Source organism: Muscardinus avellanarius (genome assembly GCF_963383645.1).
Source record: "Muscardinus avellanarius genome assembly, chromosome: X".
NCBI classification, from domain to species: domain Eukaryota; kingdom Metazoa; phylum Chordata; class Mammalia; order Rodentia; family Gliridae; genus Muscardinus; species Muscardinus avellanarius.
In genome coordinates this window covers 55,665,291-55,737,379 of record NC_137792.1, presented here as the reverse complement: position 1 = coordinate 55,737,379, position 72,089 = coordinate 55,665,291, and the positions used below count along the sequence as shown (strand labels likewise).

At 39.9% G+C, this 72,089-nt stretch overlaps 1 protein-coding gene across 3 annotated transcripts; it reads right to left on the bottom strand.

Annotated features, from left to right (window-relative positions):
• Positions 1-36,117: 36,117 nt before the first annotated feature.
• On the bottom strand, positions 36,118-62,232 carry IDS (iduronate 2-sulfatase; the record flags this gene model as incomplete). 3 transcript variants are annotated; one of them, XM_080719203.1, is made up of 9 exons in its annotated part: positions 36,118-36,590; positions 39,817-39,990; positions 47,439-47,642; positions 51,882-52,071; positions 53,477-53,677; positions 57,277-57,365; positions 60,390-60,567; positions 61,217-61,353; positions 62,124-62,232. In XM_080719203.1, 9 exons carry the CDS (start codon positions 62,230-62,232, stop codon positions 36,118-36,120), a joined length of 1,755 nt encoding a protein of 584 aa, XP_080575329.1. The 3 variants fall into 3 exon arrangements, with proteins under 3 accessions (XP_080575329.1, XP_080575330.1, XP_080575331.1); XM_080719204.1 differs by having other exon boundaries at positions 47,439-47,565; positions 51,901-52,071; XM_080719205.1 differs by having other exon boundaries at positions 47,439-47,565; positions 51,901-52,071; positions 53,477-53,668.
• Between the last annotated feature and the right edge of the window lie 9,857 nt (positions 62,233-72,089).

Genomic DNA, 72,089 nt, shown 5'->3' with positions numbered 1-72,089 from the left:
CAAATAATGTAATATCTAAACCATTCCAATGGTTTTTAAAGATTATTAGGAAATATTTTGCTGCTTCCCTCAGTTCTTCATCAAAAATTATGGCCATCCTCAAAATCAAATAATTCTCTTTTAGCAGCTATATTCAATTCCTTATTCCACAGCTAAGTTTACATTTTTGTACTGCTAGGTCTTAGTGTAATTGACTCATCTTTCAGGAACTAAAAGATCTGGTGGAAAGCTCAACAAAAAATGTTTGGATTTTCTTTACTATATGATATATTAAGACTAAAAAAGTTATATTACTCTCATAATAATTAAAAAATTGATTGCTAATTAGAAGAACAGGACAATGTCTGAACTTGCAAGGTACACAGATGTCCTCTCAGACAAAGAAAGCTTTTCTGGAAAGTCAAATGGACTGATAATAACATCATATATTTATCATGGTGGTAGATGCAGGCAAAATCTCAAAGAGAAAGCCTTCCTCTTGGCTTCAGCCTTGGCTGCTATCCAATCTTCACAGTCTGTAAACAATGAAAACCTTTCCATGAAGAAAAGTTAGGGAGAGAACTCACTCGGGGTCCCCAACTTTCTAAGGAAGTGCTCAAGCCATAAGTCAAAGTAACATTTTTATCAGCCCAAGGTGGCAGGCAGGATAAACGACCTGACCATGAATGTACCCGTTGAGAGGGGGCTTTGAAAGAGGCCCTCAGGAAATACCTGTGGAATGCTGACTCCTATCCCAACAGGCCTGACTGGAAAGGAAGGCCCCATTGAAGGTGTTACTGGGGAGTGAGAAGCTAAGCTTCTCCTACCCTGACTCACTCCACTGAAATACAACGGCTTCTTTGTTGACTTTCTGTTGAAACAAGTTTCTGGTTTTACCAGCTGCCTAATTTGAGGTACATGCTGATTGGCCCTTTATGTTGTATAAAGCTCAGAAGGCTGAAGATGGCCCAAGCCAGTCTATAGCTATAAAGCCTATGCTAGCCTAAGCCAGGAGATTCCAATTTTCTCTGTGATTACTGCTGCTCCAGGTGAGCAGACATCCACATATTTTATACCATATTTTTTGAGGTGTTGACATTCTCAGGCTTTTGAAGATATAAATTTGTTATGTGTAAACTGAAAAGTACAGTACCATCTTCTTTGAAACTGTCAAAGAAGAAAAGCCATTAAAATATTTTTCCCTCGAGGTCACTGGGTTGAATCCATATTGGGCTGATTATTACCAAAACACATTACTAAGACTTAATTGTTAAATATCAAAGTTTCAAGAATTTAGAGAAGAGGGAAGAAAGTAGTGCTGAGAGAAGACTAGGAGAAGAATGGTTTAGCCAGAACTCTCAGCAGCTGGCCCAGTTGGGGTACAAGCCCCAAAAGAGGATCCATTATTTCCAGAGGGATCAGAAATAATCTCAAATCCACTAGGAATGCATGAGAATTAACCCTCCTTATATTGCAAGCTATAGAATATTGTTTGGGGGTACAGAATGGGAATGAATTTTCTCCCATTGTGAATAAATGTCACCATACCATTAACAAGAGCCTTTACAGGACTCTTGTCCTTATGGCCAAACAAGGGAGGGAAGAATTGGAGGTAATGATAGGAACCTAGTTTCCCACAATGCATGAAACCATAAAGTTGTGGTTCAAAACAGACTGCAACATATAGATCACCCTACAAAAGGAAGTATTGTTTGTAAATTTCATGGGCATTTTTATTTTAGTAAGAAGGACTGAACTCAGGAGCATCCTACCTCTGAGCTATGTCCCAACATTTTTTTATTTTTAATTTGAAACAAGATTTGAAAAAAGTCTTGCCATGTCTCTGAAGCTGGTCTCCAACCTTAGCCTCACAAGTACTGGTATTATAGGCATGTGTCACCATGCCCAGCTTGTACTTTGGGATCTTTAAGGCAAGGTATTGTGTGTGTGTGTGTGTGTGTATGTGTGTGTGTGTGTGTGTGTGTGTGTGTGTGTGTTTGCAAGCAATGATAGGTGGAAATGAACATAATCATGTAGACCTATAGATGCTGAGTACTAAGCCAGACATTTTCTAACATATCAGCCTCCCAGTACCACCACCATAGCTATAAATGACTAACTACATGTTATGAAATAATCACTGAAATCACATATTAAATAAATATATGTGTAAAGGCCAAAGGTCTACTGAATATGTTAAGTAGCTGACACAGTTTAGGGAGTCAACACATGGTGGATATTGCTATTTTCACATAGTTATTTGAAACAGTGACTAAGTTCTACTGGGCCAACCTCCCTGAAAGTGGGGACATCTTGGTGTATCTCACTGTGTGAAGTTCAGTTCCCAAAATATAGCATCAATATGGTCAATATTCAATAAATGTTTTTCAATGGGAAGATGAAAAACACATGAAAAAGGAATGAAATTAAAAGCAAGCATAAAATGAAAAGAACTTTCTTTCACCCCTCACATTGACTCAGTACTGTTCATTTTACCATCTGAAAATGTAAAAGCCTTTCCTCCATTTTCTCTATCACAATTGCCAGTACCCTGTAATCAGGACTAGCCTGGATCATGCAAAAGTTTTCTAACCTGTTTCTCTTCCACACATCTCAATTTCCTTCTGAATTTATGTTCCACTTAGTAGCCAAAAAGGGTTATTTAAAATTCATATCTGATTCTCATACCAACCTCTTTCTTTTTTTTTCTTTTGTTCAGTTCTGGAGATGAAACACATGGGTGCTCTACTACTGAGCTACATCCACAAGCATTTTAATTTTAATTTTTACTTTGAGACAAGATTTCATTGAGTTATTCCAATGACCTCAAACTTGTAATCCTCCTTCCTCAGCATCCTGAGTCACTGAGATTATAGGTGTGTACTACCATGTCTCTTTCCTCTTGAAACACCACAGTTGATCCATTTCATTTGGGATTAAAAACCAAATTGCTTAATATGTGTGTCCATTTAAATATGAATGGAAATTCTTTGCTATCCCTCCCCTCCCCTTTTCTTATTGAAAGGTGGGAACTATTTTCCCTCCTCTTAAAACTGGGCTGGGCTTTTTGACTTGCTGAACTAATAGGGTGTGGCAGATGTGATGTTCTGGTACTTCCAAGGCTAAGTCACCTTTTGCTCAGCTTTCTTAGAGAGCTCACTCTGGGGACCACCAGCTGTCATATAAAAAGCCAATACCCTGAGATAAACGTACTGAGAGATGAAATGCCATGTGGAGAGATAAGTGAAAACACTGAAGCTTCAGACATGTGAGTAAAGAAGCCAATTAGAAAGTAGATACTCCAGTCGAAACACCACAACCCTTACCACCAAGGTGATAACATAGGGCTCAGAAGCAAACTACCAAGTCATCCTTTTCAGATTCCTGATCTACAGAATTCTGATTTAAATAAAATGGCTGTTTTAACCTTTTTAACCTGCTACATTTTTTAGTAGTTTATCAGGCAGTGATAGATAACTGGAACTCATGGCCTACAAGATCATACATAAACCAGCCCCACCTTGCCCCTTTCTCCAATCTCTCAAACTCTCTCTCTCTCTCTCTCTCTCTCTCTCTCTCTCTCTCTCTCTCTCTCTCTCTCTCTCTCTTCTCTTTCTCTCTCTCTCTCTCTCTTCTTACATTTCTTTCTTCCTTTTTCAGTACTCATATGGAATATAGGAACACTCTACCTCTGAGCTACACCTCTAGCCTTTCTTTATTTTGAAACAGGGTGTTTGCTAAGTTAATGAGGATTTTACTATGTTGCTGAGGCTGTCCTCAAACTTGTGATCCTCCTATCTTAGCTTTCCAAGTACTGGGATTACAGATATGAACCACCATATGTAACTTTAAACAATTTTCTTTTCTGGATCTAGCCACCATAACCATACAAGAAGTCTTTTGTCAGAGGATTTGCACACACATTGTCTCACCACCACAAAACCACTGTCAGCCTCCTCCATTAGTCTGACTCTATTCTCCAGGTCCTAAAGTAATGACATCTCATAAAAGTCTCTATAAAGCTTCACACTATGTCAAATCACATTCTATTTTCCATATAAACAACACATAGTACACTACCTTGTTGTATTTTGTGGGACTAACTTGCTCTCTGTGCTGAAAGTTTTTCCAGGACAAAATTGTGTTGTTCCTCAACCCACAATTCAGTATATAACTTAAAATATGTAGATGCTCAAAAATATTGGATGCTTAGTTGATTTGTTGAATGAATGTCTAGGTGCATGATGCTATCCCTAGGAACAAAATAACAAACACCAGGAGCAGGAATATAATCTGACCTCAGTGACCCCTTTTCATGGATCTATAAAAATAATATTTTTATATGCACAGCATTTTAATATTTATAAGTCACTATCTCATCCATTATTCCATTTCCCTTGACATAGCCTCTTAGGATTTCTCATCTCCAAAGTGGAAATATTACTTAAAACTTACCTAAGATGGGATTGTTACACAGCTGATATGATAATAAAGTTAATTATTAAATGTAGCATGATTTCTCTTACAAATAGAATATTTTGTAATGAACTGTGGAATATCACTGTCAATATTTCCCATGGGCACCACAAATTCAATGTACCTAAAACATCATCTTCCACCTAAATTTGTTCTTTCAGTTCCCTCTCCCTCAGTGATTGGCCCTACAATGTACCCAGTTGCCTAAAACAAAAAGATAGGCATAACTCTAGAATCATATCACCACTTCTCAGGTTGGGAAAAAAATCAGTCAACTTCATTCCTAACTGTAAACTTGGGACTGGGGATGTAGCTCAGTGCTAAAACACCAGCGCTATACACACAAAAATATAACTGCAAATTCTACCAGATATCTCCACATGAGAAACTCTGTATTAAAGACACATCATTTAAGGCTGATACCTTTGTTGTATTTGACTCACAAGGAAAATTAACTTTGAAGATCTGTCTATTTTAATATCCTCCAAACCAAGCAGAATTTGGGACATTTCCATGAATAAATTCTGGTTAACAAGGGATCCTTACTAAAATATCAGACTCACCAATCCCCTGAGGCTAGGGCTGCAGAGACTTTCCAAGATTAGCCAATGTAGCCTCTCCTCACTTTAACATATGGGGAACTAGATACAGGCATGTGGAGTGACTTATTTAGGATCCTCCCATAAGTCAATGATTCTTGATCCATTAACCTTCTTCAAACTGCACTAAAACAGAAACTATGGCAATAAAGTTATCACTTTAATCACTTAAAATAGGGTCAAGCCAAACAAAAGGCAAATATGTAATTAAAAAACAGTATACAAAAAGCCTACTGAAGATAATTTTATTATTTCTTTGACCACAAAAGAGGACTAGCTGGCCATCTGTCCTGAAGAGTCTCCCACCTGAACTCAGAGCCTCATTTAATGAGTACCACTGCCCCATATAGCTCTATGATTTTGATGAAGGCCATCAATTCCAACTCTCACCTTTCTCAAAAAGTGAATTGACCAATGTTTGATAATGCAATATAATTCCAGATCTATTTATGAGCTTCTGTTTCTGTGACTGTTCATCTGGTTTCCTATTGGAAAAAAGTAAGTGACCAATGACAGGGCAGAGAATCATCCTCTTCAAAACATACATGTGTTAATCAATGTACAAAGAGCACATGGAGCCTTGGTTCTTCTTTGAGGCACTGGCTATTCATATTTAAAGTATTTAAAATACTAATCTCCAATTGGAAAGGAAGGAAGTGTCCTTTGTATATCAAAAACTGGCAGGGAGGCTCGAGGAGGGGTATGGGAAGGTATTGGTGACCAAAGTACAGTCCATTTACATAAATTTACAGGAAGTCCTTGATTACATGTTTGACTATTCAAGAGCTTCACATTCATGCATCATTATACACTGATATCCCATACTTCTTTGTGTCTGCTGAATTTTCACTTTCTCTCAACTGCTGATAAATGAATATTTCAAGCTGTTGCTTGCCAGTGCTGCCAGCCAGCCATTTTTGGAAACACCACCTTCTTTGTCTCACTATCTTTATACAGTTATTTTAATATTTTATTGTCTTATGCCACTATTATTTTATAAAATAAATGAAAAACTTAAAAATTAAAGTGCTGATTCAAGTGATAAGATTCATAAGCCTCAAAATCTTAGTACAATTAAAATATAGATGGAACTCATTAGGTACTGAAAGCAACAAATGTGTAGACTATACACTGTGTTCAATTATAAAGGTAAAGAGTAACATTTTTTTCTACATATCTTCATTTTTCTCTTTTTTCTTTTGGTTTTCATTATTTATTTATTTATTTATTGGTAGTGCTGGGGATGGAACCCAGAGGCTTTATACCTCTGGGCTATACTCCCAGACATATTTTATATTTTATTTGGAAACAGGGTCTCACTAGGTAGTTGAGGCTGGCTTCAAACCCATGTGATCCTCCTGTCTCAGCCTCCCAAAAGCGGGGAATACAAGCATGTGCCACCACACCTATATCCATTTTTTTCTTTTTAAAGATATTTTCAGGGTGACCCTCTTTCCACCTGGAAGGACCCTGTGGTCCAGGCCTCTGGCCCCGAAGCTGGGCGGGTGGGCAGGCACTGGTGGGGCACCCCTAGGTGACCCCCTCTCCACCTGGAAGGACCCTGTGGTCCGGGCCTCTGGCCCCGACCCTGGGCGGGTGGGCAGGCACTGGCGGGGCACCCCTAGGCGAACCCCTTTCCACCCGGAAGGACCCTGTGGTCTGGGCCTCTGACCCCAATGCTGGGCGGGTAGGCAGGCGCTGGCGGGGCACCCTTCAGCGACCCCCCTTCCACCCAGAAGGACCCTGTGGTCTGGACCTCTGGCCCCAACCCTGGGCGGGTGGGCAGGCACTGGTGGGGCACCCCTAGGCAACCCCCTCTCCACCTGGAAGGACCCTGTGGTCCGGGCCTCTGGCCCCGACCCTGGGCAGGTGGGCAGGCGCTGGTGGGGCACCCCTAGGCGACCCCCTTTCCACCCGGAAGGACCCTGTAAAAAAGGAAAAGAAAAAGAAAAAAGGAAAATATCGGAGAGGGTCAAGGAGGCCATGGCAGATGCCAGGATACTGGAGATGCAGACAAAACTTATCCAAATGAACTGGAATTATTGGAAAAATTTCCCGTTAAGGAGGACTGCTTCTTCTCCACATTGTTAAGAATCTTGGACATCACCTGTAAGGAGAGAGACTTTAGAGGAGACCAAAGAGAAATGGGGTGCTGAAAGCAGTCTCCGCATTGGCGGTGGAGACTTGTACCCAAGAGAAGCAGAAATCGGAGCCTACCAACCTTATTTTTTTTTGTGGAGAAATTACACCAAAGGTCAAATGCTACCGTCATGCATGCTTATGAACACTGGACAACATTCAGAGTGGAAAAAGAGCTTGGGAAAGATTTGAAATGGTGGAGACAGTGGCAATGGCAGTGGCCAGTACTCAGGGGAGGCAGAGATCTGATGCATTACACCTGGAACCTTTGAAGTAATGACACCAGAGGCAGAATGCTACTACCACGCACCCTCAAGAACGTGGGACAAATGGTTAGGTGAAGAGGGTGCTCGGATTAGAGCCTGCCGAGGGGTGAGGCCAGCGACGGACACAGCAAAGCTGGGATTGGAGCCTGTCATGAGGCAAGGCCGGTGCTGGAGCCTCTGAGGCCGGGATCAGAGCCTGCTGAGTGGTTAGGCTGGTGCTGGGGCCAGTGAAGCCGGGATCAGATCATGCCATGAGGCAAGGCCCGTGCTGGGGCCTTCAAGGCCGGGATTGGAGCCTGCTGATGGGTTAGGCTGGTGCAGGGGCCAACAAGGTCGGGATTGGAGCCTCCCATGAGGCAAGGCCAGTGCTGGAGCCTTAGAGGCCAGGATCGGAGCCTGTTGAGGGGTTAGGCCAGTGCTGGGGCCAGCAAGGCCAGGATCAGAGCTTACAGTGAGGCAAGGCCGATGCTGGGGCCTCCGAGGCTGGAATCGGAGCCTGCCGAAGGCTGCTGCTTGAGCCAGCAAGGTCTGAATCAGTCCACCAGGTAGCCAAGCTACAACTGGGGCCATCAAGAGTGGGATTGGTATTTTCAACGTGGCATGCACAGAGAAATATCGCAGAAAATTAAAACCAGATGCCTCCCCTAATCAGCAATAACTATGAGGAAGGGGCAACAGAAAGTGGTCGAGCTATAAAAAGGGTCCTATATTGAATCAATTAAGGTGACCAATCAGAGTATATGGGATAGGGGAGGATGGAGCTTCTTTAAAAAGCAGGGGGTACATAAACATATGTATCAAAGTTAATCACCAAACAAGCATGGGATCGAGGGAGGGGAAGGGACTGGGATGAGGACTAGATGAGGGCTAATTGGATGATGTGTGCTTGTATATCCTCTCAAGCCTTGAATTCCAATGTGATATATGATTACAATGCACCAATAAAAATGAATTTTAAAAAAATAATAAAAATAAAAATATTTTCAATCTGGGCATAGTGGTGCACACTTGTACTCCTAGCATTCGGGAGGCTGAGACAGGAGACTCACAGTTCAAGGACAGCCTCAGCTACTTAGTAAGGCCCTTTTCAACTCAGTGAGACCCTGTTTCAAAAAAAAGAATAAAAAACAGGGCGGGGAGTTTAGCTCGTAGGTAGAAGGCCCCTGGGTTCCATTCCCAGTACTGCAAAAATTCATACTTTATTGGTACATTGCAATTACACATCTTAGTGAGATTTCATGTATTTAAAACATACAGGCACACAGTTCTTTATATATTTTTTCATACTCTATCCCACTAACCCTTTCTCCCTCCCATATTAAGTTATTGAGATTGGCAATAATGCATTCACATATTTTCACAGTATCTTTTAAACTGTTTCCTTCCTCAATCCTTCTTCTTCCCCTGCTTAACTCTCACCCCAATTTCCTTCAACTACTAGACCAATTTAACTATGATATTTAACATTATATTTTCTATTTCTTCTCCAGCTTCCCCAAGTGAAAGAAAATATACCACCCTTGACTTTCTTTCTCTTCTTCCTTACTTACTCCCTTCCTTCCTTCCTTCATTCATTCCTTTCTTTATTTTTTAGTAGGGAATAGAACTCAGAGGCATTCTATGTCTGAGCTATACACCCAGCCCTATTTTATTTTTTATTTAGAAACAAGTTCTAAGTTACTGAGGGTCTCAGTAAGTTACAGAGACTATCCACAAACCTGAGATTCTCCTGTCTCAGCCTCCCAAAGACTGTGATTACAGGTGTGCCAGCATGCCTGATTCTCAAACTTGACTTTCTGAAAATGACTAATTTTACTTAGCATAATATTCTCCAGTTCCATCATTTTTTCTCAAAATGACATAATTTTGATTTTATGGCTGAGTAAAACTCCATTGTGTCTCTGTACCATCGTGTGTGTGTGTGCCTGTGTGTGTGTGTGTGTGTGTGTGTGTGTGTGTGTGTGTGTGTGGTATTGGGGATTGAACCCAGATGTATTTTACCTCTGAGCTATACTCCCATACATTATTTTTATTTTTAAAGAGGGTCTAAGTTACTGCATTCCGTGCTAAGTTGCTGAGTGCCTTGCTAAGTTGCTGAGTTCCTTGCTAAGTTGCTGAGGCTAACTTTGAACCAGAGATCCTCCTGTCTCAGCCTCCCTGGTAAGGATTACAAGTGCTGGTGAGGAAGACACTTATATTTTCCAGTTAAGAGAAAGTGACTTTTCAAACTAAGATCATGGTAAAAGAAATGGATGGATATAAAAGAAACTAAAAGGTCAAATTATCAGGACTCAGAAAATAATTGGATACTGTGGAGAAGAATTAGGAGACATCAATAGAACCCAAGTTTCTGGCTAGGATGTCTGTTAGATGCTGGTATCATTCATTAAAATAAAGGAGAAGTGTTCATTTATGTTGTGACAAAGTCATTGGGTGTGGAGTGCTGTGGTGGCAGCCTGTGGCAAAAGTCTGAATATACCATTGAGTCCAAGATCTGAGGTACAAGAAGAGATGAATTCAACTCCTGAAGAATAGCATCCACTTCAAGAGAAGACAGCCAGATGGCAGCTACTAAAAAAAAAAAAAAAAAAAAAAAAAAAAAAAAACTGGCTTTACTCTAAATTCCAGAAGTCCTATGGCTAAGACTGAGAATAAAAAATTATAATAAATGTTTGATTTTTATTCTTTGTACTCATATTTACAAGGAGAAGAGATTTAAATTATGGATCTTTATTTCTTTATGCCTTGCCTTCTAAAAATAAGAGGATTTAGAGTTTTCATTCCTCTCCATAAATTAGATCATGAGACAGTAGTTACATTGAAACTTGGGACATGTCAATGTTTCCAGCATTTTACTGTTGGATAATCTTTTATTTGTTATTCAACCTCACTACAGAATCTCTTATGATCTCTATTAGATAAGATGTATAAATACAAGTCAGACTGAAAACTATGAAGTTAACTTTCAACCCTGGATACAAAACAATATTTAAGATAAATTAATTAACTTATTGTTTTGATACACCTCAAAGACATCTGAAAGCAAAAAAAAAATGATATTGCATTCCAGGAATCCTGTTAAATTCCCAAAGGAAAAATCATTGGTAGAGTGTAAACTATGACTGTGCTAAGAGACTGCTGAGAAAGGAGGGTAGCCACACTTCTGGTTACCTCAGTCACAATGTTGAAGTTGATAAAAGAATACAGAGACAGAAAGCCAGGTGTAGTGGCACATGCCTGGAATCCCAGTACTTGAGAGGCTGAGTCAGGAGGATTGGCAGGTTTGTGGCCAGGAATTCCAGCAACCTAATGAGACTTTTTTTAAAGCAAAAAATTAAAAAGAGCTGGGGTGTAGCTCAGTGGTAAAAATAACCCTGGGTTCAATTCCCAGAACCCACCCAATAAAAAGAGCTAGAATACAGGAGAATCAAATAGGGAGGGAGGGTAAAGAACTTAGGAGGGTTAGAGAATCATGGAGAAATGAACAGGGGCAAATTATCAATTTCATTTAGCCCTAGTTCCTAAGCCATAGTCTTCAACAACTTTCTCAGGAAAAATGGTAATATGTTAACTCCATATGTCTGAGTCCTGTGTCTCTCTCCCATTTGGAATAGAACTCAAGCAGAGAAAAACATAGTCAATTTACTCTAAAACTCCAGCACATTCCAAAAGCATTCAAATGTTCTCATTTCCTCAGAGCTTCTGATTTCATCCTTTCCTTTGAAACTGAAGTAAAATAACTCAAGCCCGCAGTCCATACATGTGAAGTGGATTCATCTTTAGTATCTTCAAGAATTCCAGAGAGGCTTATATTCTCCTGACACCTCCACTTCCAAATTCTTGCTTGTATTGATTCTCTATTTACATCCTTATCTTTTTGCTCCCACAGCTGTTATCATTTCTTTTCCTGCTCTGTCATGTTTGTAAAAGTCCCTTTCTCCTTCATACGTTCAAACATCCTGGAACCAGGATGGGGCTTGTGGAAAGTGGAAGATAATTACTACATAGAACAGTAAAGGAAGCAATGCAGAACTAAACATTAGACATTTTAAAGTCCTTGGTTTACCTGCCATGGTATTTGTCTTCAGGTGTCTTTCTTCTTAGTCCCCAACCTCTTCTCTTGTTACTGGTATCCAGTCTCCCTTTGGCAATCAGTCTCCTACCTTCCTTGTCTACAAATCCTAGATTCTCCATCTCACCTACCTTCTATGACAGGAGTTTTCAATTGTTTTATGCAAAGGACAAAAGAGATAAATATTTTATGTGTTGAGAGCCATACATTCTTTGTCATCATTGCTCAACTCTGCTTTTGTAGGCAAAAGTAGTCAAAAACAGTATATAAATTAGTTAATGAGACTGTGTGCCAATATAAACTTTATTTATAAAAGCAGGCAGTAGGACATATGTGGTTCTTTGACCATAGTTTGTCAACTCTTGCTCTAGGAGAAAGCTGAAAAATTTCCCTCAAATCCTTCAATTTTATATTATATTTATTATTTTTTGTTGTTATTTTACTGGGAATTGAACCCAGGGGACTTCTACCTCCGAGCTACACCCCAGACCTATATTTTTATTCCTTATTTTTAAACAGGGTCTCACTAAGTTGCAGAGGGGCTCACTGAGTATCTTAAACTGGCTGTGAACCTGCAATCCTCCTGTCTCAGCCTCCCAAGTACTGGGATTAAAAGCTTGCTCCACCACACCCAGTACATTTATTCTTTATCACAACTCCTGTCACTACAGACTTGCTACTTGTTCCTCCCCATGCACACTAAAGAGGCCTTTATAAAGCTTTCCTAGTTACAAAGCTTTTATTTTTAGTTGAATTATCATCATTCCCTAGTATCTTATTCAGCTTTTGTGCAGTAACAAATGACTACTATACCTAAGTGTCTTATGGAAACAAATTTTAATTCTCATACACATTATAGGTTACTGGTTGTGGGCCAGAGATGCTCCATGTGTTGGCACTATGAGGTCTGAGTGTGAGGTCTGGCCCTGAGGATATGTCCAAGAAGTACCAAAACAAAGGAACAAAAAAAAAGAAAAAAGCACCCTGACCATTGTCCTGCCCCAAGACGACCTGGCCACTGGCATGCCAACTAGTAGTTTACATGACTACTACTGCTGTGTTCCCTTGTGTTCCCTTGTCCTCGCCCCATAAAAAGCCCCCTAGCCTGTAAGGAGATGGGCTTTCTGACTCTTGTGGATTCTTTTCCCAGTCAGATACCTCCTTCCAGGTTTTATTCCTAACTAAAGCCTATTGCCTAACATGGTGCTGGGTTATATGGTTATATGGTTGATATATATATATCTATATATATATATATAGATATAGATATAGATATAGATATATAGTTATATAGTTATATTGTTATAATATATAACCCAACACCATATGTTTTTTCATTCTAAGACCCAGGATGAAAGTGTAGTCTCCCTGTGATAATTGTTCTTATTTATGGCAGAGGGACAAAGAAATAAACCTGGAAGAAACTCAAAATGCCTCTTAAGGCTTCTACTGGGATATAATGTGTGATGTCCACTCACGCTCCTTTAGCCAAAGGAAAGTACATAGCCAGGCTGGACTCGATTGGGGTGGGGGCATATGTTTCTTCCATGTGGGGAATGGAGTTCTGCAGGTCATATGACAATGAACATGGATGTTTCATCCTCTTCAGGTAACTGAGGAGAGAGAATAATACACTCTTACTGTGCCTAGAATGCAGAAGTTGCTTCACTTGTTCTACTTTTAAATTGATTATTTTTCTTTCAGTTTATATAATGAGTCACTGAGAAAAAATTCTTTAGTCTCCCAGTGAGGCACTTCTGCAAGATGTCTCATACCCTCCACTCTGTTGGTTCTCAAGAGATTTACTTATCTCTGTTGATAAGGGGTCTCTATCAGCCTGCATTCCTGAGTTACCATGCAGTAGGAAGCCCTCTGATGATCTGTATTGTGGAAATCCTATGAATGAGAGGTAGAATTTTGCCATGTTTCATTGCTAATGTGTGTGTGTTTGCTTTTTACTAAAGTCTAACCTAACTTGTACTGGCTAATGCAGACTATCTTTGATGAAAGAATTTTCCAAGGAAATTAGTGATGTAAACATAACTTCAGGGATCATATAATCTACTTAAGGAAGTAAATTTCCTCAGGCACTTTAAGAGGACCTATTTACTTATGAAAAAAATGCTATATTGATTTCTCTTCATTTATATTTATATTTATATTGATTTTCTCTTCATTTAGACAGGTTACTAAAGATACTTTCTGATCCTTGTTTGAGCAACTGTATGAATTTATTTTACAGTATTTACTAATATGTGATTGGATTCCAAGAAAGATTTTCTGTCACATTTTCTTGATTTTATTTTTAAATCAAATATTTATTAAACCTACATTTCAGGAACTCTGCTAGGTGTTGGAGAATCAGTAGTAAACAAGAAATAAGAGGTTTCTTCCTTCAGAGACTAGGAGACATTCTGAAGGAAAAGAACATGGTACTTTAAGAATATATAAGAGCCGGGCATGGTGGCGCATGCTTGTAATCCCAGCATTCGGGAGGCTGAGACCGGAGAATCGTGGTTGGCGGACAGCCTCAGCTACTTAGTGAGGCCCTTTGCAACTCAGTGAGACCTGGTTTCAAAATAAAGAATAAAAAATAGGGCAAGGGGTGTAGCTCGGAGGTCAAATGCCCCTGGGTTCCATCTCCAGACCCACACAAAAAAAAGGATATATAATATGGGACCTGACATTGTCAGAGGAGGCAGAGAGAGCCTTCTTGAAAATATGACATCCTCAGTGGTATTAGAAAGAGGAATAGGAATTACCCTGGCATGATATCTATCAGTTCAATCTTGATTAAATGAAATATTCATGAAAGAGGATATATATGTTAACTCAAAATTTTAGTTTTTTAGTTAAATAATTAATTCCTCATATGTAAAGGCTAAAATTTCAGCACTTTTATATCTATTCTCTAATTTTACTGTTACAAAATAATAATAAGGGAGATTGAGAATGTGTTTGCTGTTTTATAGATGTTTTTTCTGTGGCCTGCCCATGTCCCTTAGGCTGTAACTTTTTTGCACACACTGGCCTAACTTCCAACAAGCAGCACCTGAATAATTGTCTGGACACTGTTCTGACGACCAGTGTCTGCTTCACCTGCAATCCATAATGAGAGGTTCACTGAAGAATGAGGAATTAACTCTCACACTGGAAGCAGCTGTGAACCAAGGACTGATGAGAGTTAGTGTATGAGTGATCTAACTCAGCCTTCTGAAGTACTCAGGTGCCCAGAGATCTCCATAAGGATTCAGCTCCAGTTGTCCATAGTGGCAACTTGCTCTGTAACATACCCATTATTGGTTACTTTCCCGTCCCTGTAGCAATGTTCCTTTACTGATATTTCTAGAATTCACCATTCCAATGGTCAGTTGTTTGTATCAACTCATCTAGGCCATGACACTCAGTTTTTAATAGACACTAGCCTATGAAACTATGAATATTTAAGTCAGTAGATTTTAAATAAAGGAGACTGTCCTCCATAATGTGGTTGGGCCTCATCCAATCAAATAAAGGCCTTCAAAGAAAAGAATAAGTTCCTCCAAGGAGGAAGGACTTCTACCTCCAAGCTGCCTTTGCATTCAAGTTGCACCACCTCTTCTGTGAATTTTCTTCCTACTCTCTTGCCCTTAAAACTTTAAAATTGCCATCTCCTACCATTGAATAAGGTAATTTATTTACTTATATCATACAGGGGATTGAATAAAGGGACATTCTACCTCCGAGATTTTTTTTTAATTTTATTTTATTGGTGCACTGTATTCATACATCATAGTGGGATACAAACTTTTGTAGACATACATGCACACATCGCCCAGTCAGCCCCCACCCGATCCCCACCCCATTCTCTCCCCATCCCTCCTTCCCATGCTTGGCTTAGTGGTTGACATCTAGTATTATAGCAATTTATCCAAAATTAAAAATGATAATCTCACATAAGAGTTTCATTTGTCTGATACCAAGCGTTTGATGATTTAAAGATAGCATTTCAATATTTCTTTTTGCTTTCTTTCTTACTAGAGCATATTTTTTCTGTTTTTTTAGGTGAAAGTATCATATATTTATATATTTATTTTTCAGAAAAAAATCTATCCTAATATGGAATATGAATTCTAGATACCCAAAATGATCTTGAAAAAGAACAAAGCTAGCAGATATATATTTTCTGATTTCAAACCATATAAAGCTACAATAATTGAAACAGTGTAGTACTGTTCTAAAGGCAGATATATAGACCATTGGAGTTAAATACAAGACTAGAGCTAAATTCTTCCCTATATTGTCAAGTTATTTTTGATAAGGTTTCCACGAACATTTGGTGGTGGAAATAATAATCTTTTAACTAAATATTGTTGAAAAATAATAATTACATGGAAAAGAATAAAATTGGACCTTTACCTAATCCCATATACAAGTATTAACTCAAAATAGATAAAAGACCTAAATATAAATCTTAAGACTATAAACTTTTAGGAGAAAATCTGGGTCATAAAACCTCACAACATTGAAATTGGCAGTGATTTCTTGGATATGATTTCAATGGCACAGGCAACAGAAGAATATACAAACTCCCTAAAAAATAAAAGAAAATATTGTATATCCAAAGACAATGTAAACAGAGTTAAAAGTTACTAATAGAATTGGATAAAATACTTCCAAATGCTATATCTGAAGGTATATTAATATTCCAACTAGAAATCCTAAAAATTAACAACAATAAAGGCAAACAATACAACTTAGAGATAGGTAAAAGACTAACATAAATAATGAATCTCCACAGATAACCAATCTTAGTTGTCTGTTGGATGGAAACTCTTGTTTCTCTGGTTCTGGTGAGTGTTACCTATTTCTTCTTTGTAGTTAATCTCTTTGAGTATTTTCTCTAGCACTGGTTTTGAAGACATAAATTCCTTCAGTTTCTGTTTGTCATGGAAGCTTCTTATTTCTCCATCTAATTTGATAGAAAGTTTTGCTGGATAGGAAATTTTTGGCTGGAAGTTGTTTTCTTTCAGAGTTTGGAATATGTTACTCCAATCCCTTCTGGCTCTCATGACTTGGTTTGGGAAGTCTGGAGTGATTCTAATTGGTTTGCCTCTGAATGTCAGTTGGCCCTTTGTTTTTGTTGCCTTTAAGATTCTCTGCTTGGCTTCCACATTGGTCATTTTGACAATTATATGGCGTGGGGATCCTCTTCTCCGATCCTGTCTAAAGGGAGTTCTCTAAGTTTCCTGGATCTGTGTATCAACCTTTTGCTCTATATTTGGAAAATTTTCTGCTATTACTTCCTTGAAGAGATTGTTGATCCCTTTGGTATCACTTTCTTTTCCCTCCTCTATTCCAATTATTCTTAGGTTAGCTCTCTTAAGATGGGCCCATATTTCTTCAATGTCAGATTCCTGCTGTTGGATATTTTTTTCTAGATTAGAAACTATGCATTCATTTTTGGATTGCTCATCTTCTAAGAGCGAGATTCTGTTCTCCATGTGGTCTAATCGGTTGTTTGTGCTTTGAATTGAGGCCTTTACTTCATTAATTGCATCCTTTATCTCTTTTTGGCTCTCTCTGAGTTCTTTTCGAAGCACCTCTATTATTTCTACAGTTATTTTCCTGATTTGATCTTCTAGAAATCTCTGATTTTCTGTTTTATCAGGTTCTGATGTTGTGGGGTTGTGCACATTCATTACTCCAGTGTTATTCCTCTTTCCCATGATTTCGGAGGTTTGTGCCTTCTCTGGGTTCTTCCCTTGGGTCACTATGGCTTCACTTAAGGTGCTCTGGACCTTGAGTCTGTATTATCTCAGACCCCACTACTCCTTTACTGGGTTGTATCACAGAGTCTCCGACCCAGGGGGTCGATAGAGGCTGCTTTAAACTATGGGGGGTGCCAGGTTGCACGTTCTCCTATGGTGTGATATCTCTGCCACCACCACTCCCTCACTGGTTCAAGTCCCAGGAGGCCCAATACTGCGATTTCTCCTCTGTGGTCCACAATTTGACTCACTGTTCTTGAGTACGCAGATGTAGCTGTACTGGACTCGGTGAATTCACTGCTGCTGCCACCGCCGGTGGCAATATGGCGCCTCTGCCACACCCTCGGCCATGAGGCTGGCGTATTTTTTCTTCTCTGGTTTTGATTTCCACTCTGAATCCCTGCAGCGTGTGCTGAGCTCAGCCACTGGGAGCTTTAAATGCTGTCTGCGCCGAAAGATCCCACCTGGCTGTTCCGCAGCGGCTTACCTGGCTTGCTGTAGCCGTCCGTTGAGTTCGCCGCTGCCGCCGGCAGTATGGCGCTGCTGCCGCGTCCTCGGGCTTGTGTGTCTCCTCTGTGGCCCTGAGCTCTGTTCTCAGTCCGCTTTCTCTCTGGAGCCTGGTGGTTTTTTTTGTTTTTCTGGTGATGGTGTTTTCTGGCTATGAAAGGCGCTCTTTTTGTGGTAATGGAGATTGGTTGTTAGCGGGACTCTTAAGCCCCGCTTTTCTCGATCGCCATCTTCCCGGAAGTCCGAGATTTTTTTTTATTTTGAAACAGGGTCTTGCTAAATTGGCGAGGCTATCTTTGAACCTGTGATCCTCTTGTCTCAGCCTCCCAAGTACTAGCATTATAGGTGGTACCACCAAACTCAGCACATGAGCTACTTTCTTAAAATAAATAAGCGATAAATCAGTGTGTGTGTGTGTGTGTGTGTGTGTGTGTGTGTGTGTCTGTGTTCCTTCTGTTTATTCTGTTTCTCTGAAGAATCCTCACTGATACAACTCCCCTGATAAACTACTTAAACCCAAATCCTTGTTTTAGGGTCTGCTTCTGAGGAAGTTCAACTAAGATGCTATTTAATAGATAAATATTCCACAGCAGAGAACATCTAGGTGACTTGCTAATTTAGATACAGAGCTCAGACTATGTGTTCTTACCAGCTCTTGCCTACTGCTACCTTTTCTGTGTCCATAGCAGTCCTTGTGAGTTGACTTTTTTCTCTGCACCCAGTTGCATCATCAGGAACTTTCTCAATACACACTCTTAGAAGCCATTTGCAATGACAGTCAATGATGCTCATTTGCTATCCCTGTTCTGGACTGCATTCTAGTCAGGAATAAATTCAGTTATGTTTCCAACCATCCCCCACCCCACTTCCACACACTTAAAAGTTGACTCAACTCTGCTCCATTTTCTACTCCAGCAGAGACAACCCTTTTCCACTATAATAAATAAATACATAATAAAACAAGGTACTAGAGCCTGAAATTAAACATCACCCCCCATGACCAAATTTGATGGTCCATGCACAGCGGAGCCATTTTGTCCTGCCCCTTCAATGGCTCTGAGCCCAGCATGGACTTCCTGAGCTCAGGTGGCACACTGATTTGACAAATTGAAAAAACAAGTACAAAATCACCTCTTGGCAAAGTAAACCATTTTAAAGTCTCATATTCCAGTGGCCTTTGGGGAAATTGCCTAAGAAAAGAAAAAAAAGGGTCAAGAAACTGGTCATGTCATTCCTGAGTCCCCACACATGACCCTATAGCTCGTTTAAATATTTGACAAAATACAGTTGCCACAACTTCTCACAGAATCTAAAGAAGCCCATTTATTGAGGGAAGTGGATTTTCAAGATGAACTTGGATGAGAAGGCAAATGCTAGGCAGGTTAATAGCAGCAAAACAAGCAGGCACTGGTCCCCCTATCCCAGCTAGGCCTCTTCAGGCTATCTCTTGGGACATAGCTGTTTCTGTTGGTCTGGGATGCCCCCTAATAGATGAAGCTGTGGGAAAGGTCTGCCTTTGGCCTTCATAAATCCAGTCCCTGATATACTAGCTTCAGGTCTATCAAAAGAGGGAAGACCTCAGAAACCTTCTATGAGGCAGTGTGAGTGGGAAACAATGGCATAGATCATAGAGCCTTTAACATAGGAAATATTTGCCAGACAAAGCCCAACTTCTGCTAGCTCACTCCCACCTTTAAGCTGCCATTCTGTCAGAAGGGCAATGCAGATCCAACTGTAATCTGGACATTCATTCAAGTTGAGCTTTTTGCCAACACAAGTACATACAGTTTACCAAGTTCACTTTGATGAGGCCACCATAAACAGTGAAATGAAAATCATGTGTACCAAGGATGAAGAGACCATGCTTCTAGTATCGGCATCACCAACTCCCCCTAGGTGGCACACCCAGGCTCAAGGCTAGCCAAATGCAGGGCAATAATGCAGCAGCAGCAGCAGCAGCAGCAGCAATAGCAGCACTATTCTGATGCTCACCATATCCTAACAGCAACCAAGAGAGGTAGGCAAGATCACTATACCTCTTTACACATGAGCAAACTGATTATGGATTAGAGAAATTAATACACTTATCTAAAGTCACACAGCTAGCCAAAGATGGAACCCAAATACATACTCCAGATTCAGGGCTCATTCTCATCCTCCATGGTTTCTCTTACAAGCTCTCAAAATAGTGATCAGAATGCAATGCAAAAATTGTTTTCCAACCGTGTTAGGCTCTATCCTATGCATTGTACAGTCATAATTAAGATGTCATTAGGTTGCTGCTTTATGCACCTGACATTCTAGTGTGGGAGATATACAGTGACCCATTAACAAAAACATAGCTCAGGTTCACAAAATAACAAGTATAGCAAACGAAACAAGGTTAAATGCAAGAGATAGGCCATGTCTAAAGACAGGGTGAGCAGGGAAATGAGAAAAATGATGCTCTCTAGGGCCCATTGTGGAAGATCTCCCTAGATATGATCCCCACCACTGTGGAAGTGACTCTTAGGCTTCAGGTTAGCCTGATATCATGAAAATCTAGGATCCTGCTGCCCTAAGGAATTCAGGAAATGTGCATGTGTGTGCAGGTTGAGGCAGAATGCTCTTTAAAACCTAGTCTATAAGAGAAGAAGAAAAATAAATGTGTGAGATGTATGTTGAAATGGAAAATGTAAACAGCTCTCATGTACAGAAGAGCCGGTATTTTGCAAAATTATACAGTATGACAACTTGGAAGAACAACCCTAAGATGAGGAGATTCACCCCAGAAAACAGATTTATTCCAGATTCCCATGGGTCAGGGTCAGATATATGATGAGTGCTTAAATCTCTGTACTATAAAAACAGAGATGGGGTCACAGTCTCTAACCTCCATGCACTCAGAGCCTAGGCAAACAAGGAAGAAATGGTCCAAAATTTGTCACAAATCTTGATATTTGCATTATATTATTAACTAGTTGCATTTTTCAAAAGTAAACCTTAACTGAAGACCCACTTCTGGATTAATTTTTTCTAATCCTCAGCAGCATCAGCCTGGCAGATATAGTTCAAACACTTTCAGATATGTTTAGTTGGGTCTAACCTGCCCTTCTCCCCCACTTGTGGATGGAATAAAAGAACACACACTTAGAGAACAGATGCTACACACTATACCATTTCATTCAAAGGACATAAACCCATTTAAGGGCACATGAATCCATTCTGCTGAACAGACAGACCCAGAGAGGGAAAGTGGCTTGGATAAGATCCAGCTTCCAAGTAGCAAACCTTGAAGATCTCAAGCTGGGATCTTCCCTTTATGTTGCTCTTAAGATAACCCCAGCATTTCTCCTAAACTGTCTGAATCAGCATACAGACCTGAATCTAGAGATTGGGGCTCTTATGTTGCTTTAAGCTACTAAATGATAAACTAGACATTACAAAGATGCATGTCACCAGTGACTCATGGAAATCTCCCACCAGTTGGAAGAGCCTTGTGAAGAGTTGGAGGAGGTCAACATAATGGACCTTGGGACTTAAGGACCCCCAGGTTCAAACTGCTTGATGGGCCACCTATAATATAATGTCAATACCCCTTTGCTGTGTGGCTTTCCTTTCCTGGCTGCATAGAGTGAATTGCACTGCTGGTGCCACTGCAAACTCAGGACCACCCTGTGACTTGGGATGATAGCACCTGGAGCAGAGCTTATGTGTGCAAGGCCTTCCACAGCCAGGCACAATGGCTGAAAGTGGAATTGAACTTGAACTCTACCCTTCAGTGGAGCTCATAAACTGTGCCCATCTAAGTATTAGGATGAGGGAATAACCAAAATAAGAATGTGGGATATTACCTCCTTTAAGTGAGCTTAATCTCTTCCTCTAAATTCAGTTTCTACTAGACAGCCTAAGAGCCTATTTGTTCTCCATGAAAACATGTGGCCCTTATTATCACCCACCTTGGAATAGAATTCTTTGTGCCCAGCTTCAGCTCTGACCACCCTGGGCTTCTGAGTTTGCTCAGAGCAACTCTCACAACCACACCTGAGTCACCCTTCCTGTGTAGGGAGGCCAGGTTTCACCAATAAAAATATAGAACATCCAATTAAATCTGAATTTCAGATAAATAATAAATATGTGTGTCATATAAGTATGACCCATGCAATATTTGGGATATACTTACACTAAACAATTATTGATCATTCATCAACAATTCATATTTAATGAGATATCCTGTATTTTATCAGGCAACCCTATTCCTACAGCTTGCATGGTGACTAGAACCTGCTGCCAATACCAGCTGATGGAGAAAACAGCATAATATTCTGCTTTGCAGAAGTATTTGGGGAATAAATACTAAAAGCTGCAATTGTAACATTTGTGTCATTTTTGGAGGACATTTGCACCATAGATAAAGCCTGTGCCTCTGGGCTGCAAATGAGACCCATTCCCAGAGTGGGAAAAATGAGTTAGAAAGCAGTTAGAAAACAACCCCAGGGTATATGAGACCCAAGCTTCATCTACCGGGTATTTTTTCTCGTTAATTCATAACAGTGTCTTTGAAATCCTGGACTAGAATTCGAGAATAGTCAGTGTGTGTGACAGTCATTACTCCTTTGAGACACTCCCTCTGCCAGCTGGGCCCAACTTCCTGTGTTCATGGTGCCACAGCGGCCTCCAGTGGTTTCCTGAAGAACCACATGCTGTGTCCATCACTGCATTTGAACCGCTGTGAAGGCATTGGGTGGAAGAAGGTGGCGACCCATAGCTGGGCAGGACCCTAGGCTGCATGGCCTCATCAGTGCAAATTCAAGTGTATGCTATGGAAACAAAACTCTTCCTTGTTGCTGTGATGCTCAGGGGGGCAGGATTATATTTCATCTCCCATGCCATGTGTAACGTACTGCTGACCCATCTTACAGATCATCCCTTCAAAATAGACTCGGCTTTGAGCTGTGGTTATACAAATGTCACAATGAAGCCTCTTTAAGATGAATGACTATTCACCTCAGAATTGATTCTTATTTTACGAGGTGGTTGGAGGTAAATGAATAGTTGGAGTATGTAAGACAGGTAAATCCATTGGAATTAGAATTCCCCACCCCTACCCAGTTCCTTGTACCATCAAACTAGCAACAGTCTTACTTCACTCCCTATAAAGGGTGACACCGTGGATCCATTATTGAAAACATGTGACTCCCATAACCTTCTTCATTTTCATGTTTGTAGCCCAGGGCAAGAGGTTTTCTGTCATGGCTTCCCTTTGATTTGAAAGTAATACAAAGAAAAAAGGGAAATGAAAAACATAGCCATAGAAAGGCAAGCACTTGATTCTTACACACACACACACGTGCCCTCCAGTCACATACAAAGGCAATTTTCCAAATGGGTGCTCGCCAGCCTTCTTCCTTTCAGAAGTTGATTTTCTGGCAGCTCCATAGCTTTTTGTTGATGTCTTTGTGCATTATTTCAGCTAAAATCTCCCCCAGGTGGATAAACCCAAGGAGAAGAACATTGTGAATGTGGCAGCCTTTGCAGCCTCTCCCACTGAGGTCTGAATTTGAAGTAGCATTTCGATAGACTTAGCTGCCTCAATATGGTCAGCTGTGAGTCCTTAATGGAGACACCTGTCTTCTCTGGATTTCAGCTCCCAGCTCATTATAATAAAGTGCTGGATAGGTGTTCTTCCAATTTCCAATCTCTGCTGGCCATGCTGCCTTTGGTCTTCCTCAAACTCTATAAAGACAATGCTCTGCATTCATTAGAAATGTGCTTAAAATGTGCCAGGAACTGGGTTAGAGGTTTAGTATAGAGAAATGAATAAAAACATCCCTTCTCTTAAATCATTACAGCCATGATTGGTGGACCATACCTACCTTCCTAGTATTTGCAAGGTTGAGACAAGAGGGTTATAGGTTGGAGATTAGCCTTATCAACTTTGCAAGATCCTGTTGCAGAAAAAAATAAAAATAAAAAGGTCTGAGTGTGTAGTTCAGAGGTAGAAAGCCCGTGGATCCAACCTCAGTACTACAAAAATATAAATTATTATGAAGTAATAAGTAGTATGAAATGAGTAGAAATGAAAGAAACTGAGATACCGTGTGCCTGGTGAGTAAGAGTGTGAATTTGTGCTCTCTCTTTGGGAAGCATTTTGGCACAAGCCTCCAGATTTTCAAATGCATACAATGAACTAGTTAGGAGCCCCAGTTGCTTGTTTGACTCTAGTTAATTTAAGCAGAAATAGTATTTTTGTCATTGGAGTTTTTGTTTGTTGTTTTGTTTTGGAAGGGATATTGAGTAGTTCACAAAATCCCAGGTTATGACACAGTCTCCAACCTCAGTGATGGCTAGGAACAAAAGTGACCAGGGTGTTGCCACAGCCAGAATCACAACACAAAAGTAGTCTGGCAGTAACACTGTTCATTGCCACTGCTGAACAGTGCTGAACATGACTGTGATGCCTGGATACTGTTCTATGCTTCTGTTTCCTACTATGACTTCAGACATAAAATAGGTCAAAGTAACACACCTACTCCCTGATCACAGGGAGGCCCAGAAAGTGGTCTCCTGGCACTTTATGACCATAAAATGGTTTAAGTGGGAGCTGCCTCTTGCCTCAAAAGTAATGAAATGGGCAATTTCACAAGTAGAAAACATTTATGATGCTGGTGACCAAAAGTATGACAAATGTCCCTTCCACATGCCTTTGACCTGCAGATTCCATTTCTACAATTTTATCCTTTAGAGCTATGTTAGCACACAGGTACAAAAATATGGATGCCCACTGATGGTCCCCACATCCTAGTTTGTAATAAAAATGACATTGGAAACTAAAGTCAGCAATAGGAGCTTAGCGAAATTATACACAATATAGCTATTATAAAGACTATACTCATTCAACGTACAAACATTTGTTGCAGGCACTGCAAGACAAGGTGCAAAATCAGACACTCTGTGACCCCCTGGTGATGACTAAGGAAACATACAAATGAAATCATTACACAAATGAATGTTGAATGTCACATATGAAGCAAGTTGCAACATGACCTAATCAAAGGCACCCTTCAGAAAAGTTACACTGCCTCCCCCATACTGAGTAGGAGTTAGAATGAGCTGTAGCATGTTGCTAGAGGCCAAACCGTGAAGGATTTTCACAAAGGCCAGGTTAAAGAATGTTGTTTATCCTCATGATAATGGAAAACCACTGACATATTTGGGGTATCAGTGAAGTTCAAGTGGTGGCCAGTGGCATAATCATAGCTACATTTTGCAAAGATCTTTAGAAGTGTGTGAATAGGACTGCAAGAGATCAGTTAGAAAGTGTTTGGGTGTCCAAGTAGAAGATGATGACAAAGAACGATACCAGGTAGAAATGGAGACCTGTACTTAGAGGTAAAATCCACAAGATCTGGCAGTGGGCCCATGCTCTATGAATTCTTCTGGGGTATGTGGATCTCATTGTGAAAAAACAGTAATGTAGCCCAAAGCTGAAAAAATCAGCAGCCTTGGTATTAACCTTTGTTGTATTATTCACACATTTTAGATGTCAGGGAAAAGAAAGGAGACTCAGTGATTTCTAGTTTTGTACTCCAGGAAATGACTCATGTGGAAATTCTGCAAATTAGCATTTCTTACAAAGTCAGAGTTGGGGAAACCCTTAGAAATCATGGATCATGAAAATCAGGCTGTAAAATAGGATGTAGAAAACAAGAACTAGAATAGGAGTCAATTTTAAAATATACATAGGAGGGGATTTGTCAATTAAACAATGGAGTTATTTTCTTTGCAATCATCTATATTTTCCTATTATTCTGTGAGGGCTATGTAATACTTTCTCAATGAGTGGGTAATATTATTTTTAAAAATAAATCATATAATATAAATCCTCTTCTATAGAAGAGGATATCAGGATGGAAAGTTTCTCTATACAAAAAAATACCAGAAATCTGACCAAGAACTATAAAAGAGGTTTTTATCTCAATATTTATTTGAAAGCTCTTGCCATCTTTAAAGATATTTTAAGGCTACCTGCAAAGGGCCACCTACCTGGTATGGTCATCACTTTAATAATAGAGTGTACATTCCTCAATAATAAGAGCCTCAGAGAAAGAAGAGTGTTAGTTTATTCTTATGTCAAAATGATTGGCTATGATAGGGTTTCGTGATGTTGCCACCATTACTTTTGGAATCAGACAATTCTTTGTTTTGGGGTACTAGCCTCTATTTGCTTTCTCTAATCCCTGACCTCTCCTCATTAGGTACCAGTGTCATTCCTTCCCCAATTGTGACAACCAAAACTGACTCAAGATATTGACTAATGTCTCTGAGAACCAAACTAACCACAGCTGGAAACTACCTGCCTAGTGATGCTCACATACCTCAGGTGACAGAGAGCTCAGTACACCTAGAAGCTCAATCTTTCAATCATGAACAGCTATGTTTCAAAGTTGAACAGCTGAATGGCCATCAGTCTATCTGAAGTATCTGGTGCTGCATTTTTCCTTGCAGCTCTAAAGAGCAAATTCAGTCTCTTACCTATGATGGTTCTTTGGAAACTTCAAGACAGTGTCAGGCTCAATCCTTTAACTCTCACCTCTACTATTTACTTCAAATCTTCTCCCTTCAACTGCTCCTCACATGATATGTTGGGTTCTATTTGTCCACATTTCCATGACAGTTCTTCATGCTCTACTAAATACCATTCAGGTGCTGGCTGATGGTGGAGTATAGATAGAGTGGTTTATTGCCTTCTTCCTCCTGGATATCCATTTATGCAGTCCAAGATCCCTTGTACTTCTTGGCATGCTATGTCCCCAAATTGCTGTTAACTAAAAATGCAGAAGGCTCACATGTGTCGCACTGCTCCCTAGAGTCACCCACCCAAGCCCCTTGGTTCTGTAGCCCACCTGTTAGTCCAGCACTTTTTTGAGTTTCTCCAGTTCACAAGAAATTGGTAAATGTGCCTGCCTCTTAGAACAACAGGAATACTTAGGGGATGAAATTGAGGAGAAAATTACTCTTCACCATATGCATTGGTATCTTTTACATTTTGCACCAGTTTTAGTCAACTTTCCCATTTTTGTGATCAAATCACCAGAAAAGAACAACTCAGAGGAGAAAAGGTTTGGGGGGGCTCACAGTTTCAGAGAGTTCAGTCAATAGGGCCAGCTCCCAAGCATAAATGGTGGGTGGGGGTTAGGTGGGCATATGGTGATGCTGCTCTCATATCATGGAGGCCAGAAACACAGAGTTGATAAGGGGAGGTGGGAATATTCCCATATATAGTCTTCAAGGCCACACTGCCAGTGACCTACCTCCTTCAGCCACACTCTACCGGCTTAGGCTACCACTAAATAAATTCATTCAAATTATTAATGCATCAATGGATTTATGCACTGAGATTTGAACTCTCATGATCCAATTTTATCATCTCTAAACAGTTTTTCATTGCCAATATGTGAGCTTTTCCAGGGGTCATTTTATATCCAAATCATAACAACCACATATATATAGTAGATATATTATTATTGCCATAATAAATAAGCCAGCAATTAAATACATTGAACTTACTACACTTGCTGTGGTTTACCCTCCAAGCCTGTCCTGATTCATTTGAAAATTTATGTATTCCAATTATCTCACTTGCTCTACAAATATAATAAGCATTGCCTTTGAAATGTTTATTCAAAGCCATCAATAGATGTAAGTGGGAAAAGACGAGCTGAGGCTCATCAAGGCACTTAACAAAGTTACTGAGTAGTAACTTTTCCAGTTGGGACCCCAAGGACCCACCAACTTCCTCCCTTTTTGGTGACATTTGGGATTGGACACAGGATTATTCTACCTCTGAGCTACATCCACCAGCCTTACTTTATTTTCTTCTTAAAAACAAGGCCGTGTTAAGTTACTGCATGCCAGCCTTGAACGTGTGATCCTCCTGTCTCAGCTTCCCAAGTATTGGGAATAAACGGCATTGTGCCACCATGCCCAGCCCAATTTCCTTCCTTTACCTTGTTGCTGTTTTAGAATTTATTTTCCTAACCAGAAGACTGATTATTAAATAGACCACTTCCTCTTTCTGAGGACTCTCTTTACTGTAAATGGAGGTCAAGAGGAGAGACATGTCCCTGCTCAGAAAGGCCCTTCTATACTCAAGTGTAACTCACCACCTGCCATCAAGAATTAAACTACTGGGAAAAACCCACACTGCAGCTGCCCTGGCCTCTTACAGGGAAGAAAAGGTTAGGTACTCAGGGGGCACACCTTTATAATAGTAGTAGTGTCAATATTTTTAAGTGACTTCATTTATTTTAAGGGAGCATCAAGCAGTCCTGAAACAGCAGCAAAAATCATGCACACAATTATAATGCCAAAGTTAATATAATTTATTTATATAATAACTCATACTACACTTAATACAAATACTAGGGTACATTTTTCAACAGCGTGGAAGAGATGGATTCATAAAATCTCTTAAGTAAATAATAAGTTTTGAATATAAATCACCTGCAAAATTTTCTTTCAGAAACACATGTGAAATGACTATAAATTAGGACACGAGTTGTAAATGCCAGCTTCAAGCCTGCTACAAATGTTCTTATCCACATAAAACATGGTCTCTGACCAGAGAGAAAAACAAAAGCAGATAACTCTTGGCCTTTGCTCCTCTCTTTGGCCATGTTCTAACTCTTACTTCTGAGCATGTGATGAATATTCTCTATTAGATCTCTACTGTTCCTGGTTAGCAGTGGGAATCACTTTGCCTGAGCCCTGCCACATAGCTTTATGCTGTGCCCCTGAGGGTGGTTTCCTCTGAAGCCCATCTAGAGCCATCCTAAGCCACTTCTGTTTTCTTCTGCCTGGACTTTTCTCCCATCAGAGGACTAGGACCACCACCTGGACTCCAGATTCAAATACAAGCATCCTTTGATGACCTCATGAGGACAGTGGTCTCAGGTAGGATGTAGTAAAGTGATAACTGAAAAACTCTGGTCATAAAGAAAACTCTCAATGGTGAGCTCCCCACATTAGACTCCCTTAATTTTATCAAACACCTGGGCAGAAAGTAGCATCTACTTATCCGATGAGTGAACAGACAGGACCACTAGCTGGAGTTTTCTGTAACATATGGAAAGACAAGGCCTAAAAGCAGTGACATTATGAGTGAAGGCAACAATTAATGATAGCCCTCTATGCTTAAATTTCTCATATGCAGAAGAAACTTCCCAGGACAACCAAGGGGATTCTGAGTGCAGTAGGGAGTGAGGGGGCTCAGCTGATAGCAAGTCCAACCACAACAAGCTATACTCAAGGCCAAAAGAGACAATGTACAGAGTCCAAAGAGAGATTCTAGGTTCTAGGGCAATCTTGTATCTCAGGCCAGTATTTGATATGCCTACGAAGAGCTATAACCTGCAAGATGTATTTGGGGAAAATTTTGAGAACCCATTTAAGAGTTTACAACTCAAAATCCTTCACACAGTGAGAAGTATGGATAGCTGGGGAATCTGATGAGCAGGGAAAGGTTGGGCCAAGACAGAAAAGAGCCAGCCTCTAACCACTGTCTAGGGAGAATTTTCTCTTTGTAGCCAAGGTGAGGAGGCCCCAGTTTCCTTGCTTACCTCCCAGCACACACCCCAACATCTTAAGTGATTAACGATCATAGCTGGGTGTGGTGGCACATACCAGTAATCCCAATACAGTGGAATATTATTAAGCCTTAAAAGGGAAGAAAATTCTGAAACAGGCTACAACATGAATGAACTCTGAAGACGATATGCTACCTGAAATAATCCAATCACAAAAAGATAAATACTGTATAACTGCATTCATATTAGGTGCCTAATGTAGTCAACTCCATAAAATTGGTAAATAGAATAGCAGTTGTCATGCGCTAGGTGGAAGGAGAAATAGAAAGTACTTAATAGGACAGCTTAAGTTTTGCAAGAAAAGTTTTATGAGATAGGCATGGTGGGACATGCCTGTAATCCCTGTACTTGGGAGTCTGAGACAAGAGGATTTGAGGTTAGTGTGTGGTAATTTAGCAAAACCCTCTGTTATGGTTTGTGTATACAATGTCCCCTAAAAAGTCCATGTATTGGCAATGCAAAATTGTTCAGAAATGAGATAACAGAAATATGAGGGTTCTAAGCTCATCAGTTGATAAATCCATTGATGGATTAATAATTTAAATGGATTAGGTGGCAATGTAGGCAGGTGTGACATCGCTGGAAGAGGCAGGTTATTGGGGGGAGTGGTCTCTGGGACTATCTATGTCCATGACCCCACCCCTGCTTCTGGCTTCAACAATGTGAGAGCAGCATCCTTCAGCACATACCCTTCTACCACCAAAGCCAATTATGCTTTAGAGCCAGTCTTATAGACTGAAACCATGAGTCCAAATAAGCTTTTCCTCCTCTAAGTTATTATTGTCAGGTATGTTGATTGCAGCAACAGGAAAGCTGGCTAATACACCCTGCCTCAAGAAAAATAAAAAATTAAAAAAGGGCTGGTGGTGTAGCTCAGAGGTAGAATGCCCCTGAGTTTAATCCCCAGTACCACAAAAAGTAAGAGTTTTGTTGGTTGGAAAATGGTGAGAGTAGCACAACAATGTGAATATATTTAATGCCAGTGAACTACATCATTAAAATGTTGCCTGAGAGCCAGGTGTGTTGGCACACCTTGTAATTCCAGTACTTGGGACGCTGAGACAGAAGGATTGTAGGTTCGTGGCCAGTCTCAGTTACTTAGTGAGGCTCTCTGCAAATAGTGTGAACCTCTTTCAAAATAAAAGAATAAAAAATAGGGCTGGGGGTGTACCTCGGAGGTAGAATGTCCCTGAGTTCAATCCCTAGGACTGCAAAAAAAAAAAAGTTAACTGGGTGTGATGGCAAACACATGTAATTGTAGAACTTGGAAGGATGAGACAGTGAGATCCTAGTGAGATCCTGTTTCAAAAATAAAAATTAAACACTGCTGGGGGTGTAACTCAGAGGTTGGATGCCCCTGGATTCAATCACTACCTCCACATATGCGCAAGTGCTTGTGCATGTGCACGCACACACACACACACAAGCAACAGTTAATAACGATGATAAATTTTATTTTGCCATAATTTGTAAAATGCTTATTAAAATGTACAAATCTCAATAAAAGAGATTAATGTTAGAAGGGGTGGAATATAATCTTTACAACTATTAACCAGTAACTGTCAACTGGCATGAAAAATCATGCTAAAATCATGTTAAATCAAAAAGACAAATTGTAGTAGATTTCATCTATATACAGACAAGTCCACATCTGTGCATATGTATGTCAGCAAGAAAAGGAGAGAAAGGAAACACAAATGTCAACAGTACTCTTTCCATCTTGGCCATTTTTCACATTTAAAGTTTCACTCAATGCCAGGCGTGGTGGTGCACGCTTGTAATCCCCGCACTTGGGAGGCTGAGACAGGAGGATCACATGGGTTTGAAGCCAGCTTTCAGCAACTTAGTGAGACCCTGTTTCCAAATAAAATATTAAAAAAAAAAGTCTGGGAGTATAGCCCGGAGGTAGAAAGCCTCTGGGTTCCTCCCCCAGTACCACCAAAACAATAAAAAATAAAAAAATAAAGTTTCACTCAGTGAGTACATATCATTTTTATAATTGAGTGGAGAACTTTTTAAGCTTATTCTGACTGCCGTGTTACACCGGGAAAGTTTAAAACAACCAAGCTAATACTGTATGAAAGTTGAGCTCCAACAAGAGAAATAATAAAGTGGTAGTGCCTTGCTACCTGCTCTGGTGATAGAGAATACATTCCCTGTGGCACTCAACATGGTAGGAAAAGACTGAGCTGTGCCTCACATGTGAAGGACAATGCTGAGAACACTCATGTGAGGCCTGTGCTTTGAGTGTTCTTCTATTAATGGAGCACCCCATAGTACCCCTTCTGATGAGCAGCACATCCATGAAGAGGTTCAAAGGAATAAGGGATATAGTTCACAGCTATACAAATATGAGGTTGTCCTCTGTTGGAAGCTAATTAGCCCATAAAAGTGTCAAATCTGTAGCACAGGACTTAATCAGCATTGTACTCTAATCAAGGGACTCTTACTAAACCATATTTATAGCTTTCTAATCTACAGAGAGTTTATGCATATTTTATTCCCCCGTTCCTGCTAGAGATTTAGTTCTTATAAATGCTATATAGATTTGTTTTCCCCTTCTTTACTTATCCTAGTTTGGCATTTTTAAATGAATTTATGATGTTTTAGTGAGTATGAAAATAATATTTTGGAGCTTGAGCTATCCCCTACTTGCTATATAAATAGATCACCACTGCTTTCCCATTGGACTCATACACTACTCAGATGGTTTTGTTTTGTTTCATAGTCTTGGGGGGGGGGTTGTTTCAATTGCTTGTTTCTTTTCCAGTGTGAAATGTCTATAATGCAGAAAGGCACCTGCAAGTTGATATGAAACAGTGCAGAATTATATGCATCCTGCCAAGATGTGTTATATTCTGTGCTGCTGTGTACAGAAAAGAAGTTTGCTTTACATTTTAAAATATAAGTGGGTAGGGAAACATGGTAAGTATAAAACCAAACCAAAAAATAAGTCAAAGGAAAAAGAATATTTATTTGATCTCCAGATTGGGGAAGGCTCCTATATGTTTAATAAGAAAAAAATATCACACAGAAAAAGATCAATTTATTGAATTACTTTAAAAACGAGACCCATAATTAAAATTTAAAGGCAAATTCACACAACTGGAAATACAACTGCCGCAATCATATAGAAAGAAAAATAATCAAGGTCACTAATAAAGAATTTGGTGTTTATTTACATGTTTGTTGACTTTATTTTTAAACTCTAGTACCCTAAGATAGTGACAGAGTTAGAAGAGGAAAAAATGGTGATGTTTTTGACAATTTGGCACAAAGAGACTGTCCTAAGGAAATACTTTGAAACACATAAAACATTTTATTCACAAAGTTTATCATCACAGAATTATCTTTAATATTGGCAATTTGGAAATAACTTTCTTTAGGTTAAGTAAATTAAAATAAAACTAAATAATAAAATATATCACCAGCAATATAAAGTATCTTCGCAAAAATCTTTAATAACCAGACACATAATACTTAGAAAATAAAAATATAAAGTGCATAATTAAGAACACAGTATGACCATAGCAATGTAAAAAAATTGATACCCCCAAAAGACAAGCATTCACATATTTTCTCACCTTTTACTGTATTTCTGGTTTCTGGCTTTTCTATAATTAACACATCATTTTATAGTTAGGAAAAATACATTTTAAAGTAAGCTGAACATAGAATTTTTAGGAGTATTCATTTCACCTGCAGTACAGTCTACAGAGTCACAAAAGCCTCAGCCTCTTGGTGGGGACATGGGAAACAGGTTATGAAAAATGGCTATGAGTGAATAGGTAAAGAGAGGATGGGACAAAACTAGGAAGGGAGGGTAGGAATTGGAAAGGGAAAATCAGCCAAGGGCAGGGGCATTGTGGAGCCAGGGAAGACTCTGACTGCTCAGCGGAGGTCTGTGGAGACCCATAATAGGCACTGACGGTGTTCTCAAAGGGCAGGGGCAAGAGGGATTTTAGGAAGACACATGGATTCCTTTAGGAACAGGGGAGGAAAAAGGAAGGGAGGTAAACTACTTGGGAAGGAGGGAGAAGGAATAAGGCAATGGCAATGGCAATGGCAATGGTGATGGGAGTGGAGTGGAAGAGGCTGATTGCTATAGCAAACTCCTTACTCTAAGATGCCCAAACCAAACACACTTTGCTTACATCCATACAAGACATTGTGGGAAAATGCAAGGTAAATAGCTTACAGAAAAAAATTTTGACAATAATAAATAGATCTAGCTCAAATTCAGAGATAATTCAGCACAGCTCTGTTTTGTTTTTTTTTTGTTTTTTTTGTTTTTGTTTTTTTTTTGGTACTGGGGATTGAACCCAGAAGTATTCTACCTCTGAGCTACATCATCAAATCTATTTTTTTATTTTGAAACATGATCTCACTAGTAATGAGAGTCTCACTAATTGCTGAGGCTGTCAAACCTGCGATACTTATGTCTCAGCCTTCCAAGTACTGGAATTATAGGCATGTGCCACCATGCCCAGTTCAGGACAATTCCATTCAATCAAACCTTCTGCCATAATGAAAATGTTCTAGATCTGTGCCAGCTGAGCTCTTAAAATATGGTGTGACGAGGGATCTTCTTTATAAACTTCATTTTATCCTAATTAATTTAAATGTAAATAGCCACATATGCCTAATGGCTACCAAGTGGACAGTTCAGTTTAGGACTTCATCAAGAGCAGAATTTGGAAATTTTTATACTAAAACTGTGCTTCATAAAATAAGATAGAAAAATGAAGCATATATATTGCAGCCAATCAGGAACAATAAATGGATATAAAATAAAAATCTATGTTTTATTTCTTAAAAGTAAGTAAAAATTCAGTTATTGTAAATTGTGACTTTGTAGTAGAACATAATGCTAAATACACTGAAAATATGTTATGAGGAATTTCTAGAATGTATTATACAAATTATTGTAGACATAATAAGAGCAATAAAGAGGCTAAATAATGAGAAAGAAAAGGCTGAAGGAATGTCTATAAAAGCTGAAGCTTCCAAGGAGAGACAACTTCTGGGATCAGGAAGATGAATGGGGCTCTACTCCTCAAATCAAAACTGTTACCAAAACACTCTCCTAACTGCTTAAATCACTGTATTCTCATACCCCTCTATCACATACTAATTAGTAAAAAAAACTTTGAAATTTTCCTGACATTAATATAACATAGTTATGTTTACTACAGTTTAATATACTATAGCAACTTAATATAATTTTACTCTTTCCTATATTTTATTTCACAAACATTTATCTTGAAATGCTGAGGCATTTGTAAAGAGAAAATACTAAACATTTTGATATAAGACTGACTATATTAGATGTTTATTTAGAAAGCTGTTGATTCTTCTGATGACTACTGATAACTGATCAGCCTTATCTAATGTTATAGATATGACTTACAAATACCCTAAATTATGTGAACAAAACTTACTACAATTACCTGCCTTTCTGTTTCTTTTATATTTCAGGGGTATTGAAAATTATTTGATATAATAATTAAAAGTTTTAGCCAGGCGTGGTGGTGCACGCTTGTAATCCTAGCGCTTGGGAGGCTGAGACAGGAGGATCACACAGGTTCAAAGACAACCTCAGTTACTCAGTGAGGCTCTCAGCAACTTAGTGGGACCCTGTTTCCAAATAAAATATAACATAGGTCTGGGAATATAGCCCGGAGGTAGAAAAGCCCCTGGGTTCCATCCCAAGTACCACAAAAAATAATGAAAAGTTTTCATAATCCTCAAAATAATTTAGGATAAAAATAAATTATTTCTTTAACAAGTAATTAAAAGTAGAATATATTCCTGCCTCTTGAAAAAAAATGAATGTCTATAATCAACCACCCCAAAATAAGAACATTAATATGATTTTAGGACAAATCATGGATATTAGCTACAATTTTAAATGTTTTTCACTATGAATGTCAGACTTTTGATAGATTACCACTGAGTTCAAGAGGCACATTGCTTGCTAAACAGATTATTAGTTGGGTCAGAAAGCATCTGAAACTTTTTAACATAATTTCCCGTACATTTCATGCCTCTAATCTACTTAGCATTATTATTTGATATAGAAATAATAAATTAATCATTTCATGCATATTTCATCATTGGATAGTAAAATATTTTGGTCTTAGAAACTGAAAACAGAGTTTAAAGTACTGGCTTTTAGAATTATTACTTTATTTTATATCTAAGAAAGGTGAACTACATGTTGAAATATTTTTAAATTTATCTTCTATTATTAAATTATAAACAAAATAACAAGGAACTCAGGTTAGAAATTAATTTGATATATAGTTACTTTTTGAAATGTACTCAATTCAACAAATAATTAAACATTTCTTGAGTATAATGTTTTCTTAGTTTGGTCTTAACATGCAAAAGTATAACATAATTTTGCATTGTTCACTTTGTACTTGTTAAATAACTGAATTATGACATTTTAGAACAAGAGAAAAATGTTCAGACCAGCCCCAATCTAATTACCAACTGTAATTAATAACAACTAAGTGAAAAGTTTTGGCTGTCACATATTGTTAGGTCAAATAGTTGATGTGTGTTTTGATTACCTACCCCTCAGGCTGTTTCTAATATTACAGGTATTGATAAAATATCTATCTCTAATGCCTATTCTCAATGCCTATTCTAGCTTGAAGGGAGCATGTTAAATCTACCCTCTGTGTCTGGCAAAACTCAAGGCATTAATGATAGGGGAAGTTTTCCATGTTGGGAGTCATTATATATATTGTGATCCTGCAATGGGTCAGAATCCACAAAATACAGTTCCCCTGCATGGACGTCAGAAAAGTTAGCCAGAAACTCATCAGGATTGAAGCCAACCCATACAGTGTACCTATAGTCTATGGTACGTATGGAGTAGCCCATGATCTTAATATCTTTTAAACTCGGTTTATCAGAATTCCACTGAGGGGAATCTGCAGGCCGGGGATACTGGCTATAGGCAATCAACTCACGGGGATTACCAAACAGGTGTGGATCCTCTTTTAAGTCATGGAATCGAAAATGGTTCAGTAGGCTCTTGCCTTCTCTGCACAGCTCAATGTGAAATGATGGAACAGGACAGCGAGGTGGAACTTGCAGTCCTGCAAGTCCAGGGAGCGTAGGAAAAAGAGACAAAAGTTCCACGAGGTCCATGGCTTGACTGCCTGAAACAAAAGTGACACAACTGAATGAATCTATTACATGAAAGAAGCCACAGCAGGCAGGATGAATGAAGGAACCTGTCTTGACCCCAGAAAACACATAATTTTCTTTTTTGACTTAAAACACTTTTTTGTTGTTTTACATTATTTTTAGCATAAAAAAGTATAGAAATATCACCACCTGAACACCTCACCCTCCACTACCTATTCATCCAATTCCATGATACGAAGCAAAATTGAGGTGTCTCCAGCCTACTGCCTACAGTTTGAAACCACCAGTATAATAATTGATTCAGACAAGCTTCCTAAATTAAAGCTACAACTCCTGGGTAAATGTCTGTTCAGATGTATTCTGAGTCTCACAAGATCACCAAATAGTTTGCTCCTTTCTGAATGTCTGCATTTCATTCATCTTTTTTTTAATAAGGTAAATACAGAAAACATAAAATGTACATTCGTAAGCCCTTATAATGGACAATTCAGTCATATTACGTATTCATATCATTGAGCTGCCATCACCATAATTTATCTCCAGAACTCTTCATTTTATACATCTGAAACTGTCTACATTAAACAACAGCTCCCCATTTTTCCACACCTAGCAAATGGCAGCCCCCATTCTACTTTTTAGTTCTATGAATTTTTACTACTGTAGAGACTGTACCTGAATGGGACCATACTGAATTTATCTCTCTGACTTATTTCACTTAGCATAATGCACTCAAAATTCATCTATGTTGTAGTATGGATTAGAATTCCTCTTGTTTTGAAAGCTGAATAATATAATGTATGTATAACATTACATTGTGTATATCTATGCATTCTTCAATAGACACTTAGGATGCTTCTACTTTTTGGCTATTGTGGATAAATACAGTGCTGCTATGAATGTTTATGGTAAAGTTTTTATTTAAATACCTATTTTCAGTTCTGTGGTATATATACCTGGGAGTAGAACTGCTTGATAATATGGTAGTCATAAATTTAATTTTTTGAGGAACTACCAAACTATTATACACAGTAGTTGTACCATTTTATAGTCCTGCTATTGATACACAAGTGTTCCAATTTTTCCACATCCTTATCAACACTTGTTTTCTGAATTTCACTGATAAATACCCTAATGATTGTGAAGTGGTATTTCATTGTGGACCATCCACCTTTAAATACTAAATACTTGTACTTTTATTGATCCCTGTTAAAACCGATATAGCTTTGCTGACATTCTGGCCTTTCTGAATAGTTAAGAGTCTGCTTTATAATGCCCAATTTCACTTTCTTGATACTTAATAAGGAAAAGAAAAAAAGTAAAGAAAGTTTGAAAATACATACTTTAAAGGCTTTCCAGGGGCCCCAGTACCGCCAAAAAATAAAACAAAACAAAATGGCAAGATTTGATTCTATTAACTTAATCAAGTGATCAAACTTAGCTTCTCTAACAATGGCACAGATTGTCATAAAGTATCCCCACTGTGAAGTAATTAGAGGATATAACATTAAACGTAGTACACCGATCAAATCTGTTTGCCTTGAATTGAATCATGAGAAAACAATGAGGCATTGCATAGGACAACTTTCCTGAATATATGTCAAAAAGGGAACTCAGAGCGATGGAGGATAAGATCACTTATGGCCTTGTCAGCCACTCTGAGTTCACTGATGAGTAAGATGGCAACATAGGAGGCTCCTGAGTAGGGCTGTGGTAAGAACTGCCTTGGAACTTTTTGGTACTGGGGATGGAACCCAGGGCCTTGTTACATGCCAGAAAAGAGCTCTAACACTGAGTTACATCTTCAACTCCTGCCTCAGAAATGAAAGAGATCACTTGGGCTGCTCTGAGAAGGAAACACTCTAGAGGATCAAGGGCAGAAGTAAGGAAACCTTTCAGCAAGCTGCCTCAGTGGTTCAGAAAAGAGGCTTGTGGCTGTGGAGGTGGTGATAAGGGGCAGGGACAGATTCCAAATAGAGAATTACAGGCCTACTGACAGACTACATATTGCGTATGGGATATGAGAGAAGGACAGTTTGAAATTATTCCATAATTTGAGGCCTGAATGACTACTGTCACTTTCTAAGAAGAATGTCAAAGCCAAGGCTAAAGATGAAAAAGTTCAGCTGGAAGTATGTTAGTCTGGCCAAGTAGGACAGTCTGTGATAAACAAAATAAAATAAAATTTGAAAATATCTGGATGTTCTTGTAGTTACATGGATTTATAACTTGCTGAACCTATCCCCACAAATGTTTCAAAAAAGATTCTCACCTGTCAGAATATTTCTCCCAGCAAACAAAGGGCTAAAATCATGCCTTGAACCTGGCTGGCCTTTCTATCAATGATGTGAAAGAAGACAGAACATGCAGTGTCAAAAAATCAAATGTACAAAAAATAAAATTGAGCAGTATAAAGCAAACTCCAAGAGCCAGACAAACAAGAATGATGATCTAAAACCAAGAAAATTTAAACAAAAATCAATAAAAGGCATGAGATTTAGACATTAAAAATGAATTAAATATGTAAGTGTAGAAAGGGGGTAACTTGGGTTCGCAGTCCAAGAAGAGCAAGTGCAATCTGAAGTACACAATTAGCCTCTGAAATGCATTGTGCAGATCAAGTCAAGATACAACTTACAAGAGCACACATAGTTCACCCCATGTGGGCAAAAAGGATACTGTTTTCAAAGCTTTGAAGTACTGGCACCTGTCAAAGTAAACTTAACACAAGTCAAAGTTAACTTGACCCCACTGTTGGGGAGCATAGAGCCAAGTCACCTGGTGGATATTACAGACCCAGCAGTTCACTGGGTTAATGAGCTGCCAAAATGGAAAACATTACCCTCAAGATGAGCCATAATCCTGCCAAAGTATGCAGGTTAAAGATTCTGCTCATCTGTGGAGAAAGCCCCTTCCTCAAAGGGGAAAACTATGGAGTTTGCTGTCATCACCTCTACAACAGCCTTCCTTTCCCATCTTGTGAATATCACTTACTCCTTTATCCCACACACCTCCAAGGCTTCTCATGGACAGCAACCATACTTGTCAGTTCTGGTTTGGCCAATCCTCCCTGACCCAGTGCATGGAAAGTGCTTAGGAAACAATATTGAGAAGGCATTCTAACAGAGGGTAGGTACAGGAACTGTGAAAGCCTACACCTTGTGACCCAGAACGTGGTTCTTCTATAAACTAAAGGCATTCTAACTACTAAGCAATATATCACTTCAGTATATTTTATACCTGGATCCATCAATTCTGAGGTGGTATCAAAAGGATTGAGGTAAGAGAAAAGTTTCTCTCCTTCTTCTGGAAATGAAGATGTCCTTCCAGGGACATAGAACATCAGGGGCACTCGGGTAGTGATGTCAAAATTGCTATATTTGGCCCATTCTCCATGCTCGCCTAGGGCCCATCCTGGATCATAAAAAACACAGAAAGACATAAAATAACATATTATAGCTTATTTATTTTAGCCACATTTATATTCCTATTGTAAAGGCCAGAAGAAGTAACTTGTCACCTTGAGGGAGCTCCTTTAGAATTACCACAAAAGAGATGATTTGACTTGAATACTACATTAATCAAAATGAGAGATTTATCCTCCATGATGAAATCTTTAAAAGTGAAACGGATTAAATTCTCAAAGTAAAATATCTTCTTTATCAAACTACTGGCACTATACATCTATATTGGGCTTTGCAAGACCTGTCAAGCAGACAAATCCCCCTTCCAAGACAGGTTCATAATTCTTTTGGTGCAGAGGATCAAACCTATAATTTATATGTGATCTACCTCTCAGCTATACCCCATAGCTCATTCTCAAGTAGATAGGGACCCTGAAATCGACACTGCCCTGTCCCATGCCTGGATGTCTTTTGACACACGACACAAAAACCAAAGTTTTCACTTTTGTAGTTGAACCACCAAAACACTGACTGCAGAACTGTGCCATAAGACAAGGAAATCTTTCTCATTTTAAAGACATACTTTATGTGGAGAAAAAAAAAAACTTGAGGTACAAACCCTTAACACAAATTTTAAAATAAGCCTCAACACTGATTTAAAACATCCTTTGCTGCTGGGCGTGATAGGGCAAACTTATAATCCCTGCGCTTGGGAGGTGGAGACAGGAAGATCACGCAGGTTTGAAGCCAGACACGCTGGCTTAAGAGACCCTGTTTCCAAATTTTAAAAAAAAGTATAAAATAGGTGTGGGAGTGTAGCCCAGAGGTAGAAGGGTTTCCAGAAACCCCAGTACCACCAAAAAATAAAAAAAGAAAAGAAAACATCTTTTGCACATCTATAGTTCCTCCTTCTTCATCTAGAGTTCTTTCTATGACCCATTTTCTTCCTAGCTTCTGTATATTAGGAATGGCATCTGATTTCTTATTTTTTGTGACTGACTAATCTCACTTAGCATAATGTTCTCCAGTTCCAAACATTTCCCTGTAAATGACATAACTGTGTGCTTATTTATGACTGAGTAAAATTCCACTATGTACATATCCCATAGTTTTGTAATTCATTCATCTGTTAATGGTGACCTACCTGAAGAGGATGGGAGAAGGGAAGAGAAAAATTCTCTAATGTACATGATATACATTCACAAACATACCAAAATCAATCACTAAGCCAAAAATGAAAAGAAGAAAGGGGAGAGGAAATGGGGTGGGAATTGGGTAAGGGCTAAGTGAGTGATGTGTGCATGTATGCCTTTATCATCTTGTACTCCACTCAAATGTATGACCACAATGCACCAATAAAATACATTTAAAAATTTTTTTTTGCAAAAGATGGTTTTCATGCTCCAAAATGAGAATTCTTAATTTCTTTTTTGTTTCTTTCATTGTGGATTCGTTGTTGGCATAAAGAAAAGCCACTGATTTCTTTAGGTTGATTTTGTAACCTGCGACTTTGCTGAATTTGTCAATCAGCTCCAGAAGTCTTTTGGTTGAGTTCTTTGGGTCTTCCAGATAAAGCATCATGTCATCTGCAAATAAGGATAATTTTAATTCCTCTCTTCCTATGTGAATTCCTTTGATTTCCTTCTCTTGTCTGATTGCTGCAGCAAGAGTCTCAAGGACTATATTGAAAAGGAGTGTATCTGATAGTGGGCATCCTTGTCTTGTTCCTGACTTTAGCGGAAATTCTTGCAGTTTTTCCCCATTCAATATAATGTTGGCTTTGGGTTTACAGTATATTGCCTTAATGATGTTGAAGTACTTTCCTTCTGTCCCAATTTTTTGCAGTGTTTTTAACATAAATGGTGTTAGATTTTGTCGAATGCTTTTTCAGCATCTATTGCTATGATGATGTGGTTTTTGTTCTTGGTTCTATTTATGTGGTGAATAACATGTATTGATTTGCGTATGTTGAACCAGCCTTATTTTTTCTGGGATGAAACCGACTTGGTCATGATGTATTATTCTCTTGATAAAGTTTTGAATGCGTATAGCTAGTATTTTGTTTAGAATTTTTGCATCTATGTTCATTAAGAATATTGGTCTCTAGTTTTCCTTTCTTGAGGTATCTTTATTTGGTTTGGGGATTAACGTGATACTGGCCTCATAGAAGGAATTTGGGAGAGTTCCATCTCTTTCAATTTCCCGGAACATGTTATGAAGTATTGGTATTAGTTGTTCACTGAAAGTTTTGTAGAATTCAGCTGGGAACCCATCTGGGCCTGGGCTTTTCTTTGGTGGAAGAATTTTTATTGCCGTTTCTATTTCTTTGGTTGTTATTGGTTGGTTTAGGCTTGCTATGTCCTCTTGGCTGAGTGTAGGAAGGTTACTATCTGTGATGATATCTCCTTTTTTATTTCTAATTTTGATAATTTGAGATAATTCTCTTTTGGTTAGGATGGCAAGGGGTTTATCAATTCTATTAATCTTTTCAAAGAACCAACTTTTTGTTTTATTGATTCTTTGAATTGTTTTTTTGTTCTCTATTTCATTTATTTCTGCTCTAATTTTGATGATTTCTTGCCTTCTGCTGGCTTTGGGAATAGACTGTTGCAGAATTTCTACGTCCTTGAGTTGTGTCATTAGGTTCTTTACTTGCTGGTTCTCTGTCCTTCTTATGTGGGCACTCAATGCAATAAACTTTCCTCTTAATACTGCCTTCATGGTGTCCCATAGATTTTTGTAGGTTGTATCTCTGTATTCGTTTGTTTCCATAAAATTCTTTATTTCTTCCCTAATTTCTGCTCTTACCCATTCATCATTCAATAGTGTATCATTCATTCTCCATGAATTTGAATACTTTCTTTCGAGTTTCCTGTTGTTGATTTCTACTTTTATTCCGTTTTGGTCTGAAAAGATGCAAGGAATTATATTACATTTTTGGAGTTTGCTGGTATTTTCTTTGTGTCCAAGGATGTGGTCTATTTTGGAGAATGTTCCATGGGCTGCTGAGAAGAATGTGTATTCTGTAGTTCCTGGCTTAAATAATCTGAAAATGTCTATTAGGTCCATTTGGTTTATGGTTTCCTTTAGTTCTAAAGTGTCTTTACTCATCTTTTTCCTTGAAGATCGATCCAGTGGTGTGAGAGGCATATTAAAGTCTCCCAGAATTATTGTATTTGGGTCTACTTGGGATCTTATGTCCAGAAGGGTTTGTTTTACAAATGTGGTTGCACCCACATTTGGGGCATAAATATTTACTATCATTATATCTTCTTGGTGTATTGTTCCTTTTAATAAAAAGGAAGTGCCCTGATTTGTCTCTTTTGATGTGTTTTAGTTTAAAGTCTGTTTTGTTGGGTATCAGACTTGGACCTTCATGTCCAGGAGGCATACAGAACTCCACTGAGATAGGACCAAAGAAAGACCTCCCCAAGTGACATAATAACCAAAATGACCAATATAGAGGCTAAGGAAGGAATCTTAAAAGCAGTGAGAACAAAAGTACGGGTGACATATAGAGGCAAAACAATAAGAATCACCCCAGACTATACAACCCAGGTCATGAATGCTAGGAGAGACTGGTACGACATGATTCAGACCCTGGAAGAAAATAACTTCCAGCCCAAACTAATCTATCCAGCAAAACTACTATTCAAGATCAATGATGAAACCAAAGTCTTTCAGGATAAACAGAATCTCAAAAAATTCATGAATTCAAAGCCAACACTAGAGAAAATTCTTAAAGAATCCATAAGGAAGAAAAAAGAAGCAGACTTCAGAATCAGAGAAGAGAGGAAGTTAATAAGTGGGCCATTTAAGTAAAGAAGAAAGATCAAACCACCCAAGAGTAGATAGAACACAAAATGGCAGAAAACAAAAATCATATTTTAATAATATCTCTTAATGTCAAAGGACTTAACTCACCAATCAAAAGACATAGACTGGCAATGGCAATGTGGATTAGGAAACATAATCCAAATATATGCTGTCTGCAAGAAACTCACCTCATAGCCAAAGACATTCACAGGCTGAAAGTGAAAGGATGGAAAAAGATATACCATGCCAACGGTGACCAAAAAAGAGCAGGGGTAGCAACCCTGATATCCCACAAAACAGACTTTAAACTAAAACACAGCAAAAGAGAATTCTTAATTTCTGTAAGTTTGAGCTCCATTTTTATATAAAAACTATACATAACAGACTGTATATAGAATATTTCATGTTTAGAAAAACAACCTGAGACATGAAAATTAATTAAAAATACATTGAATACATCTGTACTTTACCTATCACAGCCACATCTGCTTGCATTGGACAGAGAATGATGCAGAGTCCAGCATGAGACTCCACTGACTCACTCAAGTGTTTGGGGCTGTAAATGAAGTCCCAGCCTCTGAGTGACTGTGGTCTCTAGAAGAGGGTTGGAACCTGTTTTGAACTGGCAGTGCTTGCCTAAGAAGATTCCAAGTTGAAAGGAACTTCTCACCCATGAGTAATCAAAGCTGATCTGAGGCCAAGCATAGATGCTCAAGGGCTCTAAGCACCTGTGAAGGTTGAAGAGCTGGCTTGCTGCATCTCCCTTCCTCCCTCCCTCCCTCTGGCTAATAGTGCTAGGAATTGGATAGGAGTTTTTGAATAATGCAGGGGAGCTCAGTGAGGTGGTTTCCATAGTCCATGAGCTCCATGGGCTGGGTGAAGAACACCCTGCACCTCCACATGGTCACTCTCTCTAGGAGGCAGTAGACTCCTAGGGTACCAGCTTTGAGGTCAAATTGTGCCCATGTGGCAGGAGCCTGAAAGTAGAGGGTTGAGAAGCCTTTGATACAGGACAGTGGAGTTCCCCAGGAGTGGGACTTCAAGAGTCAGACCCTAGAAGTCTAACTGGGATACATGCATAGGCCTTAAAGGTATACTAGCCATGCTTTCTCTGGCAAATTTGAGCACCCTGAGCCTGCAGGCTTCTAGTGGCAATGTTGTGCCACCTGGCACCATGCAGAGGCAGGCCCCAGGTCCAGCACAGAGTCTGACACAAAGTGAACACTCAGTAGTTGGCTGTGGACTCTGGGCACAGAATTCATCCGTCTTATGCTGGGCTTCAGTCTTGGCTGCTGTATCCAGGAACATATACAGGAGAAAGGAGAGCCAATGGATATGAGAACCTAGGGGCCTATCTTGAGACAAGGGGGAATAAAAAGTCAAGGCTCCTGACAGGTAGCTCAGAAGATTTCTGTCTTCTGCCCCAGAGACCTGGGAAGAGGACAAGGCAACAAAGGGTGGTCTCAGAATTGTGAGATAGAGAAGCAGTCAGAACCACCAGAGATTCTTATTAAAGTGTACATTCTCATGACACACCTGTTGGTTCCTAAGCAAATATACAGAAACCAACATATTTTACCAGATTCCTGGTGGTTCTCATATAGGACATTTCAAGAGGGCACTTTGAGATGGGTTATTGTAATTAACTGAAGCGCCTAAGAGCAAAGAGTGTGCCTGAGTTAAAAAAAAAAAAAAAAGAAGAAGCTGAGCACTGAGAAGCAAATTGCAGATAATTAAGAATTTGTGAAAAATTATGGTACCTCCATATATAATGAGATACAATAGACCTCTAAAAAGGAAAATAAGGCCTGTGAGAAATAACAGGAAAACTCTTTAGGACATTGTTAAGTCAATTCACATAACAATACACATAGTACAGTCAACCATGTCTTACAATATGCTATATGTTGCACACATGAACATGTATAATAAAATATCCTTGAGTATCCTTGAGTATGTATGGGGATAACCAATGCCTATCAGATGGAGCCCCAATCTGTCAGCACCCATTATTCCTGGGCAGATGGCCTAAGAAAACTGAACATTTTGTCCCCGTATTATATGATTTATTTTTTATTTCACAACAGTCAAATTATGATTTACTACTGACTCATTTCAGTTTTTTGGGGGAAGTGGCAGTGTTAGGGATTGAAATTAGGGGCCTTCTAACTCTTCTAACCCCCAGCTGTATCCCGTGATCCTCCTTTCTCAGCCTCCCAAGTACTGGGATTACAGGCATGTGCTACCATGCCTGGTCCATTTCATATTTAATAATCTGAAAGAATATTTTCCTTTTTAAAGAATGATAAAGGTATTGTTGTTATGCTTAGTTAATATTTTTATATTTTAAGTATAGAAATCAGAAAACAGAACCATATCAGATTTATTTCAAAATTGTTCAGGGGTAGAGGGAATTAGAAAAGATGAAGTGAATAAGAGTTGGGGGTGCTATTTTATTTTCCACTCTTGGGAATACTGAAAAATTTTCAAATTTAAAAGCAGGTTTTAAAATAATGATTCCATGTTTGCAAAAATGGGAAAAAGATCTAAGAAGAGATAAAGAATTGAGAAGCCTAATCTCTTAGCAGAGAAGGCAGTGGGGATAAGGATATGACATGTCCAGCCAGGAAGGACAACAATCTACCAGGATTGCTTTGGATTTTCCCAAGAAAAACAAAGCTCCACCCCTCTACCTTAAAATGGGATAAGCAAATAGGCAACCTAACTGAGGAGGATGGGAGAAGGGAAGAGGGAAATTCCCTAATGTACATGATGTACATTCACAAACATATCAAAGTCAATCACTAAGCCAAACTTGAGAAGGAGGGAGGGGGAGGAAATGGAGTAAGGAACTGAGGAAGGGCTAAATGAGTGATGTGTGCATGTATGCCTCTACCATCCTGTATTACATTAAGATATATGACTAAAATGCACCAGTAATTTTTTTTAAATGGCAGGTGTCGTGGTGTCCATTTGTAATCCCAGGAAAGATAATGGGTTCACAGCCAACCTCAGTTATTTAGTGAGGCCCTCTGCAACTTAGTGAGACCATGTTTCAAGATAAAGAGTTAAAAATAGGGTTTGGTGCCGGGCGTGGTGGTGCACGCTTGTAATCCCCGCGCTTGGGAGGCGGAGACAGGAGGATCGCGCAGGTTAGAAGCCAGCCGCGCTGGCGTAAGAGACCCTGTTTCAAAAATATAAAATAGATCTGGGAGCGTAGCCCGGAGGCAGAAGGGCTTCCAGGAACCCCAGTACCACCAAAAAAAATAAAATAAAATAGGGTTTGGAGTGTAGCTCGGAAATAGGATTCCTCTGGGTTCACTCCCCAGTATCACACACAAAAAGAAAAATTTTTAAATGGGACAAAAGAGCTCTCCCACACAAATTGAAGGTTCTTGCTCAGTTCACCAAGAAAAAAAAGAGTTGCTACAAGGCCCTCCTAGCCTGTTTCACCCACAAGTGTTCAAGTTAGATGTTCCAGGACCAACACATTTATCATAAAAGCATCCAAGAACCTGTACTCAAGGCACTGCTGATTCATGACAGAGAACATGCCTATGTATATGACGATTTAAAGAAACATGTTTTGCAGGAAAGTTAAGATGCTTTGAGTGACTCACCAGGGTATTTCAAAATGCTTACCATGATCAGAAGTAAATGCAACTATTGTGTTCCTGGTCAGTTGAAAGTCATCCAATTTGCTCAAAAGGCGGCCCACCTGTGTATCCAAATAGGACACAGAGGCAAAGTAGCTCTGGCGGATTTTCCGCTGCAAGTGAAAAAGAATCAATAATGAGAGTGACTGCAATTTTAATTGCTGTGGGCATCCACAGAGATATTGTCTGCCTGAGAATCTCTCCCAATCTCAAACCCTCCATTGACACGCTCTATCAAAAAGTAACACCCTTTCCCTACCTTCTGCAAGTCCTCACACCTGCTGAGTCACAGCACACTCTTCAGGTCTACAGATTTATTTCTAAATGAACCAGCTTTCACTTTAACACACTGACCATTGCAGGTGTATGTCACTTACTGCTCTTTTTTGTCTCCTTCACATATTCTGGCAAGTCCCAGAAGATGAACATGTACAAAGAAACTGATACCTCAGCCCCTCCATGCACAGTCCCCTAGAAGCTCTGATGAGGGGTCCACCAAAGTTACAACTCAGCTGCATTTTCTACAGCTGTTATAACAAAATACCATAAACTAGGTGGCTTAAACACCTAAAACAGATTGGCTCCCAGCTCTGGAAGCCAGAAATCTGAAATCATGACATTGGAAGGGCCATATCTGTCTGAAGCTTCTAGCTCTTTCTAGCTTCTGGTGGTAGCTACAATCCTTGATGTTAATTGGCTTGCTGTTGCTTCATTCCAATTCCTACCTGGGGCTCCTCTCATGGGTCACTCTCTCTTCTTTTTATAAGGACACCAGTCGTTTTGGATTAGGAACTTGCTCTTAACAGTGTGGTCTCATCTTTACTGATTATACCTGCAAGGATTCTGTTACTAAATCAGGCTACACTGTGAGGTATGAAGGGTTAGTATTTCAATTTATCTTTTAGGAGGACAGAATTTCACCAATAACAATGGACCTTGGAAGGACTTGCCTTCACCCACTTTTGAATTCATAAAGAGATGACAATTGCTTCATGTACCATGTCTGTCGTATACAGGTCCTTTTAAAAAAAACTCTCAGTAGGTTGAAGAACAATGGAGAAACAAGAGAGCAATCAGATTCCCTGAGTCCAAAACAGATATTTAGGGACAGCCAGGTCATACCTCAAAGTAAAGGAGCCACTGGCCCCTCCTGGAATGACTCACCATCAGCCTTGTTCACCAATACTTAGGGAGTTGATGAACTATCATATCAGCCTCAGCTTCCACTGCCTTTTCAGCAGGACCTGCCAGCTTCTCATCACTGCTAGTGTAAGGACAATCATGAGACTTTCCCCATTCTCTGCTTGTGGTGAAGACAAGAGATACATATCTAGCCTTCTAGAATGATTATGCTAAACCCTGGCCTACTTAAGACTTTCTGGGGGATAGTCTTCAGTTTGTAACGTGGAAAACTTTAGTCCTCCTAGAAACTAAAGACACCTGTTAGGATAGCTGTGTCCTACATAAGTATAGTCCCTTCTTTCTATTCTGAACCCTAGAGATAAAGCAGTAAATAAGAAAGTCTGCCTGGGGAAATCAAGGAAGGCTTGACAGGAGTCTGCACTGAAGAAGAGGTGCTTGTTATCAGGCAAAAGGTGGTTAGGATATTCTAAGCAGGGGCTGGTGGTATGTGAAATAGTGTAGAATTGAGAAATAGCAGGACATGTTTGGGGCTAGAAAATAACATGGGAGGACAAAGCGAGTCAAGATACACTGAAAAGATTGGTCAGGACCAGATTCTATGGACCTGGCAGTTCCCTCTAGGGAGTGGAGGTCCCAGGCTGCAGACTACAGGAGTCACTGAGCTCTTGCAAGAAAAGTAGGTGATGTGATCTGGGCTACAGATGATGTGCAAGAGGACTATGGTAAAAACAACACACCAATTCCAGGAGTTTTGGACAAATTTTACTAGGTCACTTCTAGACACTTAAGAAGTGCTCAACATACTTATTGAATAAATAAAACATGGCAAGACCCAGGCATAGTGGCACATGCCTATACTCCCAGTACTTGGGAGGCTGAGACAGGAGAATCACAGGTGTGAGGACAGCCTCAGCAACTTAGGGAGACCTTGTTTCAAAGGAAAAAAAATAGGACTGAGGGTGTAGCTTGGAGGTAGAATGCCTCTGGGTACAATCTCCAGTACACACAGAAATAAAGAACCATAGCAGTAGATCATAAAGATGTGCTAAAGGATCCAGAGGACAGGTTGATTTGAGAGGAATTTGGGAATATATAGCAGATGTGGGGGAAAAGAGGAAGCAGAGCAGAGGAAGAGGTGAGGCTCATCCACAAGGAGACAGTGGTAATAGAGAGTTCAGGAAAGGTCAAGACCCAGAAGGATGGATTTTTACTGTCACTAATAAAGCTTCCAGGCGCAGTAATCAGAGCTTCAATTCAAGCCACCTTTTTATTTTTTTTTTATTTTTTCTTTATTGGTGCATTATATTCATACAACTTATTGGGGTAAAAAACTTGTGTGTACAAACATGTACTCATCGCTGATAACACAGCAGTCATATCCAAGTACTTGGGAGGCTGAGACAGAAGGACAGAAGATTCCAGGCCAGCCTCAGCAATTTATCAAGGTCCTCAAGCAACTTAGTGAGACCCTAATTCAAATTTAAGAAATAAAATAGGGTTAGGGTATAGCTCAGAGATAGAATGCCCCCTGGGTTCAATCTCTAGTACCAAGTTAGTAAAAAAAAAAAAAAAAAAAAAAAACTGGCATGTTTGTTGCTTTCCAGATCCTAACCACTTTTCAGCTGGGCATACTGGTGCACGCTTATAATCCCCGTGCTTGGAAGGCTAAGACAGGAGGATTGCACAGGTTCAAAGCCAGCCTCAGCTACTTGGTGAGGCTCTCAGCAACTTAGTAAGACCCTGTTTCCAAATATAATATAAAATAGGTCTGGGAGTATAGCCCAGACGTAGAAAGCCTCTGGGTTCCACCCCCAGTACCACCAAAAAAAAAAAATTCAGGAATCAAATAGATTTGAAGAAAACATGTCCCTCACCCCTCAAACTCTGGCTGTGCAAACTCAGGAGCCAAATAGGTTTGGATAAAAAGAGATGCCTCTATGCGTTGGTTTTGTTTGTTTTAAGTCATATTCTTTAGCAGTGGTTCTCAAACTTCTGAGTGCGTTAGAATTACCTGGTGTGTTTTTTAGGGGAAATACAGTTCTTGAGCCTAATTTCCAGCTTCAAATTCCATAAGTCTGGGTGAGCCAGGACTCTATTAAAAACTCAGCAATTCTGATGCAGGTGTTCCAGGAAGCACACTTGAAACACCACCCTCTTCCATCCACTATAGCCTGTCTGTCTCAGTATTCATGTGGTAGAGAAAGGCAGAGCAACATATAGAAGTTTCCAGAAAGAACAGTTGTCAGCATGTATTCTGTCCTCACATAGGAAATGGTAGATGACGAATAAGCATGACCATTCTAATTCTGTGGATGCTCTGCCCCCATATCATGGCAAAGAGATAGCAGTCATCACAGCTGGACAGCACTGGCCATTATAGTGTCCCAGTTCCCTCTGTGCCAAGGCCCAGGTCACCCAGCCATTCCAAGACTGACAGGTGCCAATGTAGGCATTCCCACAGAATGAACCTGCAACTACCATCAAAGTGAGCAAACTGCTAGAGAGCTGCCCATATCCTATAATGAATGAACTATCACCCATATGAAACAGCATCCTCTATGGATTAGGGATGTTCACCCAGACTTTTTCCTCACCCCTGGCCTACCTGCAACAAGTCACCAAATCTCCAGATGGTCCATTTTTTTGCAAGCTAAGACATGGTCAGAAGATTCTTGATTTACCCAGCAATGACCATGGACTAAGAACCTACAGAATATCCTATGCCCAGAACTCACACAAAGTCTTGCACAAAGAAGTTTCTCAGTAAGACATTATGGGGAGCTGGGAGTGCTGGAACATGCCTATAATCCCTATTTGGAAGGTTGAGACAGAAGGATCACAGGTTCGAGGCCAGCCTCAGCAACTTAGTGAGGCCCTCCGCAACTAGTGAGACCCTGTTTAAAAATAAAAAGTAAAATAAGGATGGGGGATTGGCTCAGAGGTAGAGTGCCTCTGGATTCAATCCCCAGTACCACACACATACATACAAGTAAAAAGATATTACACTGGGAGTGGGAGCGTATGCGTATAATCCCAGCACTTGAGAGGCTGAGACAGGAGGATCACACAGGTTCGAAGCCAGCCTCAGCTACTTAGTGAGGGTCTTGGCAACTTAGTGAGACCCTGTTTCCAAATAAATTATAAAATAGAGCTGGGGGTATAGCCCAGAGGTAGAAAGCCCCTGGGTTCCACCCCAAGTACCAAAAAAAAAAAAGACATTATGGGTAGAGATACTAAGAAAATGGATTCGCCAATGACATCATGCCATCAGAGCCTGATACATCACCAAAGTATGATCTTGGTACCTGAAAATCCACAGGAATTGGGCCATAGGGCACACTGATGTTTAAGGCTTGGATGTCTTCCCGTTGCCTGATGTCCATCCAGGGGTTGTATGCAACAGGAGGTAGGCCATCAGGAACATGGGGATCAGGAGCCAGGGTGATATTCTCCAAGGGATACAACTTCTGAAATTCCTAAGGGAAAGATATACAGGGCCACTGGGATTTCAATCAATCATTTGTAAAAGGCATAAAGCTGTGGTTCTGTGGGTGTTTATATTGCCTGTGATGCATTCACATGGTGGCCCACTATTACTCTCCAGGTACTCATCCCTCCCCGGAAGTCAGGCCTTAGGTATCCCACATGAGATCCTAATAGCAACCAGATCATGCAATTTCCATTTTCTACAAACCAAGCAACAGCTCTTTTCCCTCTAAAAGATAGTCGCCTTTCTCTCTTACTCCCAACCCACAAAGTTGTGGTGAGGTGTAGATTCCCAAAACTACCTTCAAGACCAGTAATTCACTAGGAGAACTCATGGGACTCTACAGTCACACTCACAGCTAGGGTTTATTAGAGCAGAAGGGATGCTCTTCGCTGTTCCAGCAATGAGTTTCGTGACAACATGTGTAAAATCCCACCAATGAAGGAAGCTCATTAAAGCCTCAGCACCCAGTTTTGATTTGGGGCTAATCATATAGGCAATCTATACATGGAATATATCAAATATCTAGGCCCTCAGAAGGAAAGCAGGTGTTCAGCATAGACCACAATCTTTGCCTGAACAGTTTAGGCATAGTGAGCCACTCTTTATCAGCTCTGGGAATGGTAGGAACAACCCCCAAATCAACATTCCCAGATGCCAGCCAAGGGCCAGCCTTATAAGCAGGGCTTTCAAAGCTTGGCAGTCAAATTGGCTGTGTGAAGTCTTTTTTGCAAAGAGGCAGAAGAAATGAGTCTCACAGGCTTCTATCAAGGAGCCTGACAGTTCCTGCTAGGAAGGCCAGTCAAAGCAAGACACCTGCAACTTTAAAGAACATAACTTCTGGTTTACACTCTCATTACAAGTGAGTGACAGGCTTTGTTAAGCCAAAAAGCTTAGCTGCTCTGGCCCAGAGAAAACATAACATGGAGAAACTGAAAAAGAATATAAAAAAGAAAAGACTATGTGCTCTAAATGATATACAAGCAAGTGTAGGATCTGAGGTTCCAACAAGCACTGTTACATCCTATGCTTATGGGGTATGATGTGACAGGCTCACAGGGGCAAAGGTAGTTGAGGAATAACAGGTTTTTGGAGGCTCTGAGTCACTTCTCTATGATGATCTCATCATCCCACCCAACATTTTCACAATGTATTCAAGGAATGGAAATAAAATCCTTCAGTGGAAGGAAGTGGAAAGTCAAGCATTAATTACAAGATTATTACAGGCCCCAAGACTACTTGACATTGGCCTCTTATTCCCATCTTTGCTCCACTGAGTATATGAGTGCCCATCAGACATCCCTGGTGTCGGAATAGCATGATACACCACCTTCATTACACAGATCTCTCCTTCAACAAATAACATAGTCAAGGGCCCTCAGCTAGCTCTTCACCTTGGGGTATCTGAAGGGAATATGTGGCTTATGATACCCAACAGCCATGAAGAAAGGACTAGTGGATGTTTTCATCTTTTCCAACAATCGTATGGCTTCCTCGGTGCTCTGTTTGTCAGGTAAGGTGCCCTCGGGCACATCTGCCACATCCACAGGGCAAAGGAGGTTGGCATGTAGTTCTCCATCTTCCCCTCTGCATGTCTTTCAAAACAAAATTATGTAACATAAGCTTTTTAAATGCAAAAATAGAAGTCACACAGGATACACACACAGAGATTTATTGTTCACATCACCAGCTCCTATGTGTTAGTCATTCAGAATAAAGAGGCACATAAGAAGTAGAACCAAGAGAAGTATTTCCTCTTTTGCAGGCATTATCCAGATATCCACAACACTTAAGCTTCTTGCTGCTAATCCTGTCTCTAGGTTATAACTAATTATTTCCAATGCAACAATAAAAAGATAAATAAGCCAACTAAAATGTATAAAGGATTTAGCCGGGTGTGGTAGCACACGCTTGTAATCCCCGCACTTGGGAGGCAGAGACAGGAGGATCGCACAGGTTCGAAGCCTACCGCGCTGGCTTAAGAGACCCTGTTACCAAATAAAGAAATATAAAATAGGTCTGGGAGTGTAGCCCGGAGGTTGAAGGGTTTCCAGAAACCTCAGTACCACAAAAAAATAAAATGAAAAATAAAATGCATAAAGGATTTAAGTAGACATTTCTTCAAAGGAGATAGGCAAATGCTTAATAGCATATAAAATATGTTTAACATATTTAGTTATTAGGAATATGCAAAGCAAAACCACAGTGAGATAACACTTTACCCACATGAGGATGGCTATTTTTTTAAACAGGGTTTTGCTAGGTTGCTGAGAGCCTCACTATTGCTGAACCTAGTCTCAGCAGTAGTGATTCTTCTATTTTAACCTCATAAGTAGTGGAATTAAAGGTGTGTATCACTATACCTGGCTGCCTATAGATTTTATTTATTTATATTTATTTATTTATTTATTTATAATACTAAGGATGGAACTTGGGGCATTCTAACTCTGAGGTACACCCCTAGTCCTATTTTTTATTCTTTATTTTGAAATAAGGTCTCACTAAGGCCTCATTAAAGGAGCTAAGGCCATCTGCGAACCATGATCCTTCCAAGTACTAGGATTACAAACATGTGCCACCATTCCCACCTGACTATAGGTTTTAAAAATAGTAGCTAACAAGTATTGGCGAGAATGTGGAGAAATTGTACACTTATGTATTGCTCTTAGAAATGCAAAATGACAATCTACTTTAAACATAGCCTGGCGATCCCTCAAACAGTTAAACATAGTTATTCTATGACTATTCTATCCCTAATTATACACCCAAGAAAGAAACTTTCAATGCCCACAAAAATCTTTGTACATTAATATTGATAGCAGCATTATTCCTAATAGCCAAAAAACAGAAACAACTCAAATATCCGTGAAGTGGTAAATGGGTGAACAAAATGTGATACAATGGAATATTATGCAGCCATAAAAAGAATGAAATATTGATAAATATTATTGAAACTGGATGTGGTAATCCCAGCATTCGGGAGGCTGAGACCAGAGGATTGAGGTCCGCAGACTGCCTCAGCTACTCAGTAAGGTCCTCTGCAACTTAGTGAGACCCTGTTTCAAAATAAAGAGTAAAAAACATAGGGCAGGGGGTATACCTCAGAGGTTGAATGCCCCTGGGTTCCATCCCCAGACCCGCAAAAATAAATATATTATTATTATGTGGCTGAACCCCAAAAGTATGCTAAATGAAAGAAGCTAGACACAGTCACATATTGAATTGTTCTATTTTTATGAAATATCCTAGATAGGCAAGTCCAGACACAGAAAGATCAGTTGATGTCATAGGTAGAAGACTGAGAAGAAATAAGAAAGTGAGAATTAAAAAAAGGTAATGAGTACAGTTTGTTTTAGGGGCAATGATAATGGTCTAAAGTTGGTTTGGGTAGTGATTGTACAACTCTATGAATATATTAAAAACATGCTTTAACTGAGCATTATATGGTAATTTTTGCAATACTGGGCATTGATCCAAGTAAGTTGCAGAAGGCCTCACTAAGTAGATAAAGCTGGCTGCAAACCTGCGATCTTCCTGTCTCAGACTTTCAAGTACTGGGATTACATGTGTGGGCCACCATGTCCGGCTGTGTATGGTATTTTTTAAAGAAAAAACTCTAAAATTTCAAAGACAGATTAAGACTTGTAAATGACAAGGTCCAAGTTAAGAGATTAAGGTGACAGTCCATAGAATTTCTCAGTAACTGGGTATACCATACTCTGAATGAAACCTACTGCTTCATTTTTTCAGATCAGTCATACTGGCCACAAGGCCAAAGTCAGTTTTGACCATGACTTCTATGGGCCATATCAGCTGCTGCCCCATTTAAAATAGCTGTGTCTTTTCACAACTTTTCCATGCTCAGCCCACACCCAAAGCACGGAAACTCAGGGTATGCCTCAGACTACCTGTTCACCCTCTATACACAGGGGCTGCAGCAATGGAGGGGGTACAGTAAGATTCATCACCTTGAAAAGGAATGAAGAGGGTAGAGGGAAAGGAACAGGGGCCTGACATTTGTATGCAAGATCCATGAAAATGTACCAACAGGGCCTTCCAGAATTGCGGAATTAAGGTAGAAGTCTTCCAACCTCATTCAGTTTCTACTCAAGCCACAAACAAAAGGCCAGAGACCTCAAATTTTACTTTATTCTAAAATGCAAAGTTTCTTAAGAATGCAGAATACCACTTTCCACCCCACTCTCAAATTCTCGCCTTTCCCCACATGATGTCTCTAAAAATCTCATGGGAGCATGTCATTTTTTAGTTCTCAAGCTGGTTTTCTTGGTTTCTTAAATTTGGGCTTTAGTTTGATGTATATATTGGGGATTCTTTCAAACCAAGATTAAGTTTTTCTGTAGATTCTTTTTTTCTGATAATGTTCTAAAATTTGAAATCTCTCTTATGAAAAGTCTCAGCAGCCAGGCGTGATACACACTTGTAATCTCAGCATTTGGGAGGCTGAGATCGGAGGATCATGGTTCATGGACAGCCTCAGTTACTTAGGCCCTCTGCAACTCAGTGAGACCCTACTTCAAAATAAAGAATAAAAAATAGGGCACGGATATAGCTCAGAGGTCAAATGCCCCTGGGTTCCATCTCTAGTCCCACACACATAAAAAAAAGAAGTCTCAGCAGCTAAACATATACACTAGGCCCAATACAATCAGATAAGCCAGGCATGGTGAGATACCTGAAATCTCAGTACTTGGGAGGTTGAAACAGGAGAATTACAGCTTTGAGATTAGTCTCAGCAACGTAGTGCAATGCTGTTTCAAAAATAAAAAGGGTTGGGGTTGTAGCTCAAAGTTAGAATGCCCCTAGGTTCAATCCCCATTAACAAAAAAACTACTTTGGTATTTGGGCTAAGGTATCTGGAATTTAGATCTCCCTTTTCCCTCAATATTTCAGCATATTTTATAACCTTCAGCTCAAAACTTCATTTAGAGTGAGCACCAAGGAACCATTAAGTAAGTCTAACACACTAGAGCCTATGGTTCTAGAACATGGAGTCATATCAGCTTCTAGACTGCTCCCATTAGGCCTAATGCTAAATATGCCAACATTCACAAATGAAAACCACAAAATCCATGGCAGTACCATCTTGGAAGAACATTCAGTATACACAACAGTTTATTTGCTAGACAAAAACAAATGCTTCTTTCTCAAACATGTCTTATCTTTAAAAGCTTACCTTAGTATTTTCATACTTCTCTGAGGAGGGATGATAAGGGGGGAAAGACCAGCTATATGGAGAATCATCACTATGATTGGAAGATATACCTTAGAAGAAAAAAAATTTGTTAAATAAAACATGAAGTTTTTGATGCTTAATCCTCCCAAATTAAAATTAAAAGACCAAATAATGTTATGTATTACTATGAATCACTTTAAATATATAACAAAATTATTATCAATAAATTGAAAATTAAATAAAAAAACAACTTTGTAAGCAACTGAGTAAATGGACCTTCCCCTGTTTAGGCCTCAGTCTCCTCATCTATAAAATCAGAACTTTAGGCCAGATGATAAGATATCCCCCACCAAAGCAAACTCTCTAGGTCTCCATTTGAATAATAAGTATCTGATTTACTGATCCCTAAACTCTGGGAATTTGCGCTAAGCTCTGTGGAAGGGACCCTGGACGTTCCTGGAGTGAGGGAAAGGTTAACCAGCCTGTTAGAGCAGCACACACTGGAGCCTCTCACTTGCCCTATGGAGGAGGCAGCAGCGACATCTGTACGACCAGGAAAGACAAGGAGAAAGGGGCTCAGAGATTTGCACCTTGCTCATTGCCAACCAGATACTAGATAAGTGAACTAGGACTCAAACCCATGCCTTCAGACTTCAAGTTCAAGTGTTCAGTTGTGAAGTAGGAACTCACCCCTAAGATAAATACTTTAGTTTACCCGGGGAAACAAAATAACACCAGATAATACCAGATAAGGATGGCCAGTTGTCAATAACACATAAATGCCCTGCAATAGGGGATCCACAAGAGCTACCAATCAGGTGAGGATTTGGTAGGGTAGGCCTTTAGGAGTCAACAGGATCTGAAAGGGATCTGAAGGAAAGTGCTACCTCTAGGGATAAGTCTGGAAAAGCATAGAGAATATCACAGACAGGATCAAGGGAGAAAGAACATCCCCAGAACAATGGCATGTTGGGGCTCCAAAGAGGAGCATCCAAAGAGGTAGGAATGGAGGGCAGGGAACAAGAGGGACTAATGGTACAGCAAGCAAGGTGAGAGGAGCACAAAGGAAGCATACAAATGTAGGGTCAAATCTGGACACTGTCCCTGAAAACCCATGCACACTTGGGCAAGATCCTTGAACTGTGCAATCCTCAATTTCCTCCTCCAGAAATGAGGATGATTATGAAAAAAGTCCCTTGCTTGTTGTTGAGAGAAAGTAAGAGGCCAGCACACTAAATGCCATGTACCTAGCACTCAGTGGTAGCTATTACCATCCTGGAGAAGTTCCAACCCTGACAGTAAAGGTTTTAAGAATACCCCCAAGCCGGGCGTGGTGATGCACACTTGTAGTCCCAGCATTTGGGAAGCTGAGACCAGAGGATCACAGTTTGCAGAAAGGCTCAGCTACTTAGCTGAGGCCCTCTGCAACTAAGTGAGACCCTGTTTCAAAATAAGGAATAAAAAATAGGGCAGGAGGTGTAGCTCAGAGGTCGAATGCCCCAGGGTTCCATCCGTAGGCCCTCAAAAAAAAAAAAAAAAGAATAGCCCAGTTGGAATATATGTTTCCAAGGACTGCACACAAATCTGTTGTTCTCTAGGGTGAACACCAAATGCACAGCCCCAAATGTAAATAAGGAGGTCAAGCAACACCACTCAGGCCTCATTCGGCCTTCTTCCTGAAGTCTAGACTCTTCCCTCTACTGTATTGTATTCCTTACTCTAAAACTATAGCTTCCCTCAACTACATTCAGGCATGGGATGTTATGACAGTGTGGCCAAACTGCCAAACATTTCATTGTTGTTAGGATTTAAACTGTATAATATTATTTCTGGCAGATTTACATTCTGAACTTGGCCTCACTACCCAGCTAAATGCTATCCTCAACCTAGACTGGCCAGTTAGGCTCTAGAAGAAAAATGCCAAGTCTGTCAAAACAACCAGTATGCAAGGAGAATGCCACTGAAGATGATTTAGTTGTAACCTCTCATGATAAACACAACCATTCCTTTGAAACTCTTGTTTTCAACTCACCTTCATATTCAAGACCTACCCACACTGAGATACTCCCCTGGGAGGATCCAGACAGCTATGCCTGCAGCTTAACAGACAAAGAATCTAACTCAAAGTGAATGAATAATCCCCTAAAGTCAACCAACTGCTAAGAAGTGACAGTGCTGAGATTAGGAACCCAAGCATCCAGATTACGAGTACTAGTAAGTGCCTATTAGCATTTCATTCTTCTTCTAGGAATGTTCATGACAGTGAAAACCTGAAGAAACCTTGGATTAAAGAACAGTAAGTTACATTGCTAAGCTATCATTAAAAATGGCTTTTATAAGCAGTAACATAAGGGGGAAATGTTGAACATAACTCAGGATATAATATATAAATATGTGTGTGTATATATACACACACACACAAACATATACAATGCAGTTTTTAGGTAAGTGAAATTAAAAGTGACTTCAGGTTAAATTTTCCAATTTTTGTCAAATAATAATGCATTGTTTCTATAAATAATGATAATTTTTTGTCTATAGTCCAACTTTCTAATTTTTGCATTAATGAGGGACAGTGTTCAAAGTCTGACTGGTGATCTCTGGCTCCCTATAGGCCCTGATTACCAGCTTACACTCCTGACAATATTATCTGAGACTGGGCAGGAGCCCCATTAAACTTCAGCCCTCCTACCAGGCAGCAAGTTCACACAGCAGCACTGCGTGCAGGGCACATCCTCAGATGTGCTTGCCCCACCCCTACCTTTATAGACAGTGACCCTGCAGGTCAGAAGTCAGCCCCAGAGCTGGGCTCACAACCAATACGGCCACCTCCCCAGCCAGTCAGTGCCTTTCCCACCACCTACAGAGCCGAAGGAGCCCCACAGAACCACCTTCAGCTTCTGAAAGGAAGTCAAACTCTCTACTCTTTTCACTTCTGCCAAAAACAAGAAGCCAAGTTGAGAAGTGGTTTTTCCAGAAAGGCAGCAGTGCACAGATATGCAAGTGAGCGCACAGCCAGGAGAGGACTCTGCAGAGAACGCCCCAAGCTTGGCAGGAGACTCCCACACTAGGCGAGGAAGAAGGGAACCCAGACTTTGGGCATGGAGCAGTACCAGGGTGAAAGACTTTTCCAACAGACATGGTCACGTAGCCATTCTCCTTGAAGTACTGGGGGATGGTTGAGTAGTTTCCCGCATGCACCCTCCAGTAGGAATTGAAGTCATACAGGCGGGTGGTATCAGGCCTCCTACCAGTGAGGAAGGACACACGACTCGGGGCACACACCGCTTGCTGTTGGGAGGCAGAAGCAGAGGGCAACGTCATCACAGCAAAATATGCCAGCGATCTCTCAGGTAACTAAGCAACCTCCCCCAGGTCCTCAGCAACAGCCTGGTGGCTGAGTCATGCACATCTCAAAGCCACCCAGTGGGATTTGGGCCTCACCGAGGTACCAGAAATTGCATCTTCCTGGCAAGAGAAGGCAGCAGTCAGCCACTCAAACCAGCAGATGTTTCTCTTCTCCTAGGCCGGTGTCCACAGACACCACAAGAGCAGGCAAAGTTCTTGTGGACAGCCCCAATAGGGGGATTGTGGGAGGAAGGCCAGCTGGCTGGACATCACCCATTGTTTATTCACCAGACCCACAGATGGCATTATATAGCACCAGGCAATTCTCTTTCTTGGAGAAAGCCGGCCAGGCTCTCCTCTGAGCACATTAGGGCCAGGATGCATCCTCCACTCATGAAGGAGGGACAGCCTTGAAGGTGCAAGCTTCCTTTTGAGTGAACAACCAGATTTCCTTGACTACCATTTCCCTGTCCATGCTTCTCTCTTTCAAGGAAGTACTTGGCAGTCAGCACTTCCTAACAGTATCTGTAGGGCCCCTGAACCTATTTGCACAAGGAGGCACAACCCATTCCTAGAAGCTCCTGGAACTTACCTGAGCGAAGGCATTCTGAAAGAGGAGGCTGTGGGATGCCAGCTGGTCGATATTTGGGGATCTCACTAGCTTATCCCCATAACATCCCAGGGAGGGGCGCAGATCATCCACAATGATGAGTAGTACATTCAGAGCATCTGCACAGGTAATACTTTCATAAGGTCAGATGAACTGACACCCAAACTCCCCCTCCCCTGTACTGAGAAACCCACAGCTAGCCCCTGCACTTTAATAGTCCATTCAGTCCTGGGCCTCAACAAGGGTTTGGGATGGGCTTTAAAGAGGAAGACTGAGAATTGAGCAGCAGGGTTAGGTCTTGCCCATGGCCTCAAGCCTGGATGAGTGAGGTAATGAAAGGTAGAAGAAAAGAAAGAATAATTCAGGAAGGGAGAACGAGAAAGATAAAGGAGAAGAATGGATGGAAGATGGTTGGATGGAGGAAGGATAAACAGAGGAAGGTAGGAAAGGCGAGATGAATGAAGGGAAGCTAAGAAGGCAATTTGGCAGTAGGGAGGAATGGACTGACAGTAAGAAAAGAATGGATTGATAAAGTATGGAATGATGGAGAAAAGGATATTTGTATGGAAGGAAAAACAGGACAGAGGGATGGAAAGGACAGAGATAGAGAATAGAATGTTTGGATGGATGGACATAGAGAGGGAGAACGGATGGATGGAGACATGAGTAGATGAAGGAAGAAAAGATGGATGCAGGTTAGGCAGGAGTGAAAATTGGGGGTGGGAAAATGGAGGAAGACAGGGAAGGAAAGACAGGCACATGGAAGGAACTGTTAGGAGGGAGGGAACAAGCAAAGCAAGGATGGATATAGGTAGGGAAGGAGGAAAAACTGGAGGGGGAGGGAGAGGACTGAGGAGTCCTGCAATCTTCGCGAGAGTGGGGGAGGCACCTGTGGCCGAGCTGGCCTGTGCTGCAGATTCCAGAGCTGCACAGATGGGGCCCAGTATCAGGCCCAGCCAGAGCAGGAACCAGCCAGGAGGCAGTGGCGGCGGCGGCATTTCTGCTTCGCAGCAACCGCTCTGGGCAGTGGTAACAACCTGAGGCCAGAGCGCTGTACAGCAGCGTTGGGAAACCACGAAGACGGCGCGACGGGCGACGGCAACGACGATGACAACGACAACGACGCGGCTGCTGCCGCCGCCGCGGGCCCACAGGCCCGGGCGCCGGCCGGAGTGCAAATGCGCCTGCGCCCTTCTACCTCCTGCCCCGCCCTAAGAGGCGGGGCTCGCGACCAATGATCTGAGCCACTGTGGGAGGGGCGGTGGGCCAAGTACAGACCCTAAACTGCCTGATAGGCTTTTATAGCCACGCCCATGCGCGGGCACAGTGCTCTGTAAGCTGCTGCTGTGGGAGTCTTCCCAGATGTTCTGAGAGTTTTGCGACTCTGCCATAGTCTTTAGCAGTTTCTCACCTCTTTGTTCTTGCTCTGCCCTTACTTCATCCGTCTATAAAATGTCACACTTTTCCTTGAAGCCCCACCAAAACACAGTTTCTCTTCAATGAAGATGCCCTTTGAGAACACCCCTCCCTCCATTTAAAGGGATGTCCTGCCCCATTTATTTGTTTAAAAACAAAAAAAAACTTATTAAGTACCACAAATATGTATACCAGGTACTGTTGGAGTGCTGAAGTTCTAAGTCCCTGCCCTGGTGGAGCTTAAAAAAATAAGTAAACAAAAGTAGAATGCCAGGGTGAATGCCTGGTCTGGGAAAAATAAAACAGGGGTTAGGGTTTTCGCTTGTTTTTTCTATGAGGGCCTCACTATTAAAGTGACATTTGAGCAAAATCTTGAAGGAAAGGAGCAAGCCCCTTTGATATCTTCAAAGAAGACTGCTCCTTGCAGAGGGAGCAGCAATTGCAGAAAAATGCTTGACAGTGTTAGTAGGTGGCACAGAAATCAGGCTGGCCTTGGGAAGGAGTTGTGGAGAGGGGATAGGAGAGGAAAAGTAGGGGGTCTAACTCCTATAGCAATAATCCTTCACTTTCCACTCTGGGCTGAAGCTCAGGAAGGACACTTTGGCCTCTCAACCAAACTCGTACCTTCTGCAAAATGAGCCTTCCATCTCTGATTTACCACTAACCTTGCAATAAGATAACCTGGCACAGTGCCAGACAAACTAGAGACATTTTCTGCATGAACAAATGCTGTTATTTGGGAGTTCCTATATCCCAGGAAACATGCTAAGATAAAAGCAGTAGCTTATTAACTCTTCATTGCAACACTGTGTGCTAGGTGCTACTGACATTCTCATTTTATAGATCCAGAAATTGAAACTAAGATAGGTTAAATCACCTGATCAAGGACACGCAGCCAGGAAATGAAAGACAGAGTGACTTTCCACTAGAGGGGTATCTCTTTGGCAGGTTGCTGGAGTATGGCCATCATACAAAATCAGATTGCTGCCATCATATGGCTGCACCTGTTTTGCTGCTTCCTCTGACACAAGCACTGATGGATATTCACACTATAGCCTGACAAGAGTCTTTCTAGGAAGGAACAATTTCTACCATTAATCCTTCCACAAGAAGTCCCTTAGTGTGGGCTAGCCCCAGCCAAGGGTCCAATTTGTCAGGCCTTAGGTATCTCACCTGTTCTTCATCATCCTGACACTTGCATTGATGACCACTCAAAGTCTTGCTCTTTCTCTCCCAAAACAATGGCCTTAATAATTGAGAAAACTATAAATGTGACAAAGACTCCAGGGGATATTTAGAAAGTCTGCTCTTTTAAACATTTTTTATCTTTCTTCATCAACTGTAATATGTTCTCATTAGCAATACAGGCTACCTATGAGCCTGTGAACTAAGGTTCTGATTATATCATACTTGCCCTTATCAAAAGCCATCAACAAAATGTAATAATTCTAGCTGGGCATGGTGGCACACGATTGTAATACCAGTATTTGGGAGGGTGAGGCAGGAGATACACATGGGTTCGAAGCCAGCCTCAGCTACTTAGTGAGGCTCTCAGCAACTTAGACTCTTTTTTAAAAAAAATAAAATATAAATAGGTCTGGAAGTGTAGTCTGGAGGTAGAAAGCCCCTGGGTTCCATCCCTAGTACCACAAAAAGAAGTAATAATTCAAAACAGCCAGCCAAGTTTGGCAGTACATGTCTATATTTCCAATATTTGGGAATCTTAGACAAGAGTGCCATAGGTTATAGGCCAGCCTCAGCAACTTGGCCAGCTACTGTTTAAAAATAAAAAAATAAAATAGACCTGGGGATATAGCTTGGAGGTAGAAAGCCCCTGGGTTCTGTCTCCAGTACCACTAAAATTAATAAAATAAATTTTATTTTATTAATAAACCTTAAAATGCCAAAGGAAGGGAATGAAATAAAAATTCAAACACAATTACTGTTTCTAAAAATGTCCACAGTGCTTTTGTCAGCTCATTTCTACAAAATGAGTCCACGTTTCCAATTGGCAAATGAAAGTTTCCTGTGTACCCACCCATCCAGTCTTAGTGTGGGATAATAAACAAGCAATAAGAACATTAACATTATCCCTTCAAAGATGTCCCTCAATCTTTCTCTTGCTTGTTATGGGCTATGGCTTGATTAAGAACAGAGTCACAGGTGAAAGTGAACTTGCAGGGCAATCAGATTGGACTCAAATGCCAAAATGCAGAAACAATTGGAAATAATCATGCAGAAGAAATGAAAGACAAGCCAGGTATTGTGACACATGCTTGTAATCCTAGTACTTGGAAGGCTGAGACAGGAAGATCACAGTTCATGGCCAGCCTCAGCTACTTAGTGAGGCCCTCCACAACTTAGTGAAGACCTATTTCAAAATAAAGAATAAAAAATAGGGCTCAGTGTGTAGCTTGGAGGTAGAATGCCTCTGAGTTCAATCACAGTACCACAAAAAAAGAAAGAAATGAAAGTCAAAGCTGAAGATGGATGCATAGCCCAGTTTAAGAAACACAAAATGTCCCAATTTGACTGTAGACACCCTAGCCTTAAATAATTCCTACTATATAGAAAGGAAAAAACTGATGTATTTTCAAAGTACTTAAACTTCATTCCAACAGACTGAATTGTGAAACACTTGCCCAAATATCAGCTGCATTCACACAATAACTTCATTTCATTAATTTTTTAAGGGAGTAGCCTATTTTCACACAAAAAAAATTTAGCTGAACCCATCATAAAATCAAGCTTCTAATTCCATATCTAATGCCACAAGATTGGCACTCTTTATAGCTCATTGCCCACATGAGATGTGAAAGGGATATGCAAAGCAAACATTCTCAATCTTTTTATATAAAATGTATACACGCAAATATTAAACACATGTATGGAATATTAAAGAATTAATTATTGGCTTCCTTCCAGTTCAAGTTGAGGTGCACATTACATGCACTTATTGCTTCTTGTTATAGGATGAGATTTTCAGAAAGCTATTAAACAGAGTGAAGCATGCAGGATGTTTGTTGTAGAGCTTCTTTGGAAGAAACATCTGTGGAAGGGAGGGAAGGAGAGCAAGAACAGTTGAAAAATTATTCCAGCTGACCCCATAGGGCAATCATGAACTATAATAGCCCTTCAGAGTTGACCTGATTTAGGATGAGATGGCCAGACATGTATACACGATCTTGAAAAACCACTGAATGTGGCTACCCTAGGAAGAGGTGTGATATTGGACAAGGTGGCTTTGTGCAACAGAGGCAAGTCCTGAAAGGTAGAGAGCAAGAAGGCTATCTTCCCACAGTTTTCCCAGCAAGCAAAGAGTAAAAAAGCCTTCATGGAAAGGGAGGATTCTATGTTCACCACATCTCTTTCTCCCTTTAAAATGATCATAAGGGAACAAAAATAATATAACTTGACCACAAAAAAATAGAAGATTCTGATAACCATCAGTTATTAGCCACAAGCTCAAACTATAATGAAGCAGACATAGTGGAGTGGTGTACCACAACACCTGTAATTCCAACTACTAGGGATGCTAAGGCTGGAAAAGCACAAATTAAAGCCAGGTGAGGCACGTGCCTTTCATCCCAGTACTTGGTAAGCTGAGACAGGAAGATCATAGGTTGTAGAACAGCTTCATCAATGTAGCAAGACTCTCAGCAACCTATCAAGATCCTATTTTAAAACGAAAAATAAAAAGACTGAGGGTATAGCTCAGAGGTATAATTGCCCTGTGTTCAAACCCAAGTTCCACAAAAATAATCAAGTTCGAGGCCAGCCTGGGTAACTCACTGAGACCCTGTCATGAAATAAAATAAAGATATGGCAGGAGATGTAGCACAATATTTGTTTAGTATATGCAAGGCCCTAAGTTCAATATAAGTGACACACACTCAAAAAAGAAAACCATAGTAAAATATCACTTTATATTCACTAAAATAGCTATAAAATTAAAAATGAAGAGTGCTCATAAGGATATAGATAAATTGGAATTCTTACACATGACTATTGGAAAAATTTGCAATTCCTCAAAATGTTAAACATAGAGCTACCCTATGACTTAACAGCTCCACCCATAGATATATACCCAAAAGGATTGAAAACAGGTACTCAAAAAAAGTACATGCACATTCATAACAAGACTATTTACAATATCAAAATGGTGGAAAATGCATTATATCCATTCATGGATGAATGGATAAAGTCGTTGGAGTATTATTAATCCCTAAAAATGACATGAATGCCTCTTGAAAAATGTATGCTAATTAAAATGAATCAGACATAAGAGGTCACATATTATGTGACTACATTTTTATAAACTATTCATTATAGGTAAATCTATAGACACAGAATGCAGATTGGTGGTTTCCAGGGTCTGGAGGAAAAAAGATGAGGAGACACTGGTTAATTGGCATGGGATTTGCTTTGAGGGTAATACAAGTATTTTGGAACAAGATAGTAATCATATTGAACAACATTGTGAATGTACTAAATGTCACTGAAATGTTAAAGTTAAAATGGCTAATATATTGTAATTTTACCTCAAAAAATAAGTAAATAAAAATAAATAAATAGAATGAGAAGGGAACTTCAATGGACTAAAATTTCCACAAAATTTCTTGAAGCCACCAGAGTGGATGCTGACAAAACCACAGCCTGGAATACCACAGGAGAAAACAGAAGGCAGGAGTGAGAAATGGTACTTAAACCAGAGAGATTAGCTGAAGGTTTCCTAATGAAAGTTAATTGTACCCAGAAAGACTCAAAACCAGTGTCCAAAGCAATAAATTAAAAAGAAGCCAGGCATGGTGGTGCACACTTATAATCTCAGCATTTGGGAGGCTGAAACAGGAAGATCCAGGTTCACAGACAGCCTCAGCCACTTGGTGAGGCTCTTTGCAACTCAGTGAGACCCTGTTTCAAAATAAAGACTAAAAATTAGGGATGGTGGTGTAACTTGGAGGTAAAATTCCCCTGGGTTCCATCGCCAGTACCGCAAAAACAAAAACAAAAAAGAAGAAGAAGAAAAGTTCACCAGGTGTGGTAGCCAATGCATGTAATCCCTGTACTTGAGAGACTGAGCAACAGCGTTGCAGGTTTGAGGCCAGCTTCAGCAAGTTAGCAAGGTTCCTCAGGAATTTAGTAAGACCTTGTTTCAAATTTTAAAAAAAATAGCCTGGCATGGTGGCGCACGCAGGTAATCCCTGTGCTTGGGAGGCTGAGACAGAAGGATCACGCAGGTTCAAAGCCAGTCTGGCTGGCTTAGGAGACCCTGTTTCCAAATAAAAATATAAAAATAGGTCTGGGAGTGTAGCCTGGAGGTAGAAGGGTTTCTAGGTACCCCATTACCACCAAAATAAAAAAATAAATAAAAAATAAAAAACAGGGCTGGGGTTGTAACTCAGAGGTAGAATTCCTCTGGGTTCACCTCCAGTACAAAAACAATAAAGAAGAAAAGAAGAAGGAGGAGGAGGAGGAAGAAGAAGATGATGATGATGTTGATGATGATGATGATGATGATGATGATGACAAGGAAGAAGAAGAAGGAGTAGAAGGTAACTAGGAAATCTGGTGTGGGTATTGGAACTACCACCAAAAAAAGCCCTTATCTCCAGATTATTACATTTTCAAGGACCCCGACAAAATCATCAGCACTCCAAACCACATTCACAGAGAAGCCAGTTAGCCTTATTCCTAAATGTAATCAGACAACAAAAGAACAAACATTTTAGTATTATATAAAGAATGACAGGGAAATACCAAGAAAACAAATAGCAACTGGACCTAAGGAAAAAGATAATAAATGAGACAGAATATAACAACTAAAAATGATCAAACAAAAATACCTTTTCTTAATATTAGAAAGTATGGAAGATCACTTCAAAAAAAAACTATGATTACAAAATCCAACTTTCAACAAAGCAAGTTGAGAGGAACATTGGAATGTAAGGCAAAAAATACAGGAAAGAACAACATCAAGTACTGGACAGAATGTAGAATGATTCCAGCTGTCTTACATTGCTTATAAGAGCGCAAATTGGTCCAACCATTTTGAGAAACATGGCAGTATCTTCTAGAGTCAAAACTAAACATATGCCTACCTTATAACCCAGAAATGCTATTTCAATCCTGATACCCAACAATTATGAATTCGTACAACTACCAAAACACATGCACAAAAAAATCTATAGTAGCAATATTTATAATATCCCCAAACTGGAGGCAACCCGAATATCCTTCAATAGTATCCAATAATTTGGATAAATAAGTTGAATAATCACAGAATACAATGTAGGAATGAAAAGAAATGTATACTAATGAATTAAACAATATTGCTCAATTCCTAAAAATTTTGTTGGCTGAGAAAGGTCATAAACTTAACAATACATAATATATTATTGGGTGTGGTGATGCACGCTTGTAATCCCAGTACTTGGAGGCTAAGACAGGAGAATTGCAGGCTTGAGGATAGTTTCAGCTACCTAGTGAGGCCCTCCGCAATTTAGATTCTATTTCAAAAGAAAAATATAAAAATATAACTCATAAGTAGAATATTCTTAGAATTAATCCCCAGTTCCACAAAAATTATGATGTATATATGATTTACAAGAAGAGAAGAATTAAGATTTATCATAGGTTCCTAAAGTCAGTGATACTGTGCCATGAGGGGACAATGGAATGACTGGGGGTGCAGTAGTAGCCTAAGGTGCAATTGGGGGGCATTGAACAAAACTAATGAGGCAATAGAAGCACCCTGGGGTGGGCTGAATATTTTTTTTCTGAAAAGGAGGTAGTAAGACAATAAATATGAGCCGGGAGGGCTTACACTTGTAATCCCCGCGATTGGGAGGCAGAGACAGGAGGATCACTCAGGTTCGAAGCCAGCCACACTGGCTTAAAAGACCCTGTTTCCAAATAAAAATATAAAAAAATAGGTCTGGGAGTATAGCCCAGAGGTAGAAGGGCTTCCAGGAACCCCAGTACCACCCAAATCCCTTTGTGGAATATATTTTTGAAGATGGACTTTTGTGGAAGCTATTGTCTAGAAGGGGGCATGAGAAGTCTTCAGAGGTCCTGGGAATGTTGGAATATTTTATCTGCGTAGTGATTACATAAGTGAGGACATTTACAAAAATTAATATTTCTCATAGATTCCTAAAGTCAGTGATACTGTGCCATGAGGGGACAATGGAATGACTGGGGGTGCAGTAGTAGCCTAAGGTGCAATTGGGGGGGCATCATAACTGAGATATTAGAACTCAAGTATGTATCTAACATATAGAGTACCTAAAGCAAGAATTAAGGACAGAATATTATAGTGACACATGCATATCCATGTTTATAGCACCATAATTCACAATAGCCAAACTATGAAATCAGCTTAGGTGTCCACCAACAGATGAATGGATAAAGAAAATATTATATATACACACAATATAATTCAATTCAGCACTAAAGAAGAAAAAAATTATGTCATATCATATCAGCCAGTCTCAGAAAGTCAAGGGTCCTATGTTTTCTCTCATATGACAAAGCTATAGAGAAAAGAGGAAACAAAAGTCCCTTCATAGAAATGAGGACAGAGACCAGTAGAACAGTGGAAGGGGCCTAGGGGAGGAAATCAAAGGGTAGAAAAGGATTGGAAAAGGAAACAGTTTAAATAATGTTATGTCCATATATGAAGGTATCACTACAATCTCAATAACACCTATGGGAAAGGAAAAGGAAGGAGTGGAGTGGAATGTGGAAGGGAGCAACCAAGTGATGTGTACATGTATTTGTAACACTGAACCTTACTATTATGTATAACATTAATATACCAATAAAAGTATAAAACCCCTCACAACAAATTTTTCTATCCAAATATTAAGCAATCAGTTCAAACTGGAATTGGAGGCCAATCAACCAAGAAAAATAAGATAGATTCCAACAAATACATAGAACAAGGAGCTAAAAGATCCTAATACTTGGGAGGCTGAGACAGAAAGATCACAGGTTTAAGGGCAGCCTCCACAAGTAGCCATACTCAGCAATCTTGCAAGACCCTCTTTCTAAACAAATACAGGGCTGGGGGTATATCTTGGAGGTAGAATATCCCAGGTTCAAACCCCAGCACCACAAGAAAAAAAAAAAAAACATAACAAAAACTATACAAGAAAATTATGGTTTAATTTAAAGTAAACTAGAATATGGTAAAATTTGGTACAAAAGCAAATAATATAAAAAGGGCACTCCATTTGGAAATGTTCTTTTGAGTAACATGAGATTCATTACACATTAAATACAGAAATGAAAATGAAATCCTAATCCTATATTGTATTGCAGTGAATAATTTTACCATAATACTGCAAATACATCTTTACTCTCAACTTTGAAAATTAATCTTTAATAAATCCCCGAATACCCAATTATAATGAAAGAACAATGGACAGTGGAAAAGTACAGATACAGTGACAGTGATGTTATGATATATTGCCATATAAACCTTTGTCTTCCTAACATTTTTTTTTCTTGGTGCTGAGGATTGAATCCAAGATCATTCTAACTCTGAGCCGTATCACCCAGCTGTATTTTATTTTATTATTGGTGCATTATAGTCATACACCTTAGTGGAATACAAGATGATAGAGGCATACCTGCACACATCACTCATTTAGCCTTTCCCCAGTTTCCATCCCATTCCCTCTCCCCTCCCTTCTTCTAATGTTCAGTTTAGTGATTGGCTTTGATATGTTTGTTAGTGTACATCATGAACATTAGAGAATTTCTCTCTTCCTCCCTCCCATCCCCTCAGTTAGGTCACCTTACTATTTTATTTTCTATTTGGAAACTGGGTCTTTCTGGGTTGTTGAGAATAGCCTGGAACCTGCAACCCTCCTGTCTCACCCTCCCAAATTCGGGGATTATAAGTGTGTGTCACAACACCCGCTCTTCCTAATATCTTGAGAGCTGTTAGCTGGTATTAGCCCTCCTAAGAAAAACTGTCTTGAATAAAGATAGACACCATGACCAAAATCATGCATGTTTTCTAAAATTCCACATTCAATTGTTAAATTTGAAAACATGAATGTCCATCCCTTGCCCCAGCTTGGGATATCACTAAAAGGCCATCTAGCTTTATAACTTTATAACTTTATAGCTTTATAACTCCCCATAGAATTGACTAACCACCACTTTTTTTTCAATACTGGGGATTGAACCCAGGGACATTCTACTTTCGAGCTACACCCCCAGACCTATTTTTTATTCTTTATTTTGAAACAGGGTCTCACTGAGTTTCAAAGGGCCTCACTAAGTAGCTGAGGCTCTCGGCAAACCACAGTCCTCCTGTCTCAGCTTCCCAAATGCTGGAATTACAAGCATGAGCTACCAAGCCTGGCTTAAACCCGTTTTTTGATACTGTATCAAAGGCCACTTTCTGGCTGGGAGTGATGGTACA